Source organism: Dipteris shenzhenensis, chromosome 16 (assembly GCF_047967505.1).
Source record: "Dipteris shenzhenensis isolate YYH24624 ecotype China chromosome 16, Dip_SZ_1.0, whole genome shotgun sequence".
NCBI lineage: Eukaryota > Viridiplantae > Streptophyta > Polypodiopsida > Gleicheniales > Dipteridaceae > Dipteris > Dipteris shenzhenensis.
The window spans coordinates 51607697-51679785 of record NC_141611.1 but is presented as its reverse complement, the minus strand read 5'-3'; the positions used below and the strand labels follow the sequence as shown (position 1 = coordinate 51679785).

Sequence of the window (72089 nt, the reverse complement as noted above, 5' to 3'; positions counted from 1 at the left end):
TAATCCAAGAACTTTTGTCTGGCTTTATGGTAATCCATAGAGAAAGCACACCCTAGTACCCCCAAGGGAATGGACAGGCCGAATCCACCAACAAAATAATATGCATTATCCTCACCAAGGTAGTAGAACCACAACATTCTGATTGGGCAGAGAAACTGAATGCAGCCTTATGGGCATATAGAACCACACTCAAGGTCAGTATAGGGAACACACATTTTCAATTAGTGTACGGCCTTGAAGCTATGGTCCCACTAGAATTTGTAATACCAAGTCTACGCATAGCAGCACAGGAATGTATGGGAGATCATGAATCCTTAAAAGAAAGACTCTATCAGTTGGAGAAGCATACAGAAACAAGACTAGTCACCTACCATGGCATGACAACAGAAAAACGCAGAAGAAAGGCATGGTTTGACAGAAATCTTAAAGCTAAAGACATCAAGGAAGGTGACTTGGTCCTGTTATACAGTGCCAAAGTACACAAGGGGAAGCTAAAGTATCTAGGTCAAGGATCCTACCAAGTAAGAAAGAAAATGTTGGCTCTTTCCCATGGCTTTCGTAGGAAGAGCAGGGTATTCTCAGTATGCAGGGTTCCGAGGCTTCTTGTCACCTACAGATATATCGAGGTTATTGTTTGTAGTATACATGTAGCTTAGGGCCTCGAGTTGTATTCTAGTGAGAGATGTAGGCTTAAGTGTGGTAAGCAAACATAGTGCATGCATATGTAAAAGGAACGTGTATCATCATGGTTGAGGTAATGAAGGCTTTTGCCTTCATTGGGGGTTGCAAGGTTTAGGAGGAGTTTAAGAATTAGAAGGAGGTTCCAAGGTTTAGAAGGAGGTTTCAAGGGTTAGAAGGAGATTCCAATGTTTAGAGAGAGGTTCCAGAGTTTAGAAGAGGTTCCAAGGTTAGAAGGAGGTCCAAGGTTTAGAAGGAGGTTCCAAAGTTTATGAGGTTCTATAGTTTAGAAGAGGTTCCAAGGTCCAGGGTAGAGTACATGGTGGAGAACTCGTCTCCCTTGTAGATCATGGAGGTTAAGGGTTGAGGAACTAAGGGTTCAGGGGGAGCATAGGAGTGGGAGAGGAAGAAGGTGTAAGAGCATGGGGGAAAGAACAGAGAGGAGGGAGGAGGAGGAGGAGGGAGAAGGAGGAGGAGGAGGAGGAGGGAGGAGGAGAAGGGAGGAGGAGGGAGGAGGAGGAAGAGGGAGGAGGAGGAGGAGAGGGAGAGGATGGGTTGCAAGGTTGGAGGAGAGGGGAGGAGGAGTTGCAAGGTCAGGACATGCTTTTGGAAGTGGAGTGCAAGGAAGCATGGACACTTGAGACAATTGCTTGGAATACCAAAGTACCACAAGAGACACATAGGGTAGCAAACACTCAATCTATTGCAATGTGTAATCAACAGTACATGATAGGCTTCTTATATAGAGAGAGTCTTCAGAATAGTCAAACCATGTGGGATCCTCTCGTCCACATTTCTCCTTGTGGATATCCTTGATCCACATCTCCACGTCATGTAGTCCACATCCTAGGGTGGCTACTTTAATACATTCCTATACCATACCTCAGCCTCTAATTATGTGCTCTCTCAACATAGAGGTGGTATAATCAATTTTCAATTGGCTATTTTTGGAATTGGGAGCACATGACTGGAGCCTTTTTAAAGTGTTTCAGATAGGAAATCAATGAAGAAGATGTCCGCACTAAATTGAGCGAGCTCAAACAGAAGTAAGGTGAATCTATACAATATTTTTTCCGAAGGATGCTGGCCTTGATCAATTAGCTCAACACGCCACCAAATGACAAGTCCTTGCTTGCCTTGCTCTTGACATGTTGTGCCTAGGTAGACATATGGTCCCTGAAAATTGTATATCCTACCAAGACATTGTTGTATGTGGAGACTGATCTTTTTCAAAGATTGTTTTTTGGTCGTGCTTTGGACCCAAGCATGCTTATACCCATTCCATGAAGGGGGGGTAGGGGCAGGGCAACGCCCCCCTAGGACATCGCCAAGGGGTCCCAAGGGGGGCCAGCAACATGCATTAGGCTACCCTTGGTGAGGGGTTGGGGGGGGTGCCCCTGAAGCCAAAACTACATGAAAATTAGTGTATGAGTTGCTTATGAGTTGTGTGGTCAAATTTGTAAGATAAGGGTGTGGTTCACATAGCAGGAAAGTTGTGGATATAATACTTGTATCTTGTATCTTCTCACTTGCTCAATAAGAAAGATACAGGTCTGACAGTGGACATAGCCCACACTGGGTGAACCACATATATCGGTTTCTCTTTCTACATTGTGTATTTTGATGCATTTTGCTTCTCGTATTGTTGCTCCATTATAACATTGCTCCTAATAGAGATATGAAGAAGACTTGCTAAACCAGGTAGTAGCCATGGAGAAAAGTGATGGAACCAAGTCCAAGCCAAAGAAAAAGAAGAATGATAATGATGATCAGGCTAATCCACCAAAGAAGAACAAGCTCAAGTCTACTATAAAAAAGGCTTTGAAGGAGATGGGTAACTGGCACAAGCCAAGCTCCAATGGAAAGTGGTGCGACAAATGTTCCAAGAAGGGACATATAGAAGAAGAATGTAGTACGAAGTACAAGTGGGGGATGATGACGAGTCTGAGTGTTGATTTGCTAAGAAACACAGTACAGATGTGAATTAAGTAACAACAGATACCAAGACCAAAGAAGGACCCATGCCCATACAAAGCAACAATAAAGGAAGAAATGATAGAAATAGAGGTTCTTTCAAATGTTTCTATTGTGGTGAGAATTGTACCCAAGCAAAAAATGCATAATGTGGTAGGAACATCTCAAAATGATCAAAGACACTCTTGAACGATGGGAAGTGGACCCTCGCTATTAAGCCATACTCACTTGACAGTGATGTCATCGGTTCGATCAACGCTAATGCAATTAAAGGGTCCAATCACCACCTCAAAAAAAGATCCACTATTAGATGGAGATCATGAATGGAAGTCACAGAAATGAGTGGCATCCAAATTGGCCCAAGAATTAAAGGAAAAGTGCTTGCTATTGAGTGGCAGCTGAGTGGCAGCCTAGTCAAGTTCATTGGTATAGGTGAAGGAACCCAACGAAGCTTCCACTAGTAGAACACAAGAACTTTATTATATTGTGGAGTGTCCACCAACACCAAAAGTGGCTAAGGCATGGAAATTTTCCCTAATATGAAAATCAGTCTAACCATTGTTGAGTTGCTAAAGATTGCCCCATATTGTCACATCTTCTTTTACAGCAACTCCAAGCCAAGGATAGACAACCTAGGATGTTGATTTTCTAATGACCATCCCAATCATTGGTATCCCAGTGGCAGATGACTATGTACTGGTCATCTTAGTGAAGATTAAGAAGCGGACTATCTCCGGTGTCATTATAGATGGAGCCTAAACTTAACATCATTTTTGAAGCTATTGCCAAGCGGCTCAAGTTCAAGCATTTGATGCCATCACCATTCAAAATCCCAATGGTAGATCAACAAAGAGTTGAGCCAAAAGGTATGCTATAAGATGTTGTTATCACAACTGGTGGAATTCATTAAACAGTAAGCCTATTAGTCATTCCTATGGAAGAAAATAGGTATTCTATCTTGTTGGGTTGACCTTGGCTTAAAAGTGCAAAGGTGATGCATGATTTGGGTTTTGATTTGATCACTATCAAAATAAGCGACGCTGAGATCCAAATTTCTACTAACCCAAGTATAATACCAAGTAGTTGTCATCTAAAAGACTTAGAAGTACCAGACTAGTTTCCATAGGATATTGAAACTTGGTTGATGGAGATGTAGATTTTTCACCTATGGATGAGATTGATGTATTCCAAGTTGCCACCGAGCTCAAGAAAATATAAAGGTCAAGAAATTAGCTGAGTAGCAGGATTGCTATGCAAGAAACTTCATCGAGGACTTAGTTGGTGAACGAGAACTTGTCAAGCAGCTAATCACCATTGCTTAGCTTGGTTTGGAGCATTTAATTCCAGAACCAATACAAGAACTCAATCTGGGAAGTGAGCAAGACCCTTGGACAGTGGGGTTGTCAGTACACACCTTGTGGGGGTTAAAGGTCAGTGTGCCTTTACCCCGGTTATGTACAATACTCAAACACATATATAAATGAATGAAAAAGAAGATTAGGGTGGTTCTGCACCCACCAAACTTGTGTGGCTCTCTGTCTCTCTCTCCTTCTTCCATTCTTGCTTCCGTTGAGAGCACTCTCAACTGGTATCAGAGCCCGGGTGATCTAGCTGAGCGTGCGTGAATGCTTGAAGCTCAGCAGCTCTGTGGGAGGAAGGAGAAGCTCTATGGGAAGCTTTGTGGGTGACTTTACTTGCATCCGAGTGTGCAGAGACCTTGGAGAAACCTTTGGAAAAGTCACTTTGGCTTTGCGAAGTGGTTTTGAGAGCCTGTTAAGAGCTTTCAAAGAAAAAGTCATTTTTTGAGCTTTTCCCTGTTCCGTTCGATGACAGAGACTCCATATTGACTTGTAGAGGCAACTATTGCTTGCTTTTGGTGTCCACTTCACTTTAGGAGCTTGGAAACACCTTCATTCTTGAATCTGGGATCATTTCATTGGATTTCTGACTCACTGTGTCAGTTCCTGCGTTTTTTGCCTGGGTGTTGGAACTCAAGTTTGGAGCAACCATTTGCAGATCTGTCAGTTCTGGTGGACTCAAGAGGTCCTAAAACTTCTATGTTGCTCATCATTCGCACTTCGGTGGAGTTTACAAACAGCTCTATTTCAAAAAACGTTTTTCAGTCTGTGTGTTGGACCCAGTGATTGAGACCACGGTTTCCAAAACCGTCTCTCCCATTGCGTTCCGGACGCCCAAAAACCCCTACCTGTCAGTTCTTGTGCGATTCGGTGAAGGATTTTCAGAGTTATAAATCTCTGTGTATTCGATTTCGTCTCTCTGTTATGCATTTTTCATTCTAAGGTTTTGAAACCTTAGATTTATGCCACATGGCAGTGGATAAGTATTGACTCCCGTTTCTCACTCATTGGTTGGGATTTTGGAGTTTTGGCAGAAGAGAGATATTTGCAGATTTTCTTGCTGAGTCCGATTATGCAATGGCACCCATGTTTTGAGGCATCTCAGGTTCTATTTTCAGTAGCGCTCATTACCGTGGGACTATGATTTCTTGAGCATACCTTATGCAGATCACTCTGGTTGCAGTGTGCGCTCATTTGTGGTATGCATTGGGTTGCAATGGATGATTTATAGGCCATTTGGATGCATTGTGGTCCTTGTTGGATGCGCTGATAGGCCCAAATTGCCTTGTGGGATGCTATTTTTTATGGACGCTTTGCACATGGATGCTATTTTATGCTGAGGGACAGCTTTGAAACATTGCAGGTGATGCACTAATAGTGCTATGCTCTCTTGGATGAGACATTATTGATGCATAGGCCAGTGGACAGTGTTTATACTTGAGTCATTTGGCACTTATTGGCATTTTCTTTTGGGCCAGATTTGCTCATATGGATGCATAGTATATGCACATGAGTCAGATGCATCTTTTGATGCTTTGAGCTTTGAGTTTTTTGTGATATTTTAGTCTATTGTGGCATACACATTTAGGTGCACCTAGTATTTGGTGTGATTCTCTCTTGCAGGCACTAGCATTTGGGATTTTGTTTCATTTGCATCATGGCATCCTCTTCCACGTTTGAAAAGGAGTTTTTCAGCATTAAAAAGTTTGATGGGACAAACTTTTCTTTGTGGAAAGAACAAATAAGGGATGTGCTTATTCAAAAGAAGCAGATTAAACCCTTGGCAGGGATTGAAGCTAAGCCTGCAAATATGTCCGAGGATGATTGGAATGAGTTGGATGCATTAGCAAAGTCTACTATTAGACTTCATCTTGCAGAGTCAGTTTATTTCTCACAGTAGTAAATGAGCAGACTACGGAAGATTTGTGGAAGAAACTGTGTGCCACTTATGAGAAGGAAACTGCCTCTAATGAAGTTTACCTCATGAAGAGGTTGTTTGAGCTGCAGATGAAGGAAGGGGTCTCCATTGCTTCTCACTTGAATTTTCAGCCAGCTTCAGGCTCAGAAGATGAATTTTGATGCGGAGACTAAGGCAATATTTCTCTTATGTTCATTGCCATCCTCATGGGATACCTTCCGTACAGCTGTTAGTAACTCTGCACCTGGTGGAGTACTGAAATTTGATGATGTTGTGGGTAGCTTGTTGGCCAAGAAGATTAGATGGAAGTCTATGGATGGCAACAAGCAGGATGCAGCCTTAAATGTGCAAAGGGGTAGATCACAGTTCAGGGGGAAGTCCCAAGAAAGAGGGAAGTCTCGTAGCAAATCCAGGGCACAAAACATTGAGTGTTACCACTGTGGCAAGAAGGGCCCAATGAAAAAGGATTGCTACAAGCTGAAAAGAGAGCAAAAGGATAAGAAAAAGAATGCAAATTGCGGTGCAAATCAAAAGGAAGAGAGTCCAAGGGAGGACAAAGGAAAAGTGAAGATCGAGGAGATCAATGCAGTCACACATGATAGTGACAATGACGTTCTCTTCATGTCTAGTTTATCTGCAGAGTTGCTTACCACTTCAGATGATGCATATTCCCAAGATTGGATTTTGGATTCTGGTGCTTCATTCCATGTTACTCCCCATAGGGAATGGTTCTCCACTTATGACAGTGGAAAGACAGGTTGTGTGCATCTTGGAAATGACTATGCATGTGACATAGTGGGAGCAGGTGACATAAAGTTTTCTTTTGCAAATGGGTCTGCATTTGTTTTGAAACATGTGACACATGTGCCTAAGCTGACCAAGACTCTTATTTCAGTGGGTCAGCTAGATGATGGTGGTTTTCACACCACTTTTGGCTTTCAGAGTTGGAAAATTCAAAAGGGCTCTATGCTTTTGGCCAGGGGTGCCAAGTGTAGGACTTTGTATCCCTTACATGTATCAGGGGTATTTGATCATGTTGTTGCAATAACTGAGCAGCCAAGCACTTCTTTGTGGCATTGCAGGTTGGGGCACATGAGCCAGAATGGAATGAAACTCTTATGCCGTTTGGGTTATGTACCGCATTTGAGTTTCTCTGATTTTGAATTTTGTGAGCATTGTCTCTATGGGAAGCAGACTAAATCAGCCCATAAAAGAAGGGGAAAGAAAGAGTTTGAAATGCTTGATTTGGTGCATTCAGACATATGTGGTCCCATGCCTACACGGTCATTAGGCGGGGCTGAATACTATGTGACATTCATTGATGATGCAACTAGGAAAGTGTGGGCTTATGCTATAGCTCGAAAGAGTGATGTGTTCCAGGTATTTCAGAAATGGCTGGCCTTGGTTGAGAATCAGTCAGGTAGAACGCTTAAATGCCTACGGACTGACAATGGTGGAGAGTATCTCTCTCATGACTTTCAGCATTTCTGTGATACACGTGGGATTAAGAGGGAGCTCACATCCCCTCGTACTCCAGAGCAAAATCCAGTTGCAAAAAAGATGAACCGTACCATTCAAGAAAGGTTGCAATGCATGCTTTCCAATGCAAGTCTTTCTAGTGGTTTTTGGGCTGAGGCAATGAAGACTGCAGTGCATGTGATCAGTAGATCACCTAGTAAGAGTTTGGATGGTGGTATTCCTGAAGAGGCATGGAGTGGCAAGAAGCCCTCTTACTCTCATTTGCGTATATTTGGGTGTGAGGCATATGCACATGTGCCAAAAGAGCTTCGAAAGAAGCTAGATCCTAAGTCTAGGAAATGCATCTTTCTGGGTTATGGTGAAAGTGGAGAGATGGGCTATCGGCTCTGGGATCCAGAAGCAAAGAAGATCATACGCAGCCATGATGTGGTCTTCAATGAGAAGAAGATGCATAAGGTACCCATGAGGGATGTGGAAATGAGGAGAATCACTTTCCAGGATGTGAATCCACCTGCATATGTTGATAGACAGCAAGCTGTCCATGCACCAAATGTGCAAGAAATGGTACCACCAAGTACTCCCACAGGTATACAATCAAGGGTAGATGATGGATCATCTATTGGTGGAAATGATGACCCAAATGTGGCTGATATGCAAATGGGACAGCAAGCTGAAATGCCCTTGAGAAGATCATCTAGAGTGTCTAGACCACCTGATAGGTTTGTTCCAGGGGTAGACTATGTGATGCTTACTGATTGCGGGGAGCCTTCTTGCTACAGAGAGGCTATGATGTGTGAGGATCAACACAAGTGGGAGTATGCTATGCAATCAGAGATGAGTTCACTTATGAAGAATAAGACTTGGGACTTGGTTTCTTTGCCACATGGAAAGAAAGCATTGCCATGTAAATGGGTCTACAAAATGAAGGTCACAAGTGATGATGTGCCTAGGTACAAGGCCAGTTTGGTTGCTAAAGGGTTCAAGCAAGAGAAGGGTGTGGACTTTGATGAGATATTCTCTCCGGTTGTGAAGATGACCACACTTAGATGCATGCTTGGACTAGTGGCATCAGAGGATATGGAGCTTATGCAAATGGATGTCAAGACAGCTTTCTTGCATGGGGATTTGCATGAGGAAATTTACATGGTGTAGCCGGAAGGCTTTGAAGAAAAGGGCAAAGAGCATTTAGTTTGCAAACTGAAGAAGAGTCTCTATGGTCTTAAGCAAGCACCTAGAGAATGGTATCAAAAGTTTGATGCTTTCATTCGGTCCCAAGGTTTTAGAAGGAGTGAAATTGATCACTGCCTCTACACTAAAAGGGCTAAGGATAATAGCCTGATAATCTTGGCACTATATGTGGATGATATGCTATTGGCTAGCAAGAATACTTATGAGCTAGATGCATTAAAGGCCAAGTTGCATGAGGCCTTTGATATGAAGGATTTGGGACTTGTAGGTCATATTCTTGGTATGCGCATCACGCGTGATCGGAGTAGGAAACTCCTTTGGCTTTCACAAAAAGAGTATGTTACAAAAGTATTGCAGCGTTTCAATATGGAGGGGGGGAAGGCACTGAGTACTCCATTGCCTCCATATGTGAAACTGAGTCATACAGATAGTCCCAAATCAGATGAGGAGAGGGCCATGATGGCCAAGGTTCCTTATGCATCAGCAGTTGGGAGTCTTATGTATGCTATGATAGCTACTAGACCAGACATTGCATTTGCAGTGGGAGTTGTTAGCCGGTATATGGCTAATCCAGGAAAGAGGCATTGGGAGGCAGTTAAGTGCATCATGAGGTACATGAAGGGTACCAAGGAGATGTGCATTTGCTTTGGTAAAGGAGACATGCGTGTACTTGGGTACACAGATTCAGACTATGCAGGGCATGTGGATAGTAGGAGATCCACTTCTGGTTATGTGTTCACCTTTGCAGGTGGTGCAGTGTCGTGGATGTCTCGCACACAGAAGTGCATTGCTTTGTCTACCACAGAGGCTGAGTATGTTGCAGCCACAGAGGGTTGCAAGGAGGCTATATGGCTTGATCAGCTAGTGGGAGATTTGGGGATTCATACAGGTGTACCGACATTGCATAGTGATTCCATGAGTGCTATTCAACTAGCACGGAATCCGGTCTTTCATGCAAAGACCAAACACATTGAGGTCAGGTACCATTTCATCAGGGAGGTACTTGAGGACAAGCGCATAGAGCTTGTCAAGGTTCATACAGATGATAACCTTGCAGATATGCTGACGAAGAGTCTACCTAGTCAGCGGTTTGAGTATTGTCGCGTATTGATGGGCATTGGATAGTATGCTCACTGGTTGTTCTCCCTTAAAGGCACATTGTCCTTTAAGTGGGAGGTTGTGGGGGTTAAAGGTCAGTGTGCCTTTACCCCGGTTATGTACAATACTCAAACACATATATAAATGAATGAAAAAGAAGATTAGGGTGGTTCTGCACCCACCAAACTTGTGTGGCTCTCTGTCTCTCTCTCCTTCTTCCATTCTTGCTTCCGTTGAGAGCACTTGTAAAGAATAAGGGAGAGAGATAGGAGACTCAAGTGCAGCTTTCTTCACAACACACAAAAGAGAGAGGACACAAGGTTGGAGGGTGAAGCCTTTCTTCACTTTTGCACACAACAACAATACAATAGAAGAGGGAAATACCCTATATGTCAAAACCTAGAATACGTGGTTCATATGTGAACCCAAACCAAAAACATACGTGGTAGTCTAACTACACGACGAGTACAACTAACATAGGCGGTGACATAAATGATAGTCATCCAGGAGATATATCGGGGGTAGAGCTTGATATCTCAACACTCCCCCTCAAGCTCAAATCCATCTCACGTACACCAAGCAAGCTCCTAAATCTGCGAAGCTTCTCGGTACCCAATGCCTTCATAAAAATATCAGCCACCTGCTCCTCAGTGCTGACATAGACAAGATCAATCTCACCAACTAGAACCTTCTCTCTCACAAAGTGATAATGCACCTCAATGTGCTTCATTCTAGCATGATAAACTGGGTTATTAGCAAGCATGATGCTGCTAATGTTGTCACAATGAATGACAACTGCTGCATGAATTGTCTGTCCCATATCTGCAAGTAGCTTTCGTAACCAAGCTACCTCACATGCAGCCATTGCTGCACCCCTGTACTCAGCCTCTGTGCTTGACAAGGCAACTGTTGGCTGCTTCTTGCTGCTCCAACTGATGGCACCACTCCCAAGGGAAAACATAAAACCACTAGTAGATCTCCTGTCTGAGACACTACCAGCCCAGTCAGCATCTGTGTATCCATGTACCTGTAATGCACACCCAGCTTCATAAAATAGTCCATAATGCAATGTGGACTTCACATACCGTAGTATGCGCCTAGCCGCATCCAAATGTGGCTTCCTCGGTGCCTGCATAAACTGACTCACCAGCCCCACAGCATAGCTCAAATCTGGTCTGGTTATAGTCATGTAAATCAAGCTGCCTACTATGCGCCTGTACATAGTAATATCTTCAAGAAGCTCACCTGTCTCTGCATTGAGCTTCACATTCTGCTCCAATGGAACAGAGATAGGCTTACAGCCTGTCATCCCATATTTGGACAGCATGTCCAAACCGTATTGCCTTTGCAATAGCCATATCCCACTCGGGGATCTAATAACCTCAATGCCCAAGAAGTAACGCAGCTCTCCCAAATCCTTCATCTCAAATTTCTGCTTCAATAGCAGCTTCACTTCATTAATGTCTGCATCACTATCACCTGTAATAATCAAGTCATCAACATAGATGACTATAAGCACAATCCCTCTGTTTGTCCTTTTCACATAAAGTGAAAAATCTGAATTGGAAATCTGAAATCCAATAGTGACAAGATATTGCCCTATCTTGTCTGACCATGCCCTCGACGCCTGTTTTAAGCCATACAAGGCTTTGCGCAACCTGCATACAAAATCGGGGTGTGAATTATCCTCATAACCTTCTGGCTGCATCATATAAACCTCTTCCTGCAAATCACCATGCAAGAAGGCATTTTTCACATCCATCTGATGCAAAGACCATCCCTTTGCAGCAGCCATAGCAATTACTGCTCTCACGGTTGCCATCCTTGCAACTGGGCTGAAAGTTTCCTCATAGTCAATTCCATATGTCTGCGCAAAACCTTTGGCAACCAATCTTGCCTTGTACCTGCTAACAGACCCATCAGCATTGTGCTTTACTTTGTAAACCCACTTGCAGCCAATAGCCTTCTTATCATGAGGCAAAGGCATCAAATCCCAAGTGTGGTTTGCATCCAAGGCAGCCATCTCTTCATCCATAGCTGCTTCCCAATTTTTATGCCCTGCTGCATCCTCAAAACATGTGGGCTCTGGCTCCTCTAGAACCTTGACCATATAAGCATAGTGATGTGCTGTATACCCATCATATCTCAGCCTGTCAACTGAATACTTAATACGAGTGGACCTCCGTACAACTGGATCAGTTGCAGGAGTCTTTAAATCATGCCTGCTTTTCCTTGCACCAGGTGTAACAACAGAAGGAATCCCAAGTTCCTCATCAAGGCTCATTTCAGAGCCGCTTGACTCTCCATCAACATGAGAGCTACCAGCAGACACATCAAACACTGGAGCATGGTCTATTTTTTCTTTTCCCTTATGTGATACCTGCACACTATCAGGGCTGCCATGTGACGATTCACTAGATCTCAATCTCCCTGTCCATGCATTAGATCCACTAGTAGAGAACTCTCCGGGTCCACTCAAGGCTTGAGATTGCTGCTCTGCATTTATTGCAGCATTCCCATTTCCTGCATCTGCATCTCCTACCATAACAGTTGGTGCATACCAGCTGCTCATTTCATCAAAAACAACATCTCTGCTCACTTGCATTTTGCGGATGGAAGGGTTATAACAGCGATACCCTTTCTGGTGCAGAGCATATCCAATAAAGATGCATTTTTCTGCCTTTGGATCCAGCTTTGTTCTCTTCTCATCAGGAACATGAACATAAGCTATGCAACCAAATACCTTCAAGTGAGAAATATCTGGTTTTTGGCCTGTATACATTTCTTCAGGCGTCATGCCATGGACAGCTGCAGTGGGGGTTCTGTTCATAATATAAACAGCAGTTGCTACTGCTTCAGCCCAAAAATAATCAGGCATGTTTTTCTCATTTAGGATCGCGCGTCCTACTTCTGCAATATGCATGTTCTTCCTTTCTGCAACCCCATTCTGCTGAGGGGTAGACCTGCATGAGTACTTCCTTTGAATTCCCTGTTCTTTCAGATATTCACAAAATTCTTCTGAAAAGTACTCTCCCCCTCCATCAGATCTTAGCACTTTAATATGCACACCTTTCTCTTTTTCAACCATGGCCTTAAAAGCCTTGAAATGGCTGAACACTTCACTTTTGTGCTTCATAAAATAAATCCACACCTTCCTAGTGTAGTCATCAATAAACGTCACATAATAATGGCATCCACCAATAGAAGCAGCTTTGGTTGTCCAAACATCTGAATGGATCACTTCCAAAGGTCTTCTGCTCACCTTAGCATTTTTGGGAAATGCATGTCTGGCCTACTTACCCATTTGGCATGCTTCACATACCTTTTGCATTCGCTCAACTCTGAATTTAGGCAAACCTGCAACAATGTTTTTCGTTTGCATAGATTTCAGCCTTTGTATATTCACGTGCCCAATGCGCTTGTGCCATATCTCAATATCTGCAATGACACCTCTCCCATGCGCAAACATAGCAGCTTTCACCTCAGGCATATCAACATCCAAGGTGAACATTCTGCCATTTTTGTTGCCTTTCGCAACCAAGCGGCACTTATTTTTCAAGTCCTCAACAAAGCATCCATCAGGATTAAATCTAACCTGCAGACCTTGCTCAACCATCTGGCCAACTGAAACCAGGTTCTTAGTGATTTTTGGAACATGAAGTACATCTGCTAAGTACTTCGTTTTGCCATCCTGCATAGCCAATGGCACTTTACCAACCTGCGTAATTGGGTGCGCAGTATCATCACCTGTTTCAACATAACCTGGCTTATCCAAATTTCTAACATCATGAAACCACTCACCATGACTGGTCATGTGGTTAGAGGCACCTGAATCAACATACCAAACATCATTGCAAGCTGCAGCATCTCCTGACATGGAGTTAACCATATGCTGCATCACAAAAAGGTGCTCATTTCTATCGTCACCATGCCCACTTGATGATGCATAGTTGCTTTGCTGCAACTTCCCACTTTTGATGTCATTCTGCTTTTTATAGCATGTATTCTCCTTGTGTCCAGGCTTTCCACAATAATAGCATTCTGTGCTGCTATTTACTTGCTGGTTCCTTTGCCATGAACCACGGCCTCTTTGGCTCCCCCTGCCTCTAGAACTACCACGTCCTCCTCCATAGGACTGGTTTTTCTGTTGTTGCTGTTGGTTCTGATTTCCTGCACGGCCACCAAAACGGCCTCTTCCTCTACCCCTGCCTCTACCTGTATTCGAGTAGAAAGCAGTCTCTTGAGAAGTTGAGGTGGCTGAACCACCATTCCTTTGCTCTTCACTCAGCAAGAGAGCAATAAGTTCCTGAAAATCAGGAAATGTTTCACGGACTCCAATGGATGTCCGAAACTGTGCATAATCTTTCCCAAGACCATTCAAGGTCACGGACACTAAGTCCTCATCATCAACAGGTGCTCCAATGGAGGCAAGAGAATCTGCAAGGCCTTTCACCTTCAAGGAATACTCATTTATATTCAGATTTTTCCTTTGCACGTTGTGCAACTCCTGCTTTAGCTGCATCTTTCGTGCTTTGGTATTTGTGCTATACAGCTTCACCAATGTATCCCATGCCTCCTTAGGCGTCTCTACATCCTGTATATGCACAATCATAGAATCTGAAATGCTAACAGACAGCCAATACAAGCATTTTCTGGCTTTTTCATGCCATTCTTTATAGGCCTTCAATTCAGCAGGAGTGGGAGCAGCACCCAAAACTGGTTCTGCAGTTTCACCACTGATGTACTCCCAAACTCCCTTTCCCATGAGGAAGTTTGTCATCCTGAACTTCCATGCTTGGAAGTTGTTCTTGTCAAGCTTCTCATTGACAATGGTAGACAGATTCTCAGACATTTTACAAATCACGAATTGCAACAGCAACCTGTAAACACAGCAAATGCCTCACAAGGGCAGATAGCAAAACTTCTGCAAAAAGCCTCACAGGGGCAGATCTGCAACACTGACGAAAGTGGTATTTCACCACACAGTCACTTCCTAGTGACGATTTTGCATCAACAAGCAACAGGCATGAGTCTGCAACTCCCAATATCTCTGCACACAGGCATACGATGCAATTTCTGTGGCACCTTTCCACCGACTAGCCGCGCAGTGGTCGCACAGCGAAAAACAGGGCCTTTTTCTGAGTGCCTGCGAAGAACTTCCGCCTTCAAAACGGGCCCCGAAATGGCCTCAAATCAAAAAAATAAAGTCACCAAGGGCCTCGCCCTCTCCCACAGCATATACTGCGCTCTCGCCACACCGCGAAGGGCCTCTCAATCTGAAACAGTGCACTCCTGCACTTCTGGTTGTGCTACCTGCAGAGATTTGCTCCCAAACTCGAAATAGGAAAGCAACACTGGTCCTCTTACCAGGACACCACAAACTTGGCTTGCTTTCTTGAGCTCCTTACCACGAACAAGGCTCTGATACCATGTAAAGAATAAGGGAGAGAGATAGGAGACTCAAGTGCAGCTTTCTTCACAACACACAAAAGAGAGAGGACACAAGGTTGGAGGGTGAAGCCTTTCTTCACTTTTGCACACAACAACAATACAATAGAAGAGGGAAATACCCTATATGTCAAAACCTAGAATACGTGGTTCATATGTGAACCCAAACCAAAAACATACGTGGTAGTCTAACTACACCACGAGTACAACTAACATAGGCGGTGACATAAATGATAGTCATCCAGGAGATATATCGGGGGTAGAGCTTGATATCTCAACAGCACTCTCACACCTACTCAATGATTAGCTCCAAGCACTTAAAGACTTGTTTCTGCAATATAAGGATGTGTTTGCATGGAGTTATACAGACCTACATGGAGTGCCACATGCAGTTTGTCAGCATCGAATACCTTTGGTCCCAGCTGCCAAGCCCATTTGACAACAACAGTATCGAATGCATCTATACAAAAAATCACAGCTAGACTAGACAAGTTTATTGAGGCAGGGATTGTTTATGCCATTGATAAGACTGATTATCTATTCTCAATAGTTGTGGTGCTAAAGAAAAATGGCAAGATTCGAGTTTGTGCTGATTACCGAAAGCTTAATATCCAAATGTTGCTATTTACAAATGGGATCCCAGATCAGGTTGTAGGACATGAGATGTACTCATTTATGGATGGCTACAGTGGCTATAGTTGGATATTCATTGCCCTCGAAGGTCAATAAAAAATAGCTTACAGAATGGGGTGCTTACGCCACCAAAGTCATGCCTTTTTGGTTGTGAAATGCACCTTCCACCTTTCAGAGGTTCATGGTTGATACTTTATGAGATTATCTCATCGAGTTCATTGCCATTTAAATGGATTATTTTTGCATGTACTTGGAAGCCACCAAGCCTCTCATGTACTTGGGCAAAATCTTTGACAGATGTAGACAAGCAAGCATATCTCTCAACCCGACCAAAAGTATTTTTTGGTGTGCATGTTGGCATATTGCTTGGCCATGTTATTTTTAAAGAAGATATTCACACCAAGCCAAGTAAAATCAAAGCCAGCGAGAAAATGCCTAAACCCAAGAAACTCACTCAACTTAGGTCATTTGTGGGCTTCATCAGTTTTTTATATAAGGTTTATCAAAGATTTTGCAAAAATTGCCAGCCCATTGCATGAGTTAAAGAAGGATATCAAGTTTCAGTGGACCGAGGAGTTAGCTAAATCTTTCCATGACTTGACGAAGTCGGCCGTGGAGACACACATTCTCCGTCAACCTATGTGGGATGTCATTTTTCATGTCCATGTAGATGCATCTCATTATGCCATTGGGATTATCTTGGCTTAGCCAGAAGGTAAAATGGATTACCCAGTTTACTATGCAAGTAGACTAATGACCCAAGCCAAGTGCAATTATACCGAATTTGCTCATGCATCCCCTAGCATACTCCCATTCTTCCATTGTGATATGTATCCCCTCGTCTTTCTCTATTGGAAATCAATTTATCTTCTATGTGGACCACCAAGCATTGTTGCATTTGATCAACAACACGGTCATTGAAGGTTGTCTAGAGCGATAGATGCTTTTACTTCAAGAATTCAATTTTAAAATCATTCACAAACCGGGGAAAATCCATGCTGGGGTAGATTGTTTGTCTCAGTTGCCTGCCTCAGAGGAAAATTAAGGTGTCTCAACTACCTGACGCATAGTTTTTTGCTCTTGGCATTATGGATACCGAATATCATGACTTGATGCAATACCTATCTCAAGGGACCTATCCTGAGCACATGCCTCGAGATAATTGCAAGCAATTGGATTTGAAAACCTAGCAGTATAGCCTAATTGGTGGAACCATTTGTACTGCTAAGGAGTAGATGGTATACTCCACAAATGGGTTTTGCCACATCAATGAGAAGTTCTTCTCACTGAAGCCCACACGTGGCCTATCGGTGATCACTTTGGTGGAGAGTTAATTGCTTGGAAGTTGCTACAAGATGGGTTATGGTGGCAAACCCTATTGAAAGATGCTCATGCTTGGTGTTCCAGGTGTGATGTGTGCCATTGAATAGGCCGATTGCTTCCTATTTTCTCTGTGCCAACATGGACTTAGGTAGAGCAGAATGTGTGTGTAGAGTAGCAGCAAAGCTCCGCTTGTACTTGCATAAGGTTAGAAATAATCCCTCTTAGAAATCCAACTTGCATGTTCTACATGCAAGTTCTACATACGAGTTCTACATGCAAGTTCTACATGCGAGTTCTACATGCAACTCCTACATGCAACTCCTACATGCGAGTTCTACATACAACTCCTACATGCGAGTTCTACATGCAACTCCTACATGCGAGTTCTACATGCAACTCCTACATGCAACTTCTATATGCAGGTTCTACATGTAGAGAGAGAATGTGTTACAATTCCTACATGTAGAGAGAGAAGCTCTCCAACTTGTATAAATACGCCATAATGGAATGATGCCCACACTCTTTGGGGCATTGTGTTGAGTTCTACTTTGGCATTCCAAGCAATTGTCTCAAGTGTCCATGCTTCCTTGCACTCCACGTCCAACAGCATGCCCTAACCTTGCAACTCCTCCTCCCGTCTCCTCCAACGTTGCAACCCATCCTCTCCCTCTCCTCCTCCCTCCTCCTCCTCCCTTCTCCTCCTGCCTCTTCCTCCTCCTCCTCCCTCCTCCTCCTCCTCCTCCTCCCGCCTCTCTCTTCTTTCCCCCATGCTCTTACACCTTCTTTCTCTCCCACTCCTATGCTCCCCCTAAACCCTTAGTTCCTCAGCCCTTAACATGATTTATGAGGGAGATGAGTTCTCCCCCATGTACTCTACCCTGAACCTTGGATCCCCCTTCTAACCCTAGAATCTAACCCTGGAACCTCTTCTAAACTCTGGAACCTCTCTCTAAACCGTGGAATCTCCTTCTAGCCCTTGAACCTCCTTCTAAACCTTGGAACCTCCTTCTAACCCTTGAACTTCTTCTAAACTCTCAAACCTCCTTCTAAACCTTGGAACCTCCTTCTAACCCTTAAACTCCTCCTAAACCCTGCAACCCCTAATGAAGACGAAGGCCTTCATTACCTCAACCATGATGATACACGTTCCTTTTACACATGCATGCCCTATGTTTGCTTACCACACTTAAGCCTACGTCTCTCACCGGAACACGACTCAAGGTCCTAAGCTACATGTGTACTACAAACGACAACCCCAATATATCTATAGGTGACAAAAAGCCTCGGAACCCTGCATACTGAGAATACCCTGCTCTTCCTATGGAAGCCGTAGGAAAGAGCCAACATTTGGCACCACTGTCGGGGAGACTAGCGTCTCAAGTAACGAGTAAACATACATAGGTATGTGTAAAAAAAACAAACTACTTTGATGCATGCGCTCCAAAAAGGAAAAATAATCGATTTTTTGAGCTCTACACGCCTGTCAACTTAGATTTTCTATATGCAATTAGACACTGCCAGATTTGAAAGTATCTTCAACTGGTAAGACCTTTGCAATGGCAATACACACCCCAACTGTTGAGAAGTTCATCAGGGAAGGATTTCACACCTGGTCTACACAAATGAGGTATCTCTTGATGCATCAAAAGATTTGGAAGACTGTAAAGGAAGACATACCCATTGCACAAAATGATGCCTGAAAGGAAAAAGACAAAGTAGCACTATCACTCATTGGTTTGCACGTGGGTCCAAACATAATTCATCATATAGACTCCAAGGATCATTGCATGGGATGAGTTGAACACAGTGTTTGGTGCAAAAGCAAAAAACCAAGAAATTCATCTTAAGATTGAATTCTATGGTCTGCACATGAGCTTCAATGAATCCATGGCACAATTTGTCAACAAAATCAAAAGCATTATGACCCAACTAGAAGGCATAAATGTAAAAGTAGGGGAAAAAGATGCACTTGCAATTCTCCTTAAAAGCATGCCTGCAGAGTACAGTGCACTGACAACAACTTTGAAGAATTTACCAGATCCAAAGTTTGAGTAATGTGTATCCTCTCTTCTTGAAAAAGAAAGAGAGTTGAAGGCATCAACATCGACATCAACATCTACATCAACATGCAATGGCTATAATGAAGAACAAGCATTGTTCAGTAAAACATCAACAAAGTGCTACCATTGCGGAAGGATGGGTCACTATCAAAGTGACTGTAGACTGAAGAACAAACAAAAGTGTCACCATTGCAAGAAGCTAGGACACAAGGAAGAAGATTGCAAATTGAAGAACCAGCAAGTCAACTACATGGAGTCATCATCAAGCCACGAGCAGAATGACAAGAACAACATGTATTGAGAGGCAACATCCTTGCCACCTTCAGCCCATATGTTTGTAAATCAAATCTGACCACCTGAGAGTAGACATGTAAGCACCCAAGGGAGGATTTGATCTTATAACTCACATCTGACCACCTTGCAGTAGCCAATGGATCATGGCATCAAGGGGAGGTGTTTAGATATGGTGCCATGAGCACATAATTAGAGGCTAAGGAATGGTATAGGAATGTATTAAAGTAGCCACCCTAGGATGTGGACTACATGATGTGGAGATGTGGATCAAGGATATCCACAAGGAGAAATGTGGATGAGAGGATCCCACATGGTTTAACTATTCTGAAGGCTCTCTCTATATAAGAAGTCTATCATGTATTGTTGATTACACATTGCAATAGATTGAGTGTTTACTACCCTATGTCTCACTTGTGGTGCTTTGATCCTCCTTGATCCCTCACTTTGTCTCTTCTCTAGGGTCAAAATGCTTTGCAAGTGGCTGTACGGGTCTCCATAATCTACTCCCTTGAACTTTTGAAAGTTTACCTTGATTGGTGTAGTGATCTTTGGTTTTATGACCACTAGTTCTAGTTCTGGTTCCTCCATCGTCTCTTCATCTTCCTCATATTATTAATTAGGTGGACCTCTGTGTCGACAATGGCAAGTGTGAACAAACAAGCCTTTGGGTTGAACTCACCTTCCACCCACTTGTATTTCTAAGCATGATTGGACTTAGTCCTCGTGGTGGTCTTCTGGCTTGATCACAATGAGAAGGCACATAGACTTGGTGCTCATTGCCAAATCCTTGTATAGCAAGAATTAAAGTCCTTTACTTGGGTATTGCACCCTAGGATGGTTCTCGGTTTGCCCTATCATCTCGGCCACAACCCGCTTCCTGGTCCGCCTCCTGGTTGAAAGCCCAACTCTTGCCGTGGTTACATTCTTGTTCTGTCCCTTAGATTACCCAATGCCCAGTGCTTGGTGATCAGTGTGTGCACAGTGCCTTGTTGGAAGATGCCTTCTCTTACACTCCAAAGGTAGCCTATAATAAGCACTCCTACTCAGTGCTTGGTTGAGAACGGCATCGTGAACTAATAGTGTATGTGTTGTGTGGGTGAAAACTGTATGAAGACGAGTGAAATGAGTAAACAACACAATTATACTAAATAGAACAACCAATTTACAAGGAGGCTTGTATGAATCAAAGGGCCGATCCAAACAGCCAGAGGCAGACCACTCACTCACAATAGGACACAAGACTCACCGGCAGGACTCAAGACTCACTCACAATAGGACTCAAGACTCACTAGGACTTGCAACTGGTACAAGACACATAGAACGAGCCATTAAAGGCTAGTTCCCATTCTACCAAGTGGTTCTAGCAACCAACCTATTTAGATCCTAGCCGAGAATCTTTCTAGACTACTAACTCTACTTGGGCCAAACGTTGGCAACCTACTACTTGTCCTTGCTACTCGGAGACCCGCTGCATGGTGCTTAGTTGTTTGATGGGCCAACCAAGGTGTGCAGTTGCCTAGCACTTAGGTCTGGTTCCATGTATGCATGCATGTATTGTGTGTGTGTGCGTGTGCATGTGTGTGTTTGTGTGTGTGTGCATGCATGCGTGCGTGCGTGTGTAGAGAGAGAGAGAGAGAGAGAGAGAGAGAGAGAGAGAGAGAATCCACTTCAATGATGCGCAGATCTCTTATTCTCATAGCTAGAGCCTTGGATATTATTTTATATGACATTGTAGTTCACCTCCAGTCACCCACAAGAAACCTCATTAGGACTTAGGAAAGAGATTGACCAAGACAACATTCACATCCTCTGAGAGTGCTCCTCTACTCACATAAATATTGGCCATTTCCATGAAATCAAGCTTCAGAGTATCCCAAAAGGCCACAAAAAATTATGTCATGAACTCATGAGGACTAGGTGACTTATATTTCTCCATACAAGACATAGCCTCCCAAAGTTCACTTTGTGAGAAGGGCCTAGCCAACAAACACTGCTAACTTTTGACACTATGCACTCCACACACATAAGAACTATCCTCAAATTGCCCTACTAGCTTTAATATTGAACACCTGACACACCCACAATTCCACTGATTGGCTTGGGAGTGTGTAGAGCCTTTCATGTCACTTGAAGCATCACGTACTAGTCTTACATCAATGGAGGGACTCTCTTGAGGGTCATGCATCTTGTCACCTCTTGCAAGAGTATTCTGTTGTCTCGAGGGGCACTTTCGAGCAAAATGACTCATATCCCTCCAAATGTAGAAGCATGATCTCCACCAAGTCTAGAATATCTCGACTCCAATCCCACAAGATTCATGCATGCTTTCAACCAAACTCAGCTCTACCCGGAGGGATATGTAAAATCTTTCCGAGTGAAGATGCCACTCTTTCCCAACCAAGAAGGAAGTTGGAGAAGTCGACCCATATCAGACATTGCTGCAAAATAAACTCATCAATACTAAAAGAGAGACACTAGGAATAGGCAAGACCGCACCACACACAAAAAAAGCCCTACAAACCAACTTATTTTTTATAGCACATCAAAGAAGAAAGAACCCCATCCCCATAAAAACTTAGTAGAGCAATTTCCACTCATGGGAATATCACATTCATACACCAAAAAGTGTCACAACTCGACCATCGAAGGAACCCGCCCTGTTAAAAAACAAATACATACGTCCTTTGGAAAGCTTTTTAAGTTCTGTTTTGACAACATCAAGGGGAATTTCACACACAACTGGATGCTTCTTGCCAGCATTGAGCCACCCTTTGTGATCTACCTCTTTATTTATCCAAGCCACTTCCGCATGCAACATCCTTATAGCCTCCTCATCACGCAAGGGGGAGAAGCATTGTTGTCCCGAGTGGAAGACCAAAATGGCATTCATGGGGCTGAGTGAAAATGACCATAAGGTTGGAAGACAAATCTCATCCCTTGGAGCTTCCATGTCAAGGCTTAAGCATATGAGGGCATCTCATGTCCCTCAACAAGATTTCCATCAGCAATCACCTCTGCATCCATGACACATTCCCCCACCCTCAGAACCCCCACTCATTGTGGCCATCAACTGAACCTCGAGAGACTTGCCAGAGACCTCTTTGCCATGGCACCGTCTGGCACATTGAACAAAGGCTACAAACCGATCATCCCTAATGACACATCCACCATGCACAGATCCCAGTGCATGTTCCATCCTCGGTAACTTTCTCTAAATCTTTCCATTCTTTTTTTGAACATTTGGGAAAGAGATGCCCTCCATGTGAAACCAAAAATAAAAGGCTCTTAGACATAGTCTTAAAAGGTTAACCTATGCTTAGAATAAATTAAGCTATGCACAACATAGGTTAATTAGCCTCCATGGGCCAAAACAAATAGGGAGGACATGATGGCTCAATTTTATTCCTCATATATATTTTCATCCATGGAGGCTAATTAACATATGTTTGTGCATAGCTTAATTTATTCTAAGCATATGTTAACCTTTTAATACTATGTCTAAAAGGATTTTATTTTTTATTTTGAAATTGACATGGGGGGCACATTGAATGTGTGCATCAACTCGCGGAAGAGGTATTTTTCTTCCCCAACAGCTGAGGTCCCCTGATATCATCTAGCTCTTTTGTGGAGAAGAGCTCAATTTTCCTCGGTCCACATCTCTTTAGTGGTACCAGTTGGTGACATGGATTCGAGTCACCTTGTGCCACGCTCTCCAACTAGGGGAGAAGGGTATGCATATTTTCCCCAAAGGCTCAATTGAACCCTTGATCTTTTATTTCCCACACATGAGCCCTACCTTTAAGCTGTAAAGTTTTATAAGATGCCTATTTAATATTAGAAACAATCCCTATGAAAGCCTTCCCTATTTCCTTTAATAATCCATCTCCCCTTAGCTTAATTATGTGCTTGCCCTCTTTCTTTTCACCCCTCTTCCTTTTCTTCGCAAGTATTAGTCCCTTGATTAATTGAATTTGATTTTTTTTAAAATTATAAAGCATCGTACTTGGATGAAGGGGTTGATTAGACCCAATAAAAGACCAAATAAAGAGAGAGAAGGCAATTGATATACAATAAATACCCACAGGTTGATCAAAGTTTAAGTGAAGTTGGTTCATCTCTCTAGGTATCTATTTTTGTTGTTGTGTGGCATAGGCCAAGGGCATGTGCCCATTGTTAGTTGGCGAGTTTTTGTTTTTGTTTTTTCTTTTAATACAAGTTGGCATGCAAGTTGAAGAAAACAAATAGAAGAGTGGACAAAGTGCATGTGGGCACTACCTCCTAGTATAGTGGTAAAACAAATGCTTTTGGATATTGAAGAGAAAGCAAACGATTTTAAAAGCGTGTTGGGCTATTAAAAGGCAATTTTTGTAAGATGATCTCCATAAAATGGCAACTTGAAACATACTAACTCAATTAACTTTTTAAAAATTACACTTGGAAAGGAGGTCCAGTGTCCACTATAACATTACCTTGTCAGCACTACCTCCAACAAGGTAGTGCTAAAAACGAAGGGCTTACAAAACCAGGTGATATTGTAGTAGAGGATGATGGGAGTGAGGCGCCGAGCTCCTTCACTTTTATCAATGACCTTTTTAAAAGGCATGTGGACAAGGGGCTTATGAGAATGATTCCTTATTTTTTGAGAAAATGGCATGTGTAGCATAGGCCAAGGGCATGTGCCCATTGTTAGTTAGCGAGTTTTTGTTTTTGTTTTTTCTTTTAATACAAGTTGGCACACAAGTTGAAGAAAACAAAAAAAAGAGTGGACAAAGTGCATGTGGGCACTACCTCCTAGTATAGTGGTAAAACAAGTGCTTTTGGATATAGAAGAGAAAGCAAACAATTCTAAAAGCGTGTTGGGCTATTAAAAGGCAATTTTTGTAAGATGATCTCCATAAAATGGCAACTTGAAACATACTAACTCAATTAACTTTTTAAAATTTACACTTGGAAAGGAGGTCCAATGTCCACTATGACATTACCTTGTCAGCACTACCTCCAACAAGGTAGTGCTAAAAACGAAGGGCTTACAAAACTAGGTGATATTGTAGTAGATGATGATGGGAGTGAGGCACCGAGCTCCTTCACTTTTATCAATGACCTTTTTAAAAGGCATGTGGACAAGGGGCTTATGAGAATGATTCCTTATTTTTTGAGAAAATGGCATGACAATGAGAGCCCAAACTTTAAGTTCATCCCAGTGTGTAAGTTATAGACTTGAGCACTCTGGGCAGCACTGCCAAAGGGCACCTGCCAATGTCCAGCCCACTGTCTAAGATGCACAATCTTGTTGATGTCAGGCCCACGGCCCAGATGCATTCAATGCACCATGGGTGGTAGATTGTCTGCCCATGTCAAGCCCAAGACCGAGATGCACAGTCTTGCCCATGTCAAGCCCATGCCCGAGATGCATTCAATGCACCATGGGCAGTAGATTGAGTGCGCATGTCAAGCTCACGGCTGAGATGCACAATCTTGCGCATGTGAGTGGAGACCGAGAGATGCATGCAAGACACAATAAAGGGAATATTTCATTTCATTCTATGGGTGGTGTGTTTGATAGAGTCTTGTTGTGGTTGTGAATTGCGAAGTGGATGGAGGGGAGCAACAAAGCTTGCATGTTTTGATACATGGCAAGATGCATACAGAATTTCAAATCTCATTTTTGGTGGACGACCCTAACAATTGGTCAGCAGCCTACAAAAGAAATTCGGTTACTGTTGAATAATTGAATCTGGTATCAACTTCTGCTGATCATCAACTAGGTATGTAGGAGAACACGGCAATAGGAAACTCTGAGGCTTTGTAGGAACGTCGAAGATGCCAAAATCATGCCCTTCCACCAAGGGCAAACATCCTCCCACAAAACTTTTAGGTTTTGTGTGCTTTGTAATATCTGTAGACAATCACCCGAGCACATCTAGGTGTGTCTATCTCACCATAGTACCCCCACACCCTTTGACATGATCAACTTGCCAACCTCGTGGGTTGCTTAAGCAATGGCCTACAGTTAGTGCCTTCGTTGGAGAAACTGAGAAGGCAGTACCAGTGTTTGCCTCTACCTCAGCACCTTTTGAAAGTGAGACCAAAATTCTGAAGGTCGCCAAACATGCAGCTTGTCCTAGATCAGGATCCTTCTTAAAAATGGAAGACGGGTTGACAACAGAAGGAGAATATGAGATGAGAATGGATTTTCTTTCATACACTGCATAAACTTTGCTTACTGTAGTGCCTTGTGACTCGGTTCTATCTACACATGTCTTCTCAAATTCACTAAACACCGCCAGTAAGCTATTGGTGCGCATAATGGAAGGGGGGAACTTGTGCAGGAAGCTCATTCTTCCTGTGGGGCGAATCCGCTTGATCCATTCCTTGCATATACTCCACGTCGGAGAGGGAGGCAGGAAGCATGAGCTTACTGGGGGGAGAATCAGCTTTCGGGGGAGAATTGGCTTTGTCCATGGAGGAGAGGGAGAGGGAGGCACCTTTCATGTGTTGCACAGTAGCAAGCAGCAGGGAAATTGCATGCTGCTTGCTTTCCCTGCTTGCTTGGAAGGGCATGATTTTGGCATCTTCGACGTTCCTACAAAGCCTCAGAGTTTCCTGCTGCCGTGTTCTCCTACATACCGAGTTGATGATCAGCAGAAGTTCATAGCAATATTCAATTATTCAGCAGTAACTGAATTTCTTCTGCAGGCTGCTGAGCAACTGTTAGGGTCGTCCACCAAAAATGAGATTTGGAATTCTGTATGAGGTCTTAAGTGAAGAAGCGAAAATAGCCAATTTTTATTTTAAAAAATTCTCCAATTTTTATTGCTATTGTAGCCCCCATATCTCTCTCTCTTTCTTTGTCTATAAATTCATCATCTTGGCCCTCTTCGCTACTTGACGAGTGATTTGTAATCAGTCACCTTGTTGTTGATGGGGGCTGGGAAGTGATGGAGGGGGGGAGCAACAAAGCTCACTTTGTGTTGGTGCATGGAGCTTGTCACGGTGCGTGGTGCTGGTTCAAGATCCTCGACCTTCTGCACAACAAAGGCCACCTCGCCACCGCCATCGATCTTACCAGTTCCGGCATTCATCCCGCCGATCCCAATTCTGTTACCTCCTTTCATGACTACAATCGCCCTTTGATCCACTTCCTCGCTTCCCTCCAGCCTCCCCAAAAGGTATCATCTGTGTAGATTGAAATTGCAATGATCGTCATATCCGTGACAGCTTCTCCATATATCCATCACCTCACCTTTTATGTAAGCAGGTGATTCTTGTAGGTCACAGCTTGGGTGGCCTTTCCATTACTTATGCTTCTGAGCTCTTCCCTGGTAAGTTTGCAGCCCTCGTCTATGTTGTGGCGGGGATTTTGCCCGCTGGACTCCCTTTCCAAGAACATTTTGCCAAGGTAAATCATTGACTTTGCATTCTTCCCTCTCTTCACTTCGCTTCTGAAGCACGAATTGCTTTGCAAGAAGAGTTACAGCTTTGCATCTTTCCGACTGCTCATGTGATCTCACCGTAAACAATAATTTGCCTCACTGCAGATCTTTGCCAACCTATCTTTAGAATTCTTCTATGGTAATGGTCCAGACAATGATCCCACATCTTTTGTATTTGTTCCGGAATCGCTCAAAGAAAATTTTTACAACACCTCTCCCTCTCAGGTGCCGCCGCCGCCGCCTCCCCCGCGCCTCGCGCCCAACCCACCTTGCGCTAATGTTTTTAAAGTTCATTTTCTTTCTCAGAGCACGAAACGCAAGCATGATCATGAGCTTAGTAGAATCACCCTCTAAACATAGTTGAATTCACTCTATCCGCAGGACTGTGTGTTAGCGTCGATGTTAATGCGACCAAATCCAGTAGCTGCGCAACTTGCGCCAGAATTCAATATCACAGAGGAGGGACATGGAAACGTCCCCAAGGTTTACATCAAGACTTCACGAGATAATGCATTTCCCATCTTATTACAAGAAGGCATCATCGAGAAAAATAAGCTAGACATGGTATTCACTATTGATTGTGATCACAGTCCATTCTTTTCAGCAGCAGAGGAGCTACAAGGGTGCTTACTTGAAGTTGAAGCCAGGTATGGCTCAAAGGAATGCTAAAAGTTGCATCTTTCTAGCTGAGAAGAATGCTACGATCGCTTACTGTGCATGTTCTGCGGCATTCTGCCTGTGGAAGTTATGCTTTACAGGCTTTTTTTAAAGCTCAGACGTAAAGCTGCCACGAGCTCATGTGTGTGGATATGTATGCATGTATGAAGGCATATATATATATATATGTATTTCATGGGTAATATAGCTGATGTATACCACTCATTTGTCAATTGCATTGGTGGAGACATGTCTATCGATGATCTTACATGAAACATTAATCATGTTCTTTTTGAAAGCGTCCTATTTTGATCATATTGGATACTTTAGAGGTAGTTCCGAGTTGGGTGAGACGTGCATGGTTTTGATCTACAGTCTGATACTTCCCTTTATAGCTCATAAAGTCTGTTGGGCAAGTTGGGAAAGGAGCTTAGGAGTCATTGAGACTGGTTAATAAAGTCTGGATGCTTCATTTTCCCTCTCATTGATTTCAAGTTAGAGCAGCTTTTTGAGAAGCCAACATATGTATCTATGGTAGATTGAACAATTTTGATCCTGATCAATCCCAGCTGATCCTACAGGTAGCGAGGATATAATCTATGGTAGCTTGACCAATTCTGATCCTGATCAGTCCCAGGCTGATCCTACAGGTAGCGAGGATACAATACATTTAAGAAGCACAAGGCAACATCATTGACATTGTATAATGCACGATTTTCAGATCCTCAATGTGCAAAGACGAAGGGCTTATGTTTCCAAAATGTACGGATGGTTAAAGGCCTCTAACACTACGACTAACTTAGGTGAGCAGGTAACATTCTAACTCTGGTGGGGGCTTGAAAATGAATGCTACTTATTGGTAAGATACTAGAATCTTATCAGTTTGATCTACATGGGCTCAAAGCCTTTGTGGTTTATGATACTGTTTTTTCCTTTGACATGGGCACCTCCACACAATATTGCTCAAGGCACTGGTTAAAGTTGGGTTGAAGGTACACTCCTTTAGATTATGAATATACAGTTGAATTAGCAAATAATACGAGATCTGGAGTTTTGATAAGGGATCTGAAAATCTGAAATTTACAGATTGAAATCCCAATGTGGCCTGCGAGGTTGAGAATACAAAGACCCAAGGTAGGTTTGTAGCAGCACATCTAACAACAAAGGCCATGCATAGGATCTAGAGCAGCATCATTTATATTTGGAATGTTGGGATTATCATGGTCACCTCCCCACCCATGAGCACCCATATGAGGAGGACATGGGGTAGGCGTCCTGAGAGAGATAAAGGTTGGACAGTGGCTGTCATGGCGGCAACATGGAAGGCTGTCACATGGGCAGTACCCATGCCCTACATTAAGGGCTGTCAAGGTGGCTGTGTACAGTCAGCCATGGGGCCATGACAAAGGCCACATGAGCTGGGACAGATCTGCATCAGAGACAGCAGCAACTGGGAGCAGAGAAGGCCTTGCAAGGGTTGGCAGAAATGTACAGCAGCAGGTCAGGGAAGTGCTGGAGCAGCTCGACCCAACTGGCAACTGCCACATGGCAGTGGCAGAATGGAGTAGCTTCAGTCGGCAATCTGTAGCAGTTCTGGTCAGCTGATTCTGGGGGCACTCGAGCCCTATGTAAATGGCCCATGGAGGGGCAGTTCAAGCAGCAGGGAGGTCCAGAGAACTCAGTGATAGATCCTCACAACAGGCTGTAGTTCCAGAAGCAAGGAGGTCAGGAATAAGGGAGACTTGTGCCTCACCACTTGCGTCTAGACGGAAGCAGTGAGGAGGTTAAGGATCAGGGTGCAAACAGTACCTCAACTTTGGCTGTCCACTGGAGCAGCTAGCAGGTCTGTTTGAAGGGCATCTACTCAGCCCACTGAAGTTCTAGGAGAGCACGCAGGCAGTGTCTTGGTGCCATGAGGAGGTAGAACAGTTTAGAGGTGCAATGGGTCCACAGCTAGGCAGTACCTTATCTGCTAGACGGTGGCACAGTCGCACACCTTTGTACAAGGTTTTGTCCATCTTTGGAGCAATACATATTTACTGTTTCTACTCTCATGTGCATGGTTCGGTAACGACCTGCATCTATGTATATTCACTTGTGTACACAATTTTCTGTGTGTGGTTTGTGGGCAAACATTTACACAATCTTCTGCTCTGCAGCAGTGTTGGCTACAGCAAGTCCATCACGCCATCTAGTTTGTTTACAGCAGGCAACCTAGGGTGAAGTTTGGCTTTCGTGAGCTCTCCTTCAACCACATGTCTTAATTATAGGCCTTGATTCGACTTTGATCTAAAGGCTTACAACACACCTGTCATGCGCACGGATTGGTATCTGACGTGTACTGGGTACACACGACTAGCTCAGGTAGCCTGGGGAGGCTTAGAGTTAGGCAGGCTTGATTCTCGGGTTGAGTGGCAAGGGTACGAACCAGTTAGAGGTCTTCGCTATTTTTGGCGCTTGGGGCCCGAGTCTATATAAGGGGCCCAGGGGTTCAGTTCTTAGTGAGCCGATGGGAGCAAGTTTCGTTCCCATGTGCTAGGTCTGATCCTGGATTAGTCGCGGACGCGCGCCTGCATCATAGCGTAGCCCAAGGCCCAGTACCAGATCCCAGGCTTCACAGCGCCACTTGGTGGTATGGGACACCAGGCTGGATAGGATCTGGTTGGGAGTTCGTGCCAGTAGCTCAGCTCGTGGCTCGGAGGGGACATCTCCTAATTCGGGATCACATCCCGTAGATGTCATGGTTGGGTGGTGAGCAGCCTGCTCAGTTTCTCACGTTGTGTGTGTTCTTGTGTTTGCTTGCAGATCAGAGGTTTCAGGAGTGCTGGGACGTGTCAGTTGGTATCAGAGCCAGCTCCTGAGGTAGGAACTTCTGTTCCAAGAATTTTGGACGATTTGTTCCTCCAGGTATGCCCTAATTTCGAAATTTGTGCTGCAAGTTTTTGTTTGGTTCATCGGTTATGGGAAGTGGTCAGAATTTAGGGAAAAGGTAGGAAGAAGAGAGTGAGGATGAATTCGAGATTGCTGAAGGTTTAGGTGAGAGAGGGTGTGAGATGTAGCTAGGAGAGAGTGGAGAGGATTGGAGGAGAGGCGTGAGAGGGGCTGTTGGGTAGGCGAAGGGTTGAGGGGAACCCTAGGGGATTCCGAGTTTTGGTCAAGGCTGCGCAGTGGGTTAGGTGACGCAAGTAGGTGCGCCAGGCTGGAGCGTGATTCGGCCAGGCAGGGGGGTGCGCCATAGGCTGGAGCAGGGTGCGGCCAGGCTGCTCGGGGAGGCTGATGCGAGAAAAAAGCACCACCCTCCAAGTTGGGAGGGTGGGGCGAGAAAAGCATCGACCCTCCAAGTTTGGGAGGGTGTGCATGCTAAAAAAAAAGCATCAACCCTCCAAGTTTGGGAGGGTGTGCATGCTAAAAAAAAAGCATCAACCCTCCAAGTTTGGGAGGGTGGGCTTTTCTAGAAAGCATAGCTTCCTAGAATAGCTGCACCATCTCCTTTATAGCCTGACGAAATCCCAAGCTCAGCCACAGCTTATGCTAGTGTGCGCAAGAAGATCCCTCTACACCTCTAGCAGATTTTCGTCACCTAGGTACGGTTCGCAGCAGATTACCGTACGGTACAGCCAGCAGCGGAACAAGCAGGGGGAGTCTCCGGGTTCACCTACTCGAGTTGATCGTCAGCTTTGTACCCCTTCTCTTCGGCCAGCTTCTCTTCTTTCGTCACCTCCTCTTGGGACAGTTTTTCTCTCTGCTCCACTCTCCTTCAAGCTTCGATTCCACCAGTCACTTCTCTCAGTTCACTACTCTTTTCAGATTAGATTTCAGACATGGCTGATTCTGTAAATCCTGAGTTTGCGATGGGTGACCAGGATTTGGACTACCCTGCGGAGGAAGACCAGGGTCTCTACGACGATCTGATTACGAAGAAAGCCTTCAGTGAATTCACCACTGCTCTTGATGGAAAGTTTGAGCAAGTTAATGCGAATTAAATGGGGTTGACACAGCAACTCCAAGGGATTCAGACTACCCTCACACTTCTGACTAGCACTGTTCAGGCACTCACGCATGTGGATGCCATGGCTTCAGTGTTAGGTCCGAACATCACTCCAGATTCTTTTCCCGGAGATCAGAAGTCTCGTACCAAGGAGGTTGTTGACACTTGGTTGCACAAGTGGCAAGTACACTTCCAGTTTCACCCGTACCCAAATGACAAGAAAATACAGCTTGCAGCCGGGTTCATGTCAGGAAAGGCTTTACTATGGTGGAAGGAACTCCAACCCAAGCCTGCAACATGGATAGATTTCGAAGGGGTCTTCAGGAAGGAGTTTCTGAAGAAGGAGGACGATTATGATATCGTAGGCAAGCTCAAAGCCCTCGATATGTCCAAGCTGAACTTGACTTTTGAGGTTTATCTTCAAAGGTTTCGGGATTTGCAGACCAGAGCTACAAAGATGGATCCAGTGACCTTGTTAGGTTTCTTTGTGGATGGTTTGCCGGACTCGTACAAGTTGCAGATCAAGAACAACAAGTGTACCACGTTGCAAGAGGCCATGAATTACGCGTGTATTTATGATGATACCATGGCCAGTGCAAAGGGAACCACAGTTTCCGACACGAGTGGGAAGAACAAATGGAAGTTCTTCCAGTCTACCACTGGTACCGGGGAGACGACGTCTATAGACAACGCCTCTAAGAAACACTTGACTCAGGCGAAGAATGGTCGTGCCCGTTTCCTTTGTATCTTGAAGCTTAAGAAGGAAGGACGTTGCTTCTTCTGCGAGGAGCGGGGCCACACTAAGAATGATTGTCCAAAGCGCAAGAATCAAAAGCAAGTGCTGGGACCGAAGCTCCAGGTGGGTCCGGGTACCAAAGCCAAGGGAGCGAACCAAGTTTCGATGACAGGTATTTCTGTAAATGTCATTACCTGCCCACTTTCTTGTAATTGCACTTTTAATACTTCGTTATTTGGTTCCCATGATCTTTTCCGAGTTTATGGAGAAGTTAGGGACCAAAGAGTTCACATTCTCTTTGACCCGGGTAGCTCTCACAACTTTGTTAATAACAAACTTGTGCAGAAGATGGGGCTGTCCACAATACCTAGCAATCACACCTATGAGGTGCAGCTTCCAGCTGGGAAGCAGTTTTGGGATCGCAAGATTGAAGCGCTTTCTATCCGGATTCAAGAATACACAGCGGCTCTTACGTGCTATGTTATGCACTTGGAGCATGTGAACTTGTTAATCGGAATAGAGTGGTTTAAAACCCACGATATTCGGATTGGATGGAAGGAACATACCCTTTCTTTTGTGGATAAGGACACCCAATTTTGTATTCAGTGTGATAATATTCCCTCTTCTCAGGGACCTATTGTATCTGCGATGCAGCTTCGGAATATATTAAACACTTCTCATTATGATGTCTATCAGTGTGTTTTGATTCTGCTTTCTTCATTTGTTGTCTCTGTAAATAACAAGAATGATTTAAGTGTGTTTGAACACCGTGAATTGAGAATGTTGTTAGACGGTTTCAAGGATGTATTCCCTGCTCAACTGCCGGAAGGTTTACCTCCAGAACGGGCAGTATATCATCGCATAGACTTAGTACCTAGGGCTCAACCTATTAGTGTACCACCATATAGGATGAGCTAGCTTGAGGAGGATGAGCTAGCTTCACAGCTACATGATTACCTGAATATGGGCTATATTCGCCCAAGTAAATCACCTTGGGGAGCACCTGTCCTCTTAAGGAAGAAGAAAGATTCTACATGGAGAATGTATATAGATTATAAACGATTGAATAAAGTGACAATTAAGAATCGATACCCTCTACCACGTTCCGATGATCTGATAGACCGTTTGGCCGGAGCAAAGTATTTCACTAAGATTGATTTGCGTACGGGTTATCACCAAATCCGTATCTATGCTAAACACATAGATAGAACCGCATTTCGAACTAGGTATGGCCACTACGAGTTTCTTGTATTACCTTTCGGTTTGACCAATGTTCCTGCCACCTTCCAACAAATGATGAACGATTTCTTCCGAGATTTTCGGGGCAAATTCGTTGTAGTGTTCTTAGATAACATCTTGGTATATAGCCAAACGCTTGAGGATCACTTAGGACACCTCCGGATTGTCTTAGTTATTCTAAGACAGCATAAGCTCTATGCCAAGATGAGTAAATGTGACTTCTTTATGAAGGAGATCATTTACTTAGGACACAAGATTTCTTCTGAAGGTATTAGTATTGATCTGGATCGTATCCAGAAGGTTCTAGAATGGCCTATCCCTCAGACTGTGAAACAACTTCGTTCTTTCCTAGGATTTACGGTATTTCTACGAAAGTCTGTGCGTGATTATTCACATATCACGGCACCCCTGACAAACATATTGAAAGGTCGTGGACGCAGGTCTACCCAGCCGATCTCTTGGAATGATGCATTGAACAAGGCTTTTGAAACCTTGAAGTTTTCTATCAAGGAAGCACCCGTTCTTGCATTACCCGATCCTACCCGGCCTTATGTTTTAGAGGCCGATGCAAGTGATTTTGCGATTGGGGCAGCTCTATTCCAAGAGGGCAGACCTGTAGCTTTCGAGAGTAAGAAGCTAGACGACACCCAATATCGTTGGCCCACACTAGAAAAGGAACTCTATGCTGTAGTGTATGTCCTTAAGGTTTGGAGACACTACTTGTATGGTTCGAAGTTTCTTGTATTGACTGATCATCAGTCAATTAAGTATGTGTGTGATGGGTCTGAATTGAGGGGATGGAAAGCTAGATGGGTAGAATTAATGCAAGATTTTGATTTTGAAATACGTTATTGAAAGGGTCCGTTGAATAGTGTGGCGGATGCCTTAAGTCGAGTCAAGTTTGTAAATGCTATGTCATTTACGGAAATATCCTCAGACCTATTTCAATCCTTGAGAGGGCTTTACGCAACTGATAGTCATTTCAGTTCTTATTGGCAGAAAGTCCAGGATGGGAGCTCCATGGTTGACCAGGACTCGGGGATTGTGCCACCTACGGTACAGGCGGCGGGAGGTCAGTGGATGATTAGGAACGGCTTGCTGTTCCGGAATGGAAAGATTTGTGTGCCAGATGTTCTGGAACTTAGATCCAAGATTCTCTGGGAGTGTCATGATGCTCCTAGTGCTGGACATCCGGATATACATCGGACTCTGTCTCTTGTGAAGCATACCTTTTATTGGCCTAAGATGCGTGCATTTATTGAAAACTATGTAGTAGGTTGTCCGGTTTGTCAGGTTACTGAGGCAGAACGCCTTAGAAGCGCGGGTTTATTACAGCCACTGCAGATTCCATGTAATAAATGGAAAAGTATTTCCATGGATTTTATTACTGGTTTGCCTCAAACGCGCAAGGGTCATGACTCCATTTGGGTCATAGTCGACCGTCTGACAAAAATGGCTAGATTCTTACCTACTAGAATAACTATTTCAGCTGTTCAGCTGGCTCACGAGTTTGTGGCCGCTTGTTTAAGCTGTATGATTTACCCTCTGACATAGTCAGTGACAGGGACTCAAAGTTTACAAGTAACTTTTCGACACTCGTTTTTGAGAAGTTCGAAACTACTCTAAGTGTTCCTCAGATCATGCACAATCCGATGGCAGTACAGAGAAGGTTAACCAATTGGTTGAAGATATGCTTCGGGCATATGTATCTAAGAGACAGTCTTCATGGGAAGATTATCTACCTATGATAGAATTTGCTTATAACAGTGCAAAGCATTCTAGTACTGGTTACAGTCCTTTTATGCTTATGTATGGGTTTCAACCCAAGTCACCAGTTATGGTTGGGTTAAAAGGGATTCAAAATGATGCTGCAAAGAACTTCTTGCAAGACATGCAGGAAATGTTGTAGTTTGCCAAGGAGTCTATTAGAAGTGCCCAAGATCGGGACAGATTTTATGCTAATAGACATCGTTCACCTAGAGAGTTCTCTGAAGGAACGATGGTATATTTGCGAATTCCCAAGGAATCCAAGAGCCTAAGTATTGGTTTGGTTCCGAAGTTATCCCCCAGATATTGTGGTCCGTTCAAGGTCATTAAAAGAATTGGACCAGTTGCATATCGACTAGAATTGCCTCCTGATGTTAAAGTACATCCAGTCTTTCATGTCAGTAGACTGAAAGAAGTCTTGGGTGCGGATGATCAACTTGTTTCTCCTCAAGAGATAATAGAAGTTACAGATTTGACTTTTATTCCACACGAACCTGAGTGTATTCTTGAATTTCGTGAAAGACAGATTCGAAATAGAACTATCACGGAATACAAGATCAAGTGGAAGGATCGTGTTGAGGAGGATGCAACATGGGAGACATTACAAAACCTGCAGAGAACATTTCCAGGTTTTTTAGTGAACTCAGGAGTGAGTTCTTAGAGTAGGGAAGTATGTCATGCGCACGGATTGGTATCTGACGTGTACTGGGTACACATGACTAGCTCAGGTAGCCTGGGGAGGCTTAGAGGTAGGCAGGCTTGATTCTCGGGTTGAGTGGCAAGGGTACGAACCAGTTAGTGGTCTTCGCTATTTTTGGCGCTTGGGGCCCGAGTCTATATAAGGGGCCCATGGGTTCAGTTCTCAGTGAGCCGATGGGAGCAAGTTTCATTCCCAGGTGCTAGGTCTGATCTTGGATTAGTCACGGACGCGCGCCTGCATCATAGCGTAGCCCAAGGCCCAGTAGCAGATCCCAGGCTTCACAGCGCCACCTGGTGGTATGGGACACCAGGCTGGATAGGATCTGGTTGGGAGTTCGTGCCAGTAGCTGAGCTCGTGGCTCGGAGGGGACATCTCCTGATTCGGGATCACATCCCGTAGATGTCATGGTTGGGTGGTGAGCAGCCTGCTCAGTTTCTCACGTTGTGTGTGTTCTTGTGTTTGCTTGCAGATCAGAGGTTTCAAGAGTGCTGGGACATGTCAACACCTTCTAAATGTATCTCAAAATCAAAAGATTTTGAGAAAGATAGCATATCTTGTCACTAATCAACTCATCATACTGCTTTTGGAGCGCCATAATCTCCTTGGAGCGTTGAGAGTTTTCCTCGACGCTAGCCTGGACGACTTTCAATATAAACTCACCAAGGTCTTTCCTATCTTCCTCCCTAGCCTTTGGACAGCTCCTCGTTGTGCATGCTTCAAGATGTGGGGTTGACACAGGAAGGCCGAATTGAGTGCCATCTCGTTGTAAGGGCTGAGCTTGGACATGTCCATGAGTTCCCAAAGCCTCTCCTCCTCCTCAGTGGAGAAGCTGCCTTAGCTATCAGCTTCTCAGTCGCTGCATAGAGCATATCGTGGGAGCTCCGGGCACGGTAAGGCTTCGACGAAGGAGACATCCTGACTTGCATAGATGGATGCGTTGTCCACAAATTTTCATAGGCACGAGTCCGTCTTAGGAGTTGGTGGTAACCTCTTCATCTCTTCTCGCTCACTGATTCCCCTATCTCCTTGAAATGTCTCACCAACGATAACAACATCTGCGGCTCTAAATTCTACGTATGCAGGTAGTCGTCCCAGGTCATGCAAGCTTCCTCCAATCCTCAGCTCCAAGAAAGCATTCGCACGTTGAAGCTATGTAACATATACGAATCTGATCGAGATGCCTATATGCTCCAAGAGACATCACCAGTATTGCGACGAAAGCTCCAACCATGGTCGGTCAAAAATTAGACTCTTTTCCAGCATCCTTGTCAAGGCAATTGCCAGCCTATACCTTTCCCGGTCGGTTCTACACTCTACTCCAATCATGCTATTGAGCCAGCCTTTCATGTTCCTTCCTTGCCTGGGCCTTGCTGCATTTGAGATTCAGGTTGACTTCTTCATTAACAAGTTCTTCAATCACCTCGTGTACATAGTGGTCTGGGAGAGACGCAATTCGCACCATGGTTTTGGTGTGAAGATGGCATGGCAAGCTTTGCAAAGCACTGGATGCTCTCTTGTTGGTGAGAGGAATGGGGAGCTGACGAGTGTTTAGTATCAAAGAAGGCCTTCATGCAGGCGACAGTGATGACCTTGAGACATCTGTATTCATCCACAGGCGATTGCAATTGCCTGTATTGTTGTAGGAAAGCTATTCAAGACCTCGAGTGGATGAAAACGTTCATGTAGAGAACCTCCTTGGTCTTGTGAAGCAGCTTTGTTATCCCTAGATAAGCGGCCACCGCCCGAACCTTGGTGCCATTTACCAGATTGTATGTGGGCTTGATGAGGTAGCAGAAATCTGCTGCTACAGAGAAGCAGTCTGCTCCACCAGCCATGTCGCATATTTCCACTACCCTAGGCCTCTCCTCTTGATAGCCTCGTTCAAACTGGGGGGCAGTCCGTCAGGGATGCCCCCTTGCTCCTTTCCTTTTTTTGTTCGTGGCCGAAGCTATGAGTATCTATGTTAGATCTCAAGCTGACATCTTTGGGCTGAGACTTCCCATCAGAAGGGAAGAGGAGCTACTTGATAGTGAGTTGGCAGATGACACAGCAGTTTACTTGGATGCCACTCCACAGACGCTCACTTCTTTCAGGACAGCATTGGATTTATTTTGCTTGGCGGCAAGGGCGCAGATAAATTGGCATAAATCCAATGGCTTTTGGATCAGTGATGAGGACACTCCAGTTTGGGGGCTTGACATAGGATTCACTTGGGTTCAGAGGAGTGAGCCTATCAGGTATTTGGGCTGCCAGGTCGGCTTGGATATTTCTACCACGCAGCAGTTTGCTCCCGTTTTGGAGAGCATCAGAAGGAAGCTTCTTTTTTGGAGCTCAGCCAAGCTGGATCTTGCCTCTAGAGTTGTGGTGGTCAACCAGGTCCTCTTGGCCACGGCCTGGTTTGTTTGTTCATGCTGGTGCCGTTCTAGGGACTGCATCATTCAGCTCAGAAGACCGATCAGAAACTTTCTCTGGAGTGGGCTTGATGGCACAGCAGATGCCTTAGCCAGGGTGGCTTGGGAGACCCTCATCCTCCCTACACAGGAAGGGGGTCTCAATATTATTGATCCAGATTTACAGTGTAGAGCTTTACTTTGCAAGATGGTGGTGCGGGGACTTATGCCAGGGCAGGAACCGTGGAAGGACTTTCTTATGAGCAGCATACAGAGGTGCACACCTTCTTCAGGAGGAGTCTGGATGAGCAGTGTTAGGTGGATCTTCACCACATCACACCTCAGATCACCTTCGTCCCCTCTCATGGTTGCCATTCTGAAAGCTTGGGCCAGTTTCAGAAGCACTCTTCGGAGGATTCCTCCTTCCTCTCGGGAAGAGATTGATAGGCAACCCATCATGTGGAATGACAGTATTTTAGATGATCATGGCAGACCACTGGGTGCCTCACTCTACATGCAGTGGTCCAGGTGGGAGAGGGGACCTGCATCTTCTATGGGGTCTTGGAAAGCTTTTCGCAGGCTTCCAGAGGAGACCAAATCAAGGTTGACAGGACATCTCAAAGGGAGTGCAGGGAGGATCTTGCAGATTGAGGCAGCCCTTCCAGAGGTTTGGGTAGACACAGATGATATGCCACTCACTTCCTCCACTTGGGCAGGTACTTTTTCGAGAGGCGGTGTTCCGCTTCAGGTTTTGGCCTTTCGAGATGCACAAGAGGATGCTTTGGTTTTTAGTGTCCAGGTTGGTGGCAGATTGCTCAGGTCCACAGAGGACATCTTGCTTGAGTCTGCTTTTCAGCCTATCAGGGTTGTGGGATCAGATTCAGAGTGGTTCCTAGACCCAGACCCCCGGCTACTCTCCACCGGGTCTTGGAGGCTCTGGCTCTATGGGGGAGTTCCCATCAGGTATTTGCAGTGGGACCCCGGAGAGTGGGAGTGGATTGACGCAGGGCATCGAGAGAAGAGCATCCCCTTCTTTCGTTACACGGTCAGTAATGCCAGGAGATATCAGCTCAGTAGTAGAGGTTGGAGACCTTCCAGAGTTCCTTATTGGGAGACTTTTGATATCACTGCGGATCTGCAGAGGTGCTTCTGGAGGAGACTCTGGAAATCCCACTGGAATAGAAAGATCACTATTTTCTTTTGGCTTTCTATCCATGGTGGGATTGCAGTGAACCTTTGGAGGTCCAGATTTGGAGCCGACCCTACATGCCCTCGATGCCTTTTTGCTTTGGAGTCTATTCAGCATTGCTTATGGGATTGCAGACAGGCGAGGATGATTTGGATGGGGGTAGCCAGGATTTTCAGTCACTTTGCCCACTCCCCATTTTTTATGACATGGGGCTCAGTGGCTTGGCTTTCTCTTACAGGACCTCAAGTTTTCTATGAGAGAGTTGACTCCATCGGATTGAGTCCTGTTCGTTGGATGTGGTACCACACCTTCCTTTTACAGCTGTACATGCCTCTGTGGATACTTCTTGGGAGATTCTAGCGAGCATAGCATCCTGGCATATCTGGAGAGCCAGAAGCACAGAGGCTTTGGAGGGTACTCAGGTTCATCCCTCGCACACATTGGCTAGTATCTGGACAGACACCGTACATACTTTGATGGCTGTATGGACGGGTATGCAGGGATACTCTCGTGCAGCCTCAGCTAGGAGGGCTTCTTTCTTCAGGGAATGGAAGGATTCTCCTTTCTTCTCTGAGACTACTATAGGGTTGAGGTGGCACTTTCAGCCTCAGCCTTGGTTGTTTTCCACCTCACTCTGAGGGGGTTTTTTATTTATCCTTATGATTTCATGATGTATTCCGCTTTGAGCTTGCTCTTGCAGGTTTTTTCTCTTACGTAAAGAAGTCTTTTTCTTGGAAAAAAAAAAAAACTGGGGGGCAAATTTTTGAAGGGAAACTCTCGCCCCTTCACCACCACTGTAACGTCAGTGAACTCTAATGTTTTCCAAACCCTTTGCAACAACCCACTGAAGTTCAAGTTAGTGCTCCATGATGGAAAGGCTGCCTGCCACAAATCTAGTTGCCATGATGTAGATGCAAGCCCAACAGACCCTCATCACACAGGTCATACAGCTCCAAGGTGCTACGTCAAGTACCTTCAGGACAGGACTGTGCAGATAGAGAAGGGGACAGTGTGCCAAGGAGGAAAGGGATCAAGTCTAACCCCGTTCTTTGATTCACACCAAAGTAGCAGAGCTAGTTATGCCAGTTCAACCAATTGGCCAAGTCTTCATTCTAAGAGGAGCTCAGCTTGGAAAGGTATGACAAAAGTGCTTATTTCTGGCCCAATCACACAAAGATTGCCAAGTTCATCCTACGTTTCATGCATTTGTTAGGAAAAGTGGATACTTGGTGACACAGGTGGCACACTAACCATTATAATGCGGATATGGAGATAGCCAAGTATGATTGGGAGGCGTTGATCGAGGATATGTGAGTTTAGATTCTTACCACCAATGGATCGAGCAACGGCTTAGCGCTTCTAGATAATCCAAGGGCCAACCGAGTCCATCAACCACCATGTGAACCTTTCAAGCTTGTGGCAATATAGTTACAAGAGGACAAGGAGAAGACTATGATACGATGTGAGGAAAAGCAGAGCATGACAAAGAGCATCTGTATTACCATTGTCATGAACATGGCTATGACAAGAGGCATTGTCTTCACTTGCATCCATGGGATAGCACAGTCTTCTCACCAGTAAGATGATCTTCATCTCGGCATAGCTTAAAGCTTTTGCAGTGACGAGAGTAGCAGAAACTGAGTAGGAGGGAAATCAGCGCATCCAGTTCAATCTTGCCCATGAGGGTGTGTCTTTCCTAAGAGCATTTGGTCCGAGCAAAATTCTCTGAGCGTGGCGTTTATTGTCTTTAACTAGACAATTTTGTTGGAATACGACTGGTCACCTCCCCACTTGTGAGCCCCCCTATGTTGAGTGCATTGGGGGGGGGGGGGGGGGGGGGTGGACTGTAGAATAGTAATAGGCATGGGGCTGCCACATGGGCAGTACATCGGCTGTCATGTGGGCACCAGAGAGAATGTGGAAGCACTTGGCAGAGGAGATCCACCATGGAGTGCAGATCTGGATCCAGATGCTGTCCACACATAGAGAAGACAGAAATGCACAGGGAAACCAGTTCAGCATAAGTTTTGGGACCCTTTGGGTAGGTCTGGGGCAAATGATAAAGGCTGGGACTGCCTGGGCCAATGGCTGGAAGCCATGTGGCCAGGCAGGGCCAATTAAAACAAGCAAATGAGCCCTTGGGGGCTACTTATAGCCCTCCCCCTTCAGTCGGCTGGTAGGGGCAGTAAAAGTAGGCCAGCTGGTCGGTTATTTGGCAGGGGCTCCAGCCCTATAAAAGGAGGCCTTTGGGGCCTCATTCCATATCACTTGGAGCAGCAAGCCAAGAGCAAGAAGGAGCAGCAGGAGGACCATTCTTGTGCCTATACATAGGAGGTGAAGGAGACCTACAAGGGCTGCAGACTTAGCTCAAGGTGCTGCCCACCTAGGCTGGTATCCAAACAGTAAGGTGGAAGAGATGCTTTGGAGAGAGTCTACATATGCTCGGTGGAGCATGCGGTCTCAGAGATCTAGAGGTGCCAGGCATATAGTAGGAGAACCTTTTGGTATTGTATCTTGTCCAGTTTGTGGACGGACGTAAATATTAAGTGTTGCTTCTATATTTGTCTTTGAGAGCAGTCTATTTACTGGCCTGCACACACATCTTGATGAAGCTTGACTCCATAGTGAAACACTTCCGCGTGTAATTCCTGGGCTATCTATCAGTCTTCCGTTGTTGCGGGATACCCTTTGGTGGGATTTCAATTTATAACATGGTATTAGAGCCCTGACGGAAATTCCTGGGAAGTGGAGCTTGAAGGCAAGGACCTTGCTGAAGGACGACCTTGATTCATTGCTCGTAGGAACTAACTTAGGTGATTGAAGGAGTGTACCCAGGCAGGAGGCTGAGGCTGAGGCAGGTGTCTGAAGGATTGTACCCAAGGGGGAGACTCATGTTCAGGCAGGTGTACGACACTCTAAACTCTTTACCTCTATCAGCTCATTATCATGGCCAATAGACACACTAGATCCCAAATTTTGGTGAGACAGGCAAGCACTACGTGATCAACCACCTGTTGTGGAAAATGAATGTTCGGAGCCACTTGATATTGAGGGAGCCGTGGGGGAGTGCGACGGGGATAGATCTGATACCTCAGGCCACTGTAACTACTCCAGCCACATCCTCCTTGGAGGCGGTGACAACGCCAGCAGACCCTGTATTAGTGAGAGCATGGCATATCCGGGATGTGGAAGCCTTGGCTATCATTGTGGGTACGGGCCGATATGGTGCTGCCTCATATTTAGATGTATAGCACTTCTTTTGAGGCCTGGACGACATTGAGGGATATGTATGAGCTATACAGCGAGGCGAGAATCTTGCACCTGGAGACAAAGCTATACGACATGAGGATGGATGAAGGAGAATCACTACAGGAACACATCACCAAGAAAAAGAGCCCTATTGTAAAAGAGAAAATGGTGCCCTATAGATGTAGGTTGAGTTTTCTAGATAATTATATATGTTGCTGCCGTAAGTTTACAAAGTTGTAGGTTAGAATTGCATCCTTCAACTACGAAATATGGAGTCTTTTTGGGCATTGAACTTTTTTGAAGCCTCAACATAAATACAATGCAATTGTTGTATATGGTTTCTTTTTTGCAACATGCAGCCTTCCTTTGATTATGTAAAAACACAAATCCAAAAGATGTAGCCAAATGCAAAGGGGAAACATCCTCTCTTGATTATACTTTGAAAACTATCAAAGAATATGGCCATTGAAACTATACATGGGGTCTATATCAAGAGTGCTCCTCATATGATGATGACATGGATATACTTGAGACCAAATTCAAAAACTAGAAATAAGCTTACGATTGTAGGTCTAGTTTCTTGCTAATCACCTTCTATAGACTGCATTAGTGATGCTTGAGGCAGAATTTGGGAGAAGCCACTGAATTGATGGATCCACTTGGGAACCACTTCATCTTAGTACTAGACTGAGATAGTGGAAGTTAGAAGCATGTCCTATGCCCATGAAGTCTTTGATAGGCTAGTATTTTGAGAGAGCGTTCATTGAATTTGAGGAGTCATAGCATGCTCTATTGCTGTAGCATAGGGCAATTCTCACTTAACGGATGGTGCTCATTACATAAACACCCCATATAGCACATGCAATCAAGGGTTATTTAAAAAAAACCCTACCTATGAATTTTAATAACCTATATACATCCTTTTAGTAAATTTTGAGGTGATAAATGTATCCCTTATGTATGGAAATTTTTACTTTTTGAATTAAAAAAGCCCTTATGTACGTATATTTTAGGTAACTTTGTAAAAATGTAAAACCCCTTCTGTTGATCGCACAACTATCTTACATACTGCTTAGTGACCCCCCCACAGTATAACTCTAAGATACAGACCAAGGGACTTGGTTGTTTTGCAAGAGGTGGAAGGCTCATTTTAGTTTGCTTGAAGATAACTAAACTTTAGCGACATTGTGCTTTGAGTTGCCACTAACTGTTGTTTGATCAATTGTTTAAGATTGAACATGGCAAGATGGTGAAAGGGTTGGCGGTGGGGCTGTATTGGCATATTTCAAAATATTGGCTCGAGAAATTTATGTTTTCTTAGTTTGACACCATGCTCAATTTGCCAAAATGTAATGACATGGAACATTTTGGTAAAATGAAATTTTAGGAGACAATTTGTCAAAATGTAATGACATGGAACGTTTTGGTAAGGGGACGATTTGCCACATAGCATTGTTAGCACAGATGATCGTGATGTGTTTGGGTGGGTACTTGGCTTTCCAAATGCAATTAGATAGAACATTTTGGGTGAGGAGGCAATACTCTTTTGTTTTTCAGAAACGATAATTCTATGTAATGAAGGAACTACACCATTGCTCATTATGAATAATGACCAAACACTAAGAAATTGTCTATTTTTTGCACCATTGAGATAGCCATTAAGACAAAGGGACCAATTAGCCTACACAATGCAAGAGAGAATTCATCCATTACCAAGTAACGCCATTTTATAATCTATCCTTTTGAGTACACCTATAGCCAAAAATGTAGCTCCCACCAACCAATGGAAAATTGTCTTAACCAAAATGTTCCATGTAATTACATTTGGAAAGTGAAGTGCCCCCCCAAACACATCACAATGGCAAATTAGTTTGTATATCATGCATGGCGTGCGGCACAATAACTAGAGAATCTCTTGCAAGATGAAGTACATGCTCCTTCTACCACTTTCCAAGAGATTCTCTTGCATACCAAAAGAACTAGCAAAGGGAATAGTGGCCTTAATTCTAGCATCTACAATGCCTATCGGTCATGTAAAGCCTTTAGCAAAAAATGCCATACTCTAGAGTAAAACTCATCATGCTCTAATGGCACAAATTCTAGCATCTACAATGCCTATGGGTCATGTAAAGCCTTTAACAAAAAACGCCATACTCTAGCGTAAAACTCATCATGCTCTAATGGCATACATTAATCTTGAAGGAACCAATCAAGAATATGCACCTCCATAATCACGCATAGAGCTCGTCATGCTCCAACGGTGCAAATTAATCTTGAAAGAAACTAATCGAGAATATGCACCTGCATAGAAAGACTTAAAGGCCAAAAAGACATATGATAGTGGAAGTGAGAGCCATCTTGCTAAGCATTACAAAAATCATTTGCTCGGAGACCAAGGCACCATCAACATTGAGTGAATTTCCATAGATCTTCCTATAGACACATTTCGTGTAGATGAACAAGTTGGCTCATCAACATTGCAAATCCTCATGCAACAACTAGTGCATTGGCTATTTGTTTCTCTCTGTAGATCATGCACCTTGATTCCCTTCGTCACCAACATTTACACCCCCACCAATACCCCACATAGGTAGGATTGTTATGGAACCACTCAAAAACCTTGAAGAAATTTAAACTTCAACTAAAACTTAGAGCTCCTAACTTCCAATCTTATAGCACAGTACATATTGGTTCAATTGATGTAGTTCATCCTCTAATGGAGTCACAAGCACCATAACATCCTAGCTCTTATCACTTACGCATAACAAAGTATAGCACATCTACCCCTGCCACAATTGACCTAATGTCCTACCCAAATTGAACTAATGTATCATTCATGACTTGCAACCAAGGGAAGAATAAAAAGGATACATATTACCATTCAGGTAATAACAAGACATCTAGTGACTAAATCATCCATGGGAACACCAATGATGGGTAGCCCTTTTAATATTAGACATGTGCATCATAGGGTATGTAATAGTGGTGGCTTATGTGCCATAAGCATGTCCATTTTAGAGATCTTTGAAGAAACATTTACCTCAATGCACTCATCCCACTTCTACTTCCATGGATCATCTGAATCATACAAATCTTCATCCACTACAAGGCCTACCATAACCCTTTGGTATTTCAATGCAACTAAAATGAGTCAATAATGTGCAAGTAGACTTTAGGCCTACTTGGAGGTGGGCATGTTGGAAAGGTCACCTCCCCATCTGCTGGCTCCCAAATGAGGAGACCGTGGAGGAGGGAGACCTTGGGTAGCATATGCCCAGAGAAGAGAGAGAGAGGGGGCTGTCACATGGGTAGCACCTCACAGCAAATAAGGCGGGGTTATTGTAGGATGAAGGCTACAATAGATGGCGCCAGGAACAAGGCATGGAATGAGCCTAGAAGGAGGCATATTGGGAAAGAGGACTATCCCAAGCTAGAGGCACCTGGGATGAGCTGATCTATGGGCAGGTTAAGGGCCTACAAGATGGCCTAGGCTGGTCGGCCACGGCTCAAGAATGGGTAGCCCACAGGCCCATATAAGGGAACAGGTGCGGTCGGTTGGGCCCTGTTCCAATCAGCCAATAAGGGGCAAACTGGTTAGCTATTATGGGGCCCCTAGAGGCCTATAAAAGAGCCCATTGTAGGGCTTTCATTCATTTAGTAGGCCAGCACGTTGGGGAGCAATAGTACACAGACCCTCATGCCTACATCCAGGAGGAAGAGGAGTCCAAGAGTTGCTATAGACTAAGCTCATCTAGGGCTGGAGGCTAGGCTATCTTCTAGGACAGCAAGGTGCTGAGGTCTTTTGATGGAGAGTCTACATACACTTGAGGTGGAACACGTAGGCTCAGTGATCTAGAGATATCTGATAGATAGTAGAAGTACCTTGTGGTAAGATCAGAGGACCACATCCTTGTGGGACTCTGGATCTCTCTCTTTTGTATTGTGTCCATAGCTTTGGATGAAAATATATTGTTTGGGTGGTTTCTATATCTGGCTGGATCATTGTCTATTTACTAGTCTACACATCTATTTGAAGCACATAAGTTAAGAAGTTTGTGATTCCATCCACCACACATAATACATGAGCTCCTAGGCTATTTTATCAGTCTTTCATTGTGCGTACCCTCTGTTGGTTGATTTCTAAAATGGTATCAGAGCCCAAGTAGAAGGCTCACAAGTGTGGGAGCTTGAAGGCAAGGACCTTGTTGAATCAACATCCACAATTGGAGGACTGTGCCCTTGCGAGAAGAGGGTGACTCAAGTTTAGTCAAGCATGTACAGAGTTTTGGTCTACAGACGCTTGAGCTTTCTTTTCGGTTTAACGTGAGGTTTAGCAAAACAGAGATGTCAATTTCAGAAGCAAAAGCCTCTTTAGCCCCTTCTCTCCCTTCCTCCTACCCCACCATCCCTAATTTTGGAGAGTTTGGGAAACTGGATGGGACTAATTATCCTATCTGGAAGGTGAAGATATGGAGTCACTTAGTGGCTTGAAAATTATGGAAGCTGACAACGAGAGCGGAGGAGAAGCCAGATGACATTGTAGAAAACAAGGGGAGGATACTTATACCAATAGATAGGGAGGAGCTCGATGTGAAGAGAGTGGGAGAGAAGGAAGAAGTCTCACTTGTAGCTTTCTCACATACACAATGGGGGAATATACACAAAGGTGGAGGCTGAAAACAGTTTTCCTCTTCTTAGTTGTGAAAGCCAAAAGAACTCTAAGTACAAAAGAATAGGTGAACCCTATATGTGGGTCTCAAACCAAACTCAGCTAACTAAGGTGGCATACTAACTGAGCCACTAACTAGAGTACATAAAAATAGCTGTCATCCAGCTATTATTCATGGGCGGTGTACCAATCGCATCTGTAGCTAATAAGTCGGTGACATAAATGCACAACGGTCACCCTGGCATATCACGAGTGGAGCTCGATATCTCAACACTCTCCCTCAAGCTCAATCCCAATTCCTGCACACCAAGCAGGTCTCTGAACGTGCGCAGCTTCTTTGCATCCAATGCCTTCGTGAATATGTCAGCTACCTGATCCTCTGTGCTAACATAAACTAGATCAATAAAATCTACTAGAACCTTCTCCCGCACATAGTGATAATGCACCTCAATGTGCTTTGTTCTAACATGATAGACTGGGTTATTTGCCAAGTGTATACTGCTCAAGTTGTCACAATAAATGACAACTGGCCCATCTGATGCATATCATAAAGTAGCTTATGCAACCAAGCTAGCCATTGCTGCACCCCTATACTTAGCCTCTGTGCCGACAAGGCAACTGTAGGCTATTTCTTGCTGCTCCAAGTGGCTGCAGCACTCCCAAAGAGAACATATATCCACTTATAGATCGTCTATCAGAAATACTACCAGCCCAATCAGCATCAGTGTATCCATGCAACTGTATCTGAATCCCAGTCGCATAAAATAGTCCATATTGCAATGTGGACTTCATATACCTCAGTATGCGTCTAGCCGCATCTAAATGCGGTTTCCTTGGAGCCTGCATAAACTGACTTACCAACCCAACAGCATAGCTCAAATCTGGCCTGGTAATAGTCATATAAATCAAACTTCCTACTATGCGTCTGTACATAGTAGGGTCTTCCAAAATCTCACCTGCATCTGCGCTCAACTTCACATTCTGCTCCAAAGGAACTGAAATAGGCTTACAGCCTGTCATCCCATATTTGGACAGCATGTCCAATCCATACTGCCTCTGCAAGAGCCATATCCCACTTGTGAATCTAATCACCTCAATGCCCAAGAAGTAACACAACTCTCCCAAATCCTTCATCTCAAACTTCTGCTTCAATAGCATTTTCACATGAAGGATATCTTCATCACTATCACCTATGATGATCAAATCACCAACATAAATGACAAGCAGCATAATGCCTTTCTTAGTTTTTCTCACATAAAGTGAGAAATTTGCCTTGGAAATCTGAAAGCCAATAGTGATAAGATACTGTCCTATCTTGTCAGACCATGCTTTGGGTGCTTGCTTCAAGCCATACAAGGCTTTCTGCAACCTGCAAACAAACTTAGGATAAACAGCATGAACATAACTTGGTGGCTGCTCCATATAGAACTCTTCTTGCAAATCACCATGCAGGAAAGCATTCTTTACATCCATCTAATGTAAAGACCATCCCTTTGATTCAGCCATAGCAATGACTGCTCTTATGGTTGCCATCCTTGCAACCGGACTGAGTGTTTCTTCATAATCAATGCCATATGTCTGTGCATACCCCTTGACAACTAATCTTGCCTTGATAGTTCACAGAACCATCTGCATTGTGCTTTACCTTATAAACCCACTTGCAACCAATGGCATTCTTGTCTTTAGGCAAAGGCACCAATTCCCACGTAGCATTTGCTTCTAAGGCATCCATTTCTTCATCCATGGCTTTCTCCCATTTTTCTTTTCCCGTGGCTTGCTCAAAAGAAGTGGGTTCTTGTTCATGTATCACTTTGACCATATAGGCATAGTGAATGGATGTAAATCCATCATATTTCAGCCTATCCACAGGATACCTAGCTCTGGTAGACCTACGCAAAATAGGCTCACTACCAGGTGCTTTCAAAACATCCCTTATCTTCCTTACTCCAGGTGTAACAATAGAAGGAATACCCAACTCATCATCAAGGCTCTGTTCTGAGCCACTGGATTCACCATCCACATAAGAGTGACCTGCATTCACATCGCTGATCTAGTTTCTGTTTTCCTTTTCATGATACTTGCATACCACTATCTGTATTGCTTTAAGGAGATCCTCCTGATCTCAATCTACCTATCCATGGCGAAGTATGTGAACCACTACTAGAGGACACTACAGGTCCACTAATATTTTGTGATTGCTGCTATGAATTCTGTGCAGCATTACCAATTTGTGCATTCACATCATCAATCACATTTACTGGTTTATACCAACTGCTCATCTCATAAAAAACATCTCTGTTCACTGTAAACTTACGAGTAGAAGGGTCATAGCATCTATACCCTTTCTGCTGCAGAGAATAACCAATAAAGATGCACTTCTCAGCTTTTGGATCCAACTTGGATCTCAACTCATCTGGCACATGAACATAGGCAATGCAACCAAAAACTTTCAAATGAGAAATATATGGTTTCCTACCAGTATACCTCTCCTCTGGTATCATGCCATGTATTGCTGAGTGGGAGTCCTGTTCATTATGTAGACTGCTGTAGCAACTGCTTCAGCCCAATAATAATTTGGCAGGTCTTTTTCGTTGAGCATGGCATGAGATACCTCTCCAATATGCCTGTTTTTCCTTTCTGCAAGTCCATTTTGCTGTGGGGTATGACTGAATGAATATTGCTGCTTTATGCCATGCTCCTGTAGGAAACTTGCAAACTCATTTGAGAGGTACTCTCCCCCTCCATCTGACCTTAGGCATTTTATTTACAAGCATGTTTCTTTTTCAACCATAGCTTTAAAAGCTTTGAAATGCCCAAACACTTCACTTTTCTTTTTCATAAAATACACCCAAACTTTTTTGCTATAGTCATTAATAAAAGTAACAAAATAATGACAGCCTCCAATAGAGGCAGCTTTAGTAGTCCACACATCAGAGTGGATTAATTCCAAAGGCCTCTTACTCTCTTGAACATGTCTAGGAAATGGTTTCCTCGCCTGTTTTCCAAATTGACAGGCTTCACATAACTTATGCATTTCTGCAACCTTGAACTTAGGCAAATCCTGCAACAATATTTTGGGCCTGCATTAATTTAAGTCGCTGTACATTAACATGACCAATGCGTTTATGCCAGATATCAATATCTGCAACTACACTGGTCCCATGTGCAAACATTGCTACACTCAATTTAGGCATGTCCGCATCCAATGTAAACATCCTGCCCTTCTTCTTCCCTTTTGCTATCAAGCGACCTTTATTTTTCATATCCTCAACAAAGCATCCATGAGGATTAAATCTGACCTGCAAGCCCTGCTCAACCATTTGACCAACAGAAACCAGGTTCTTGGTGATATTTGGGACATGAAATACATCAGACACGTATTTCTTTTTTCCATCCTACATAGACAAAGGAATTTTACTAATCTGCACAATAGGATGTGCAATATCATCACCAGTCCCCCCTGTCTCTAAAGTTACCACGTCCTCCTCCATAGGATTGATTTTCTTGAATTTGCTGCATATTCTGATTTTTGGCACGGCCTCCAAATCGGCCTGCTCTACCTCTGCCTCTACCTCTTCCAGCATTTGAGTAGAAAACAACTTGTTTTGAAGTTCCTCCTGAAGAAGATGCACCACCATTTCTCTTCTCTTTAGAAATTAGAAGAGCAATCAACTCCTCAAGATCAGAAAAATTCTCACGGACGGCAATGGATGTCCGGAATTGTGCATAATCCTTTCCTAGACCATTCAAGGTCACGGAAACTAAATCATCATCTTCCACTGTGACCCAATAGAAGCAAGTGCATTTGCAATGTTCTTCACCTTCATGTGGTAGTCATTGATGCTCATATTTTCTCTCAGCACATTATGCAACTCTTGCTTGAGCTACATTCTCTTGGCTTGTGTATTTGTGCTATACACTTTTGTCAAAGTATCCCATACCGCCTTCGGCGTGCTTGCATCCTGAGTATGCACAATCATAGAATCTGAAATATTGATAGACATCCAGTACATAACTTTTCTGGCTCTCTCACGCCAGCCTTTGAATGCCTGCAACTCTTGTTGATTGGGAACATTAGGAATAACTGGTTCTTGTTCAGCTCCAGTAATGAACTCCCAATAGCCTTTTCCCTTAAGGAAATTTGTCATTCTAAACTTCCATGCTTGGAAGTTATTCTTGTCAAGCTTTTTAGTGACAATCTGTGAAAGAGCATCAGACGCCATTACAGAACACTGCAAAATATTCTGTCACTGCAAAAAAACGCAACTTCTGCCTCACAAGGGCAAATCTGCAAAACTAATGAGAGTGGTATTTGACCACACAGTCACTTCCTAGTGACGATTATGCATCAACAGGCAATAAGAATGATTCTGTCACTCCTAATATCTCTGCGCACAGGCATATGATGTAATTTTTGCAATAACTTTTCACCGACCTGTAGAACAGTGGTCGCACAGCAAAAATAGGGCACTTTCCTAAGTACCTGCGGAAAACTTCCACCACCAAAACAGGCCCCGAAACGGCCTCGAATCAAACTAATAATTTCATCGAGGTCTTCCCCCCTGGTAGCATATACTGCCCTTTTGACACACCACGAAGGGCGTCCCAATCTGAGACAGTGCACTCTTTCACTTTCTGGCTATGCTACCTACAGAGATTTGCTCCTAAACTCGAAAAAAAAGGAAAGAAACACTGATCCTCTTACTAGGACACCGTGAACTTGGTTTGCTTTCTTGAGCTCCTTACCATGAACCGAGCTTTGATACCATGTGAAGAGAGTGGGAGAGAAGGAAGGAGTCTCACGTGGAGCTTTCTCACATACACAATGGGGGAATATACACAAAGGTGGAGGCTGAAAATAGTTTTCCTCTTCTTAGTTGTGAAAGCCAAAAGAACTCTAAGTACAAAAGAATAGGTGAACCCTATATGTGGGTCTCAAACCAAACTCAGCTAACTAAGGTGGCATACTAACTGAGCCACTAACTAGAGTACATAAAGATAGCTATCATCCAGCTATTATTCATGGGCGGTGTACCAACCACATCTACAACTAAGAAGTCGGTGACATAAATGCACAACGATCACCCTGGCATATCACGAGTGGAGCTTGATATCTCAACACTCGAAGCATGGGAGGATAGAGATGCCCAATCCCTGGCATTGATCATAGGGACCACAATGGACTTTGTACTTCCTCACATCCCAAATGATCGACACGTCAGTAGAGGCATGGGCATTCTAAAGGATCTGTATGAGACATATAACACCTTAGATCTTGACTCTTCGGCATCAGCTCTATAATAGGGATATGGTAGTTGGCCTTGATGGTACTTCGAAGGCTACCACCAAGTTTCAAAAGCTTCGCTATGATTGTGATGACAGCAAGATAGTGGGCTAAGCCTCAAACTTTTGAGGAGTTGGGTCCATTGACTGCTCCAGGAAGAAGCTAGGGAGAAGCTCTATAACAACAATAACTATGACAAGGCATTGTTAGCAAAGGATAAAGCTGGCAAAGGAAAGGGCAAGCCTAATAGTGGCAAATCCATTTCATGTGCGATGATGATGAAGAGGTTGAGCAGTATGCAGAAAGCTCAAGTGTTTTTTCTCTTCAGTGTATGGACCAATGGATCCAATACAATTGGAGACAAAACTGAATCATGATATTAATGCCAATGATGAGGATGCTATCTCACAATGTTTCTAATGTTGATATGCAAGTTGACAAATATGTATGTGAGGAAGATGCTATTATTGAGCAGTTCATATTGTCCATCAAGGATGAAAATGCTATGTTGGATAACCAATTTGTTCAAATGAGTACTGCAAATGGTCTAACATCAGTCCTACACAGTCAAGAAGCTATTCTAGATGATCAAGCATCTATTTCAAAAAAAAAAACTAACCTAACACTCAACTAACCCTAGTTAGGTTAGATTTAACCAAGGTTAGTTTTTAACATAGGTTAGTCTTACTTTAGGTTAGTTATTTCAACTAACCGTAGTTAGTTAACTCCACAATCAGGTTAGGTTAGACTAAATTAGGTTAGGGTAACTGCCCTTGTAACTGGCAATTCCTCTAACTAATAGTTAGACAAACTGACTTAGGATCAATTGGATTGAATCAGTTAGGTCAACTGAGCTGGGTCAGTTACTCCCCCTCAGTTAGACTTAAATCCCATTCACACCAAACTTTTGACCAAGGACCCCCCCCCCAACACACACAAAAAGGCCCCATTTTACCCTGATTTTAACACTTCGTATCTTGCCCGTTTGGGACCCAACTGAACCCCGTTTGGACCACGGTTTCACAATGGAAACACCACGCTATGAGGCATTTTTTAAACCCATTGCACACCATTTTGTCATCCCTAGCACTCGTTAATTTGTGACCCTATGTGAGCCCCTTTTCACACTAATTCGCTCATAAAATTCCATCGTGACTTCCAATTGACGATCCGTCTGCACCGGCACATTTTCCTACACACATAGGACAATCCTAGGCACATTATTAACATGATGATCCCTACAACACTAACACATCCCTAACCCTCCTAACACAACTACATCAACACCCGCACTTGCAAGAAATCCCTTTGACGACTCCATGCCACAACATGGCCAGGCGCCATCGCAATGATGGGGATATTGACCTTGATGTGGAGGGGAACAATTTCTTTAATCGCAACAATTTTGGCAATAATAATAACAATCAAGGCAGGCGGCCCTTGGGCAAACTCGAACTTTCCAAATATAATGGTAGGGGCGATCCAACACAATTCCTCCAGCATTTTGATGTCACATGCCGAGCAGGTGGAGATCAATCCAATGAAACCAAGGTCGCCTGGTTCCCCATGGCCTTAACCGATGAAGCATCAGAATGGTACCTAGACCTCCTAGTGGAAGAAAGAGCCACATGGGACTTGCTGCAAACTAAATTCAAGAGGCGCTTTCAAACAGAAAGACTACAAGATGATCCCACTCTCCAACTAAGCAAGCCGAACAAGGTCACCGAGAAGATGTACGCATGTACTTGGGCAAGATGAAACGCTTAGATGCCAAATGTGACCCACGCTTGATGCTAAGTACCTCACGACCTGGTTCATTGCAGGACTAAGGAAGAAAAACCATAAAGACATGAAAAATATTAGTAGTTAATGAAACGTTCAATGTTGCTCATGTGGCAACCATTGACGTCAAGGATGGCATGACGACTCTAACACCAGCAGCGATGATGGAAGATCCAGTGCATGAGATAAGTACTCTAAAAAGGGCAAAGCCAAGTCCACTGTCGAAACGTAAAAAGAAGATCAGCTAGAGGCCATGACCATGAAGCTAAAAGAAGAAATGATGCAAGCCATGGAATAAAAGATTCACATGTCTCAATCGCCACCTCAGACTTATCCATTGTGAGAAAATGTTTGGTGCCCACACTGTATGGCCAATCATATAGCAAATGAATGCACAGTTCTAAGAGCCAGGATCACTGCACAAGCAAATCCAGCCAAGGTTGTGGTGCCATATCTGCATAGTCGGTGCCATGATGAAAATAGTTGCATCTTCAACATGCACAGCAACCAGCCTCAACCTCAACAATACCAACCGGCATCCATGCTAATATATACACCATCAAAGGCTGATGATCTTTGAGAAGTGCTGGAGTACTTCAAGAATTACACAAGTGGCAGTGTCCCCATAGCAATGCCAAGACCACTAAGAGAATTTGAAGTTCAAGAAACCGATAGCATTGGAGAAACTCCAATCTATGAGGGATCGGCAAAAACTCGCACAATAAACCTCGCCCTTGAAGGGGAGGAAGAAAAACTAGTTTTCATTGGGAAATAGCTTTGACAGGAAGATGAAACCAAACTCAAAGCACCCCTAATGGAATACCGTGACTGCCTAGCATGGTCATACAAAGAGATGAAAGGAATTTCACCAGACATGGTAGTACACACGATACGTATAAGGGAAGGTGCCCACCCTAAGGTATGTGGACCTTATCGAACAAATCCTAAGTATGGCACCATGGTTTATGACGAGCTAGAAAAACTCTTAGATGCTAGATTCATCTATGAGATAGAGCATACTGATTGGGTTTCACCCAGCGTTATCATGCCTAAATGCAATAAGAAGCTGAGAATATGCGTAAACTTAAAGAATGTGAATGCCACCACAATTAGGGATCACTATCCCATACCCTTAATAGAAACAATGTTGGAAAAGGTGGTAGGTTCCAAAATATACAACTTCTTGGATGGTTTCAGTGGCTATAACCAAGTGCAAATAGACCTAAAGACCAATCAAAAACAACATTTACTACAAAATGGTGTATTTTTGCCTATAGAGTCATGCCATTTAGCCTTTGTAATGCCCCGACCACATTCCAGCGTGTCATGTTCACAGCTTTCAAGTTATTTCTGAATAAGTTTTTACAGGTGTTCTTGGATAATTTGTGCATCCACTTGAACAAAAAAGACCACTTCAAATGTCTTGAAGTAGTTCTAATCAAATGTAGGGAGTATGGCATCTCCCTAAATCCAACAAAATGCTAGTTCATGGTCACCCATGGAGTTGTTTTGGGACACATCATTTCTCAACATGGGATTGCAACTGACATGGACAAAATCAAAATCATCATGGAATTGCCTCCTCCTACAAATTCCAAAGGCGTACAGGTCTTTATGGGACATGCCAGCTATTATCGAAGATTTATCTTGCGGTATGCCATGATAGCCAGACCACTTTACAAATTATTAGTGGAATTCTTATGGACAGAAGAGTGTGACCAAGCCTTTGAGCTTTTAAAGTGGTGCCTAATCACAGCACCCATCCTTATATCTTCCAATTGGGATATTGATTTTCATGTTCATACTTGATGGATTCAAGTATACAATTTGGATTGTGCTTTGTCAACTTGGTGAACATAAGAAAGACTACCCATTCTACTTTGCCAGTCGACAACTCAATGATGCCGAGATCAATATAAAACCAAGATAACATTAAAATAAAAGAGAAAAATAATGTGTGCATACAATGAAATTCCATTCCAAAAAGCCTTTACAAGAAAGCACTCCTCTATAGGAGGTATATCTAGAAGCAATTAGACATGCCAAAGTGCATTGGCCACATAGGCAATATATACCATAGTGCATTGGAAATGGAATGACATTATTAAAAACATTGAAATAGCAATGAGAAAGGGCCTATCCTCATGTCACTGGAAGGTGATACAAAGGCGGATTAGAGTACTAAAGATATGATGCACAAGGCAAAGACTAGAGAACTAGGATGTGATGCAAAAACTTTGTGTAACCAAGAATCATTCTACTACTAGCGAACAAAGATATGATGCAAAAACTTTGTGGAACCCAAGAATCATTTGCTACTATGTGAACAAATGCATTTGACAAGGATGCATGTATGCTTACTTAGAAGGAGGATTGTTTCTTTCCAATTTTTGAATGCAACTAGTGATACAAGCAATAATTTAATTTTGATGCAAAGGCAAAATGCCATAGAGCATTTGGGCCATCTCCTAATTGAGGAAACAACAAATTCTATAGAGCATTCGTATCAATGCCAAGAAGAGAAAACACAAAAGACATTATATAGTATGGTACATTCAAAGCACAAGACGAGTGCACACTTATATGCCAAAGTAGAGATATGCAAAGCATAAAACAAGTGCACAATTCAATGCTATAAATGTCATAGCAGCATATATCCACCATGGACGACATTATATCATTGGCAGCAAATAGTCAATTGATTGGATATGTGAACATTATGGCTATTATGCCTTACACAATATTTTTACAATTTATGATAAGAAACCATTAAGAAACATAGAATCGATCACTTTTTTTTGAAGACATGTTTACGAAATCCATTGTGTACATATGATCTGTCAATGATATCATGGAAGATAATTTTATAGCAAGAGTATAATCTGTCTATTCATACACGTTTTTTATAGTTTATGATAATATCGTTTAGAATGAGGAAGATATCAATGATAAGCTAATAGTTTATTTAATCAACGACAGGAAAAATACATAATCCATAATGAAGGCTCATATGCTCTTATAATGGGCAAAAATATGGTTGTATGAAAATAAGCTTCAGAATAAGTGTCAAAGATGATCTAGGAAAAACATTTTAATGCATCAAAAAAGGGTTTAAAAAATGTGGATATATATGTTGAAATGGGTTTGTTGCACACCAAATTTTGAGGTATAGTATGACTCAAGTAAATGGAAGTATTATAACATTCATGGTATACAATGTATCCCTATTTGTTCATCCCCATCTTTAGCCTTTGCCACCTAGCCAAGTGAAGCTTTAGATAATTCTAGACGTTGCTTGGTGTTTATCCTTCTGATCACCCATAGCTAGGCTACATGCATCTTGTGATTGTAAATATAGATCTTTCAAGTCATAGTCATCTAAGAAAAGCTCAAACTATCCTCATTTAAAGCAAGAATCTTTAAAACAAGGCTACAAAAGATGTTTTAGAAATGCTAGCTTCCATGTTTGGTCTAGAATGTTGTCATGAATGGAATTGGGATAAACTCGAAGCTTATCATTCTTATTTGAGACCACCATGATGTAGAACAAACAATCTTTCCTATCAATTGCATTGGAGCTAATCAAGCTCGGCTTTTTTCCTGCTTGGCTTTAGGTTGATTTGGTGCCTTTGTTGGCAAAACAGTTTGGCATCAAGAACCACATAATTGCGTATCAGCAGATTGTAAGGAGCAAATTGCAGATCGCTCTCCATGCAAACATGTCTTGAAACAACATCCTTACCACTTTCTGGCTAGGAGGGACTCATTGTCGACCTCACCTTAGCTTCTCATGGTGCCTCTTCCATTCCCATTTTTAGATACTATGTGGGCTTGTGAATCTAATTTTCTATGATGAGATATTATACAGTGCATGGGGCTATGTCAGCTCCCTCTCTACCTTCTAGGAAGCTCTTTGGATACATATTTGTTTTGTCACACATTAGCCCATCCTTCTTCTTTTTCTTGAGTTTTGCCACCATATGGAAGATGCCTACCTTAGGAAATCACAATATTCATCTTATGAACTAGTACTATACTAGTACTTGATGAACTGGTGCAATATTAATCTAGAAGATGTCTACCTCATGAACTTGTACAATATTCATCTAGAAGATGTCTACCTCATGAACTTGTACAATATTCATTTGGAAGATCCCTATCTCATGAACTGGTACAATATTCACCTCCATTATCTTGGTTTCCACATCTCGTGGGAATCGATCATCCACATCCAAATCTTGTGGTCTACAACTCCTTGGCACACTGTTGGGGTTTGTTGGCATTTTAACTTTAGTATCCTTGAGCCTACTAGTGGCACTATTTTTGAGCCCCAATCATGTAGCGCTTTAGTGCTCTTTAGCTAAGATTTTCCCAGAAGTAGATGATATGCATTTTTGCTCATTCCTAGACCACCAGACTCATCTTTTAGTGGATCCCTCCTACCGTTACATATGTTGTTTCCCATGTCTATGACCACTAAACTCATTGGATAGTGGATCCCTGATGATTACATTGCCAGCATCCCTTGAGGACCCAATGGACATTGATCTACCATTCTAACTTGGAAAGAAGATGGTTTTAAATTCTTCATCTTCAGCTTCTTAGCCAATATTTTTGAGATGATGCCAAACCCATATCCAATATCACATAGTCTACACTTTGTGTTTTTTAATTCTAAAGGTGATTATGGGCACTGCCTCATATATGATAGTAGGCATCTCGATCATTAGGTGGTGGATAGTGAGTCTATCACTTACATTTTGTATGGGTACCTATGCAAATCTCCTTGTGAAAAACCCACGAGGTATCATATAGCCAACGATAATAGTTGCTCCACAGTGACACTAGTCTTAAAGTATTGAAGGATCTCCCATACTTGGGTTGCCTCTTCATTGTAAGCTCCTCCGTTTAGTTCCTCGAATCGTTGTTTTCTTGTTGAGGAACTCGACATTTGACTTGTAATTTTCTCTAATTTGGCTCCATATTCCCATAGACCCTTTTATGGGTTGGATTGTGGCATCCTCTAGTATTACACCCTGGTTCATCTTGTGGAAGTGCAACTACTGGGGAACCACCGTTCAATTCCTTGGTGATCTTGATTGTCTTCATTTTTCACCTTTCATTATACTCTCTAGATCGAGGCTATAACCTTGGTTGCTTGTTAGTTGGTCCTTGCGATTGAGTTATAAATTTGCATTGGCTGGAGTCACCTCAAGTACCTCTGTGAGTATAGTGTGGCATGAAAGACGGGATAGGCCATTAAATATGAGTGCCGACGTGGCCATTTTGGCAAGAGATCCTCATTCACATGCTTTTAAGAAAGGTGGTGTCATAGCTTCCTAAATGACAAAATAATTCACTACCTCTCATATAAGGCCGAAAACATAATCCTACCATCATAAAAAGACAAAAGCCAAACCTAAAACTCATTACAATGGCCTAAACTAATTACCATGGTCAACTTGACCAAATGAACTAACTTCTAAACAATGAACCTGATTAGCAAGTGCAAAGCTGAGGTCCATGACTAAAAACAAGGAAAAAGAGGCAAAAATGGGGATAGGTGTACGTGCTCATTGTTGTTTTTCCAATATTTTTTACCAAACTAGTCAATATCAACAATTTCCTTGCTTTTAGTGGTGGGCCTCTTCCTCTACACCTTGTTTCTTCTCTTATTCATCATCACTGTACATTTTTGGGCTCTACAAGGGTCCTAAGGTATGTATGTGCATAATTTTTGCTAATCAGGTCCAAGTTGCAAATGTTAGTTCTTTCGGTCAAGTTTACCATCTTAAATGTTGCTTAATCTTAGGGGTAGTGATTGTTTGGGGCTTTCTAATGTGTTATTAGGGTTAGTTTTTGTCCTCTTGTAAAGGCCCTAAATGCTATAGGTGCTTAGTGTTAGGATTAGTGGCAATTTAGGTCATTGTAATGAGTTTTAAGTTGTCTCTTTGAGTGACTTTGTCATTTTGTGTGGATTAAGTTTTTGACCTTACATGAGGGTAGTGAATTATATTGTCTTTTAGCTTGTATAACCCCACCTATATTTAATATTATTTAAATGAGGGTATATTATCAAAATCATCAAGTCCCCACTCATATGTAATGGCCCATCCCCTCTTTCACTGCTTTTCTCTCCTCTATTTTCACTCATCACCTTTCCCCATATCCATTCACCTTCATTTGCTTTTTGAGTCTTTCTCTTTCCTTCCAATTGATACCTTTCGTCCCTTTTACAAATTATTGGAAGTATTTATCCAGCTATTTTACACTTATACCTACAATAGCATTTCGAAAGATAGGGCCTTAGTGAGATTCTAACCTTGTTTTCCAACCAATCGCCATCTTCTATTTTATTATTGTCTAATCTTTAACCCATCGCTATCTCCTTGTCTGTTAATATTATTATCCTGCATGTGTTCTTCTTGATCAATCTACTTTTACAACCATGCTGTTAGTAATTATATTCTTCTTACTGGATGGTTGAAGTCCTTTCATAATGTAGTTAATGATAAATAGTAGAAGAAATGGACTCATTATTCGAGACATTTTGCTCTTGTATAATAAGTGGTGTTATATTTTGCATGAACATTCAAATGAATAATTTCCATTTACAACGTGTTAGGGCTTATGAAGTATGTTTGTTTGGATATTGCATGTCTTATATGATTTGAATCATAGATTAAATAAACTAATCATTTAAGATATTTGAATATTTTTGAATTATTAAATCATTCGAGAAGGGGGGATTTTTTTTCCTTTAAAGGGTGGTTTCTCAAATTTGGCCTTCAACAGAAACTAAAGGGTAGCCCTTCAAATATGAGGGCTTCCATCAGGCATTCACAGTAGTACTAGAAAGATCTTATGGTTATCCTTTGGGGGACCACACTCAAGGGGTATTGGTAAGATCCTATGGGGTATAACACTTAAGGAGGGTAAACCCTCCCTCTCTTTCAATCAAGAGAGGTGTTCTTACAACAAGTGTGAGATCAAGATTTGTCTCGAGATTTTGAGACAGCAAAGAGGTCCCCATGGAGAAGCAAGCCAAACCACCCTGAAATTTTTACCAATAGAGTCTATCGGAGATGTGAGCGGGCTAGGTTTGTGGGCAACCTCCATTCTATCCACCCAAAAAAAGTAATGGCAGTGAGAAACCCGTCTTCCATGGGCCTCATTTACGATTTTCGCAAACGGGCAGGCGATAGGTTCCCCTTCATCTAGTCATCTTCCATGGTCCTCGTTTACAGTTTTGCAAACCGACAAGGGGTGGGGGCCCCTTCATCTTGCAGTCGGTGATTTCCACTCTATTTGTGTTGGGGTGAGTGGGTGGGTTAGAGGCCATCCCCATAGACCCTCTACATTGGTTTCTCAAGATGGTCTCGCCATTATTAGGGTCATCCCCATAGCTACCTTCCAAACTAGGAGGACCCTCTTCCGACAACGGTCTAGGGGGTGCCAGCTAATGTGGCCAAGGCTTGGCGAATTGGAGGATTGAACAATGAGGATTGCAAGAATTTGAGAGGGGATAGCTCATCACCACTCGCTAGGAGCTAATTGAGGACTAGGCATATGGGGGAGGAGTCCGCCACCTACCCACGTTTTGACAGCAATCAGGAGAGAGACATACCTATCCACGGTATGGGGAAGGCCTCTTTGGTTTGAAGAACCACCCTTGGATTATGGAAACAGAGAAGAGGGGTGACTATGGTCCTGTTTCCATGCAGGCAGGTGTTGTGTCGGTGCGAGCGATTGAGTGGTAGAACAAGTCCACAGCTTTTTTGTTTTAGAACACACCCACACCACATTCACATACCCGTGGTCCTATCGAGGGGTACCCCGCCATGGATTGGTGGGCAGTGGGTCCATAATTGTGGCACTCACACACACCACACACACAGACACACCCAACCACAAGTTGGTACGACTTCCATGCCCGAGTTGCCAAGACTCAAACCCATGAAGTGAGGGTTGGCAGAGCCGAAGCACTCAAACCACCAGGCCAAAGCCGTGGATGCGTGTTAGTGGGATGCTTGGACCGTTGAGTTTGTCAGATGGCTGTCGAACGTCGACAGCCACCGGAGGCAGGAACGTGGCGGTGGGATGAAGGTGGGCGGAGTTGGCCTGAGAGGGGGGAAGGAACCGAGGTGTATATCGAGGGGTAAGGGGGGATAGGGAAAGTCTTTTTTTGATTCAAAAGGCTTGCAACGGCTCCTCTTCCAAACTCTCTCTAATTTTGCATGTTCCTGTTTATTCTTCTTCTTCTGCTGTTGTTTTTGCAGAGCTCCGGCATCGCCATAGCCATAGCTCCTTGCAAGCTCACCTTTCACTCATGTCTCCCTCTCCCTCCTCCTCCTCTCCTTGCCATTTTCTCAATCTTTGCTCCTCCCTTCCCTATCCCCTCCCTTCTGAATTGCTCCCCTGAGACATGGCTTCTTCGGATTCCACCTCCCTCCTCCCTCCCCATTTGGATAACCAAATCGCTGCCCTCGTCTTCTCCATGATCGGTGAGCCCTCCCCGGATGAGCAGCTCCGGTATCAGCTCCATCTCGCGCACAATTCGTTGCGCGACCTCCATGCGCAGCTGGAGGCCTTGCAGCACAAGTGTCACTGCTTCGAGTATAAGTTTGCCAAGGCTAAGGTTAGCTAGTCCCTACTATTTTTTTATCCATCGCTTGGCAGAGAGTTGCCGGATGCTGAACCGTGCAAGGCGTTGTGCAGGAGGAGGCTGCTTTGAATGCAGGAGCGCTCAGGAGAACCGTTGGAGAGTACGATGCTCTCAAGGCGAAATTCGAACAGCTCTCGAGAGAGTGCGCGCTTTTTCGGAACGACCGAGAGATTTTTGAGGAAGCTGCAGAGGATGCCGAGGAACGGAGAGCAGAGGCAGAGAGACGTGCCGCTGAGGCGGAACAGCGAGCTGATGAGGCAATTCAAAGGCAGAATGCTGCTATACGCTTCGTCGAGGAATTGTTGAGGCTTTCTCCAAGCGGAAAAACTAGTGTAGGCTTCCACTTACTCTCAAATCTCGGTTCAACCGGTTGTGCCAGGCTTGCTTGTTGAAATTTTCTCCATGCATTGAGTGCCATATGTGCCAATTTATTCTACAGATACATACAGCAGCAGAACTGAACGGGAGCCCGACAACGAACATGGTCACAGAGAATACTGATTCGAGGTGCTGTTGGGCGATGATTCATTCCATCTAGGGTAAATTCGGAACCATCTCTTTTTGAAACGACCTGACGTTGTAATCTTCGTCTGTAGGTCTCCACGCCAGACTGGAGCAAACGAGGCACAGGACGATTCCATAGCGGACTATATTTCCCGACGTCTACCAAGTTCGCTTCAGAAAGAGCCAAGGGGAGCAAAGAGGTCTCTGTTTGAAGCATGCAAATCTCCAGAGAAAAACAATTGTATTCTAAGGCGGAGAACTGGCAATTGCGTTGTAGAACGGAGCAAACCTGCGGGAGAAATCTGCAAGGTACTGTCCTAGTAGGTTTTCATGTCACATACTCCCCGTTAGTTATTCATTCTGTGTAATTTATGTGGGTGCACTCTTCTTCAGGTTAGCAGGATTCATTCTTTGAGAGAACGTGAAAAGGAGAACATCGAGTTTATGGAAGCAGAAGCAGGAGTCAACATAGAGTAATCCACTGTCCCTGCCCCACTCCGTTTCGACCTTTAGTATATTATAGCAAGTTCACATACAGCACTCTACCGCTGGTGTGCAAGGGCTCTAAGCGATACCCCTTCTATTGTGTTTAGGCAAGCAGCTCAGTCGGAAAATGCACTGGTCAGACGTTTAGCAGACCTAATAAAAGTTGCTAAGAAGAATCTGGTGAAGGCAGAGGAGGAGGTACAGAAGGAAGGATCCTGTTGTATCCTCTCTTTAAACACTTTGTCCTGCATTGCTCCTACTCTATAAACCTTGTACTTAACTGTACTTTTCTTCTGGCAGGGTGATTTCATTCATGCAAAATACTGTGAGCTTCACAAATTGCTTTTGGACACGCTTCATACGTTTGGCATTCTCCCCGAACTTTGCCACAGAAAGGAGGTGATTTGCATTTTATCCATTTTCATATTTCCTAGCTTGCTTGTCGAGGGTATATGCGACTCTTGACATCTCAAATCCTAATGGCTTTCTAATCTTTTACTTAAGGCAGGTGGCTTGTTCAGAAAAGTCTGAGCCTTTAAACAAAAGAATTGTGCTATGAGCAGCAAGATAGCAATTGCATGTTCCCTGTGAGAACTGTCACCTTGACAGCTACGACCAGGGCTTTTAATTGTCCATATTATACAAGAAAGGTTACCAGGCCATTCAATTTACAGATTTTGTTCTCTGGCCACATATGCCCACATGCGCACATGCACGCACACACACACCCCCCCACACACACATGCATGCGCGCACGCATCCGTCCACCATATGATGAGGAAAATTAATTAGTCTTAACTTTTGTTGATATTGGCTTTTTTAAATCTTAAATTGTCCTATTAGCAGCAAGATTGTGATTGAATTTTCCCTGTGAGATTTGTCACATTGACAGCAACAGCTGGGCCATTCAATTGTCTATATTATACAAGAAAGGTTACCAGGCCATTTTGTGGTAGCATAGAGGACACATATAGTGAAATATTGACAAGGATCAAGCAGCCTTGCCCAAACATTGAATGGATGGATGGTGATGAGGAGGACAACAACGATGCCCACATGCCCATATGCAAGCAACCCCACATGTGATGAAACCTGTCTTAAATCTTGTTGCTATTGGTTTTCAAAGTTTTATGTCGAAGTTCTCTCCATGCCAATAATAATAAAAGAGCACAGTGGGCGCATGTGTGTGCATGGGTACCCTCTCTCCAACCACCAGTCCATTCAGCCTGTCATCTGTCTTCCAGCTGTGTCTCATTGGCCATTACCATGTCTTAAATTGCCCATATGCAAGCAACCCCACATGCCCATATGCAAGCAACCCCACATGTGATGAAACCTGTCTTAAATCTTGTTGCTATTGGTTTTCAAAGTTTTATGTCGAAGTTCTCTCCATGCCAATAATAATAAAAGAGCACAGTGGGCGCATGTGTGTGCATGGGTACCCTCTCTCCAACCACCAGTCCATTCAGCCTGTCATCTGTCTTCCAGCTGTGTCTCATTGGCCATTACCATGTCTTAAATTGCAGGGATGGTGTCAAGGCCTTAGATGTACAATGAGTTCTGCTAGTTTTGAAAGTCTGCCAAGTATGTGTAATAATCCAACAGCTCCCATGTTAGCCAGCTGTACCTGTATTTTTAGTAGCCACCCTTTCAGCCTATACATTAGTAACCACTCCTCCAGCCTATACATAGCCTCTAGGAACTCCCTGATCCATTCTTGCAAGACTCCAGCTGGAAAATTTTCAGCCTGCATGCAATGTAACTGCCCCCTTTCCAGTGGTCCAAAAATTGTATCCCATAAGTCACATTTCTATTATGTTTTTCGTCAGCTCAGCAATTATCCAGTCTACAATCTGGTTCTACCAGGTTTGCAAGTCTTCTAATAAAATTGGGCCATTCAAGGGATCAGAGGATGTCTGCGAGGAAAAACCAGCCATATTGCCAACACCAAGTAGCCTTCAGGGTGAAGCCAGACTACTCTGAACATGCAACCAAATTTTATATTTGCAGGACCTATCAAAATGTGTGAATGCGGCTCCTACAAATGTCATTTCTTGTATGAATATCATCCCACTAGCCATCCAAGGATTTTGTGCCTTCAACAGTGCATAAGCCTCTATAGAAACTTCTGCGAGCGATGGATACTATTATGAATACTATGTTGTATGGACCAATTGTAGACCTCCTGTGTCACTTTGTCTGACCTAGCAGTTATGTCATCATATTTCTTGGCAGTCCTGACACGAATTGCTCAGCCTTGCTGATATGGAGAGCCTTCATTCATCATTTTTAAGTGTGCAGATTGTGACTAAAATGCCTGGTTTTCCAGGCCAACTCTTAATTTGTCTTGCGGGTCTTGTAATGACCAGGAATTACCAAACTGGGCTCCACCATCCTCTCTTAAATGGTGACTGCCACTTGTGCATACCAGCAGGCTTTTCCGTTAAGCATTACTCTTTCAATGTCAATGAACGCTGAGCCTCAACATAGGTGAGGATTTTAGATTTCAATGTGTGCCTCATCCCACTAGCCATCCAAGGATTTTGTGCCTTCAACAGTGCATAAGCCTCTATAGAAACTTCTGCGAGCGATGGATACTACTATGAATACTATGTTGTATGGACCAATTGTAGACCTCCTGTGTCACTTTGTCTGACCTAGCAGTAATGTCATCATATTTCTTGGCAGTCCTGACACGAATTGCTCAGCCTTGCTGATATGGAGAGCCTTCATTCATCATTTTTAAGTGTGCAGATTGTGACTAAAATGCCTGGTTTTCCAGGCCAACTCTTAATTTGTCTTGCGGGTCTTGTAATGACCAGGAATTACCAAACTGGGCTCCACCATCCTCTCTTAAATGGTGACTGCCACTTGTGCATACCAGCAGGCTTTTCCGTTAAGCATTACTCTTTCAATGTCAATGAACGCTGAGCCTCAACATAGGTGAGGATTTTAGATTTCAATGTGTGCCTCATCCCACTAGCCATCCAAGGATTTTGTGCCTTCAACAGTGCATAAGCCTCTATAGAAACTTCTGCGAGCGATGGATACTACTATGAATACTATGTTGTATGGACCAATTGTAGACCTCCTGTGTCACTTTGTCTGACCTAGCAGTAATGTCATCATATTTCTTGGCAGTCCTGACACGAATTGCTCAGCCTTGCTGATATGGAGAGCCTTCATTCATCATTTTTAAGTGTGCAGATTGTGACTAAAATGCCTGGTTTTCCAGGCCAACTCTTAATTTGTCTTGCGGGTCTTGTAATGACCAGGAATTACCAAACTGGGCTCCACCATCCTCTCTTAAATGGTGACTGCCACTTGTGCATACCAGCAGGCTTTTCCGTTAAGCATTACTCTTTCAATGTCAATGAACGCTGAGCCTCAACATAGGTGAGGATTTTAGATTTCAATGTGTGCCTCACCTAATTTACCAAGCCAAAAAACTACTAACCCTTACTCTTCAATGCAATGATTACCCTCCAGGGCACCATACTCTCATGAGAATTCACAATTGAACAAGATAGTTGGGGATTTTTTATATTGGGCTCAATGCATGCCTCAGTGTATTTTTTTCAATAAAATCTTTAAATGGGATAGGTTTAAATGACCTTTGATAAACTTCTTGTCAGATTCCTTTTTAAGGAGAATGCACTTGGAAGCAATGGTAAGAAATAGAAAGTTTAGTAACCTCTCTATATACCATAATATTGAATCATAGGACAAGAATTTGAAGTGGGTGAAAAGCTATGACTCCCAAAGTCTTTAATGATCATCTATAGAAAGAACTTGATTTTGAATAGTAGTACAAGAATTTGGCATGGATACAAAACTGTGACTCTTGAAACTGCAAGAGTTGCTCTCTACTATCGAAGGCTTTTTAATGTCAAAGCACTAGTTTCATAGCTCTTTGGTATCTTCGCTCCAATCATCCATTGACACATGGCTTCATGAGAGGGCCATGGATCCCTTCAAGTTGCATTGTAAAAATTATAATAGGTAGCAAGATCACGTTTATTTAATAGGTAGCAAGTTGAGTATTAGTGATGAAGAAGGATGTATGGTTGTGAAAAGATGCATGCTTTTGATAGAAAGGATTGGCATACTCAATAGACATCTCCGTGGAAATTGTGAAGTCCCCATCAAATTTTATATTGCATTGTTGTGTTGAGGCACTCACTAGTATCAATAGTATTTAAGTGGCAATTGTGTCTTAATGAAGGTTCATTTAGAGAAGGTTCTCATCTCATAGTTATAGCCAATCTATAGTAGGATTACTTTTAGTTAATTAAATCGAGTACCAAAGATGAAGGAGAATGTATAACCAACAATAGATCTATGCTTTTGATAGAAAGGGTTGGCGTTTAATAGTATTGAAGTGGCAATTGTGTCCCATTGAAAGTTCTCATTGGTTTCCAAAAGTATGAAAGTTGTGGCCAATATTCCTTCGAGAAGCCCACGCTATCAAGGTTCCTTTTGAAGAGTTGCGTTCTTTCTGAGAACGTTTTCATGCTCTTTGCAATTCAATTCCTTGGGGTCATCAGTTCGAGCGGTGCTAATTTAATTTTGAGTTTTGTCTTTAATTTACATGACAAATTTCAATTTGTGTAAATGTTGGGTGGGCTCGAAGGAACATCCAAAGCTCCTCGGAGTTTTTTGGTGGTAGAATGGTGGTTAAAATGCCTTGGAAGAGTTTTTCCGTTGATGAAACTTTGCATATTGCATGCTTGGTTTGGGTATATTTCCTAGCTACTTGCTTTCGTTCATGGCCATGTTAATTTGGTTATGGAATCTCTACTATTAATGCCATAGTTTCTTGCTAATTAGTAGGTTACCTACTAAGAGAATGTCCTTGAAATAAACAAGATGAATTGACTAACTTGGATGATGCTCAATTGGACCCCTAAAATGAACTTTGTTTTAGTGCTTTCCTAGAAGCTATGTGTGTCATTTGCATGTTATTTTCCTACAAATTTATTCCTCCACAAGGAGTTTTGCAACCCTGTAACTTTGAGGAGGTTGATAAGCCATAGCAAATGCATGCTCTCGATTCTCAAAGTCAAGGATGTTATTGCTACTCTATTAAAACACTTGATGATGATGACGGGTTTATTGCTACATACACATGAGGCACACGAGGGTGCCCTATTAGAAATCAAGCACCAGGGGGTACCAAGGCAAAAGACTGATAGAATAGCCCCAGGAGCTCACACAATGTGTGTGGCGGATGGAATCACAAACTTCTTAACTTATGTGCTTCAAATAGATGTGCACACTAGTAAATAGAAAATGATCCAACCAGATAAAGAAACCTCCAAAACAATATATTTCCATCCAAAGCTACGGGCGCAAAACAAAAGAGATAGATCCAAAGTGATCTTACCACAAGGTACTTCTACTATGTATCGGATGCCTCTGGTAATGCGAGATTGGAAGGAATGTGCCTTCTTTGAAGGCAAAAGGGGAAGTGTGCGTGCTTCTTCAAATCTCGGACACAGATTGCTGGAAGATGATGGACAAGGTCTAGAAATATTCTTGGAGTTTCACTTCTCGAGATGGTTCTTTTATTGTGGACCTTACCAGAGGAAGGATGGGTTGAAACAGACCTTGAAAGGATGGTGCCTAGAAGACTCCAAGCTGTTCACTCATTATTAGGGGGACAATTAGAAGATGATGGCATCAGAATTGCTCTAGTTCGAGGGTAAGAATGTGACTGAAGGTGGTGGTGCCACCTTGGATGGACATGTGTACCAGGATGGTTTGCTTGTGCAAGACCGGACCTGGACGAGCAGGAGCCACTGGTTGAAAAGCCAAGAACCAAAATTGACATTGGATTGGTCCAGAGAGTTCCATCATGGGAGCTGCTGGGACAACGTCATCAACATGTTGGCATTGGGTCGAGATGTATTAGTGAGAGGGGGTGTTGGAAAGGTCACCTTCACATCTCTAAGCCCCCAAATGAGGAGACGGTGGGGGAGGGAGACCTAGGGCAGCACCCAAGGAGAAGGCTACAACAGGTGCCGCCAGGAACAAGGCACAGAACTGGCATGGAAGGAGGCCAATCTAGAGCAACAGGAAAGAGGATTATTCCAGGCAAGAGGCGTTTGGGATGAGCTGATCTATGGGCAGGTCAAGGGCTTGTAGGAGGGCCTAGCATAATAGTAAAGGGAGGGGAGGCAAAAGGGCAACACCCTACCCTATAAAGGGCCAAGAAGGGAGGTGGCTGACCAACCAAGTCAGCTAGCCCACAGCCCAAGAATGGGCAGCCCACAGCCCCATATAGGGGAGCTAGTGGGGTCAGTTGGGGCGTGTTCTAGTCAGCCAATAAGGGGCAGACTAGTTAGCTATTTTGGGGCCCCTAGAGACCCATAAAAGAGCCCATTCTAGGGCATTCATTCATCCAATAGGCCAGCAAGTTGGGGAGTAGCAGGAGTGGTAGTACGCACACCCTCAGGCCTACATCTAGAAGGTAGAGGAGTCCAAGAGTTGCTACAAACTGAGCTCATCTAGGGATGGAACCTAGGCTATCTTCTAGGGTCCAAGAGTTGCTACGAACTGAGCTCATCTAGGGATGGAACCTAGGTGCTGAGGTCTTTTGACGAAGAGTCTACATACGCTCGAGGAGATTCTCTCCACAGCTTGCTATAAAGGCATAAATTAATAACATCAAGTACATACCAGAACGTCGTACTGCTTGTCTTCTTGCTTTGAAAGAAAACTATGCACCTCATGGAAGCACATACCAAAAAGATGTGTAATCATGTACTGCCCCCTTCTAAATTACAGCAACCATTTAAACCTGAAACTCTAGGGCACTCCATGGAATCCACCCTTGTGTTAGTATCACAACAGCTATGTACCATGGAAGATTCCAAGCACGCCATGCTATCCTTCACCTTCACAAAGGTCTCTGACTCCTTTTCGGCCCACATGTCAATGTCAGACATCTTCATTGTGGCTTCTAGGTCGGCATATCTAAGCTCAGTAACACATGGAGATGTCACCAAGAATAGTTCTTTGATTACCACATTAGCTAGCTTTGCCTTTTATATCACCATGTGTATTTGAGTCAGACTCCTTGTTCTTCTTCTTATCTACCTTCTTCTTTCTGCAATCCTTCGCAAAAAGGCCTAGCTCATCAAAATAGAAACACTTTTTCTTGTGCTTCCTCTTCTTGGAAGTGTCCTTTTCATCTCCAAAATCATCCTTCTTGGATTCCCCACTGTTAGGCTTGCCCTTTCCTTTGCCAGCAATGCCTTGTCATTGTTGTTGTTGTTATAGAGCTTCTCCCTAGCTTCTTCCTAGAGCAGTAATGGACCCAACTCCTCAAAAGTCAGAGGTATGGCCCTCTATCCTACTATCATCACAATCATAACGAAGATGTGAGGTGCTGCCCATGTGGCAACCCCCTCTCTCTCTCTTCTCTGAGCATATGTTGCCCTAGGTCTACTTGCACATTATTGACTCGTGTTAGTGTATTGAAATACCAAAGGGTTATGGTAGGCCTTGTAGTGGATGAAGATTTGTATGATTTAGATGATCCATGGAAGTAAAAGTGGGATGAGTACATTGAGCTAAATGTTGCTTCAAAGGTCTCTAAATTAGACATGCTTGTGGCACATAAGCCACCACTATTACATACCCTATGATGCACATGTCTAATATTAAAAAGGCTACCCATCATTGGTGTTCCCATGGATGATTTATTCAATAGATGTTTTGTCTTTACCTAAATGGTAATATGTATTCTTTTTATTCTTCCCTTAATTGCAAGTCATGAATGATGCCTATAATAGGACAATAGATCAATTGGGGTAGGACATTAGGTCAATTGTGGCTATACTTTGTTATGTGTAAGTGATAAGAGCTAGGATGTTATGGTGCTTGTGACTCCACT

At 43.4% G+C, this 72089-nt stretch overlaps 2 protein-coding genes and 1 pseudogene across 8 annotated transcripts; 2 read left to right on the top strand and 1 right to left on the bottom strand.

The window, feature by feature from the left end:
* The first annotated feature begins 26347 nt into the window (after positions 1-26347).
* On the top strand, positions 26348-27780 carry LOC147893105 (putative inactive methylesterase 20). Of its 5 annotated transcripts, none has more exons than XM_087387268.1 (5): positions 26348-26620; positions 26710-26850; positions 26990-27023; positions 27266-27367; positions 27492-27780. In XM_087387268.1, the coding sequence occupies exons 1-5, from the start codon at positions 26390-26392 to the stop codon at positions 27551-27553; spliced, it is 570 nt and encodes a 189-aa protein (XP_087243394.1). In that variant the 5' UTR covers positions 26348-26389; the 3' UTR covers positions 27554-27780. The 5 variants fall into 5 exon arrangements, with proteins under 5 accessions (XP_087243394.1, XP_087243393.1, XP_087243392.1 ...); XM_087387267.1 differs by having other exon boundaries at positions 27489-27780; XM_087387266.1 differs by having other exon boundaries at positions 26990-27109; positions 27492-27773.
* Positions 27781-36479: 8699 nt separating this feature from the next.
* Positions 36480-59485, bottom strand: LOC147893104 (uncharacterized; annotated as a pseudogene).
* Positions 59486-62742: 3257 nt separating this feature from the next.
* On the top strand, positions 62743-64900 carry LOC147893103 (uncharacterized). 3 transcript variants are annotated; one of them, XM_087387718.1, is made up of 8 exons: positions 62743-63172; positions 63253-63531; positions 63639-63706; positions 63796-64012; positions 64097-64176; positions 64297-64387; positions 64490-64588; positions 64694-64900. In XM_087387718.1, the coding sequence occupies exons 1-8, from the start codon at positions 62960-62962 to the stop codon at positions 64718-64720; spliced, it is 1074 nt and encodes a 357-aa protein (XP_087243844.1). In that variant the 5' UTR covers positions 62743-62959; the 3' UTR covers positions 64721-64900. The 3 variants fall into 3 exon arrangements, with proteins under 3 accessions (XP_087243844.1, XP_087243843.1, XP_087243842.1); XM_087387717.1 differs by having other exon boundaries at positions 64698-64899; XM_087387716.1 differs by lacking the exon at positions 64694-64900 and having other exon boundaries at positions 64490-64667.
* The last annotated feature ends 7189 nt before the right edge of the window (positions 64901-72089 follow it).

What these genes read in the sequence shown, in the direction of transcription:
- LOC147893105 (XM_087387264.1), top strand. Translation starts at nt 26,390, where the DNA reads ATGGAGGGGGGGAGCAACAAAGCTCACTTTGTGTTGGTGCATGGAGCT. An exon ending in TCCAAGAACATTTTGCCAAG is followed by an intron (nt 26,851 to 26,989) that starts GTAAATCATTGA and finishes GCCTCACTGCAG; the next exon opens with ATCTTTGCCAACCTATCTTT. An exon ending in ACAACACCTCTCCCTCTCAG is followed by an intron (nt 27,110 to 27,265) that starts GTGCCGCCGCCG and finishes CTCTATCCGCAG; the next exon opens with GACTGTGTGTTAGCGTCGAT.
- LOC147893103 (XM_087387716.1), top strand. Translation starts at nt 62,960, where the DNA reads ATGGCTTCTTCGGATTCCACCTCCCTCCTCCCTCCCCATTTGGATAAC. An exon ending in CTCCAAGCGGAAAAACTAGT is followed by an intron (nt 63,532 to 63,638) that starts GTAGGCTTCCAC and finishes TTTATTCTACAG; the next exon opens with ATACATACAGCAGCAGAACT. An exon ending in GAAGCAGGAGTCAACATAGA is followed by an intron (nt 64,177 to 64,296) that starts GTAATCCACTGT and finishes TATTGTGTTTAG; the next exon opens with GCAAGCAGCTCAGTCGGAAA.